General features: G+C 37.5%; 1 long non-coding RNA gene across 1 annotated transcript; it reads right to left on the reverse strand.

Moving 5' to 3' along the window:
• Nucleotides 1-18804: 18804 nt before the first annotated feature.
• On the reverse strand, nt 18805-47072 carry LOC150060656 (uncharacterized). Its single transcript, XR_016536137.1, has 3 exons — nt 46756-47072; nt 30161-30242; nt 18805-18851 (listed from the first exon to the last, which is right to left on the reverse strand). It is a non-coding gene; the product is annotated as an uncharacterized LOC150060656 (long non-coding RNA).
• Nucleotides 47073-72089: the final 25017 nt, after the last annotated feature.

Genomic DNA, 72089 nt, shown 5'->3' on the forward strand with positions numbered 1-72089 from the left:
TAAAACAGGAAGTATTATTTTCAAGAACTAATACATGTCATAAATTTAATTCATTATTGACTATATTAAAAATGGATTAGTATCAATCATGCTGAATCCTCAACAAATTCAATAAAATTCCAATGCATCAATAAATTCCAAAATAACTAAAAAATTTCAATAGCATGATAATGCAATAAATTAGCAAATAATAACTGAAGTACAATGTGTGTGTGTATAGTGTTTGGAAGAGAGAATAAAGTTGAGTAGAAAGCATTTAATATGTAGAAGGGTTGAAATAAATCTTTGTGAAACACTACTAAAATCAACATTACACTTTGTGAATAGCATACGTAATATAACAAGTGAATAATCACCTCATGTATCAGATGGCTATTTTAAAGGAAAATTTATAATTTGGACAGAAAACAAAGGAGATAAAATCACTTATCATTTGAAACATTTCAAAATATTTCCTTTCATTTTTAAACAACAATAACAAAACATAGCTAAATCAGATTTTAAAATAAAATGTTTATGTTACTATATGCAACTCATTAATAGCATTTCAAGAAAACACAGATTTCAAATTTATGTGTGGTAAAAAAACCAATCCTGATTAAAATGCACAAAAAGGAGAAAAGATAATAACATATAAGACCAAACAGTAGATATTTCTACGTACTGGTACTTCTATTTCATGGCTAATCAGACAAAACACCTATTACTATCAGCATCATGCAAAGCTAATTACTCATTGATGACCGTTTATCCTGGTGTTATACAAACTCATTGCACTGCACACTGCATTGAACATAGGTATTGAGGAACTTGTTCAAGATCATATACACGAAGTATCTGAATCAGGATTTGAGAGCAGTCAGTGTGACCCCAGGGACCGGCTCTCAGCACAGGAAATATGCTTCAAACAAATGATAGCTAAATGTTTAACATGGTAGATTAAGTTACCTGAGCCAAATATAAACTAAAAAATGCATTTATCTGTGAAGAAACTTTTTTTATTTTTAGGTAGTCCCATTTATCGAGTCTCACTCCAATCTGTTATGACCCTGGGATTCTGTTCAGGACTATAGGTATGTGGTTTTATTTCTGGATCTTCCATTATGTTCCATTGATCTTCTGATCTATTTTTGTGCCAATACCATGGATAGCCAAACAACTGGGAAAATATATTTACCAATAATTCATCAGACAAATGCTTAATATCCAGTACCTACAGGGAACTCAAGAAACTAAGCCCCCCCCCCCCCAACCCAACAAACCAATCACTAAATGGGCAAGGGAACTAAAGAGAAACTTATCAAAAGAAGAGGTTAAAATGGCAGAAAAGCATATGAGAAAATGCTCATCATCCATGGTCACAAAGGAAATGCAAATAAAAACAACCCTAAGGTACCACCTTACCCCAATTAGAATGGCCGAGATTCTGAACTGAGACAATGACAGATGCTGGCGGGGTTATGTAGAAAAAGGAACCCTACTGCACTGCTGGTGGGATTGTAAGCAAGTTCAGCCACTCTGGAAAGAAGTGTGGAGGTTTCCTAAAGAACTGAAAATAGACCTTCCCTACGATCCCGCCATACCACTCTTGGGCATCTATCTTGAACATCATAACCCAAGATATGATAAGGACACCTGCTCAGCTATGTTCATCTCTGCACTATTCACAATAGCCAAGAGATGGAAACAATCCAACAATCCAGATGCCCTAATGCAGATGAATGGATACAAAAAAATGTAACACACACACACACACACACACACACACACACACACATACACACACACAATGGAATTCTACATAGCCAACAGACAAGATAAAATAATGGCATTCACAGGGAAGTGGTTGAATCTAGAGAGAATCATGTTGAGTGAGACAAGTCAAGGCCAAAGGAACAAAAGGCGCATGGTATCCTTAATATGTTGCTATTAGATCCAAACAGTACAAGAGCAAGGACTAATATTTGCATACCCAATACTATGGACATGGTATTGGGAATATAAGCACGAATACATAGACATAAAAATCTATGACTCTATGTGGGGACTCCTAGCTAGTGATGTAGGAGCCCCTGCTGCTTGTCACCTGTGCTTCAACATGTACACACTCAGTGATGCAAGCAGCCCAGAGCCAGAGGGTGCCTGGCCCCTCCCACCTGGAGCAGGAGCCCTCCCCCCATCCTCATTGGTGAATGGGGGATGTTAGGACACCATTGGCTGAGGGTGCATGCAGGGAGGTCCCTATTTGCTGACTTGGCGGCCACTGCACGATTTGTATTTAGCAAGCGCTTTTTCTAAAATAAATTTACATCTGCACCGAGAGTCTTGTCTCCGGAGTCTGTGTTCCCGAGATTATTCATGGGCTCCCTTGCTATCTTATCCCCCCACCTCCTAGACATCCAAGACATAGACTCTATAGACATAATGTTTTTTTACATAGATTAATATGTAGCTATGCATAAAAATCCTTAACCTAATATTAATTATCTTCTAAAATCTAAGTGCCAGTGATTGTATACAGAGATTCCCTTCTTGAATACTTATTTGTTAAACATGTCATTTGAAATATGATGTAAAAATCAATGTTAATAAACTCTTTAATAAAAAAAGATATTTAAAAGGCAAAAAAAATTCAAAGGTAAAAATAAAGTTAAATTTTAGGAAAATTATACTAAATGGTATACAAGTTTATAGCAACAGAAATTACAGTCTATAAAGAAGCGATATGATCTTAACATATTAAAAGTTGAAATTTCAGTGACAGCCTTTATTACATACATCAGCAACTGAAACATAAGGTCCAGCAGAACAAATTAGAAGTGACAATGAAATTCAAACATACTTTTTCTCAGATTTTTACAATACAAATATTCAAATTCAAATCACAAAGGTTTAGAATTAGTTCATCACTTTTAATGACTACAAATAAAACTTCTGGATTTCAAATTCAAGAGTATATTTACAAGAAATAATTGCGGTCTAGATAAAAAAGAAAATCTAGTAAATGCCTGAAAATAGCAACCACACCTACTTTTCTTTATGATATCATTTATTAAAATTAGATTTTCTTTAAAATCATAATTTGAATCTTATAAGCAGAAGAAAACCCAAAGCTTATAATAGTTTTGAATTAAATTTAAACTGCTTTACTTGCTTTCATGATATAATTTTCTGCTTTTGTGAAATTTGAATAACTTCAGTTAGTAATCACATATAGACCTTCCTAAAAGTGACTATTCTTGGGCCTCAGTCTAAATTTGCTAAATCACAATTTCTTTGCCTAGACCTTAAAACCTCCATTTTGTTGAGTCTCTGGTTAATTGTTCTAACTTACTTCTAGAATACCAGGCATTTAAGAATTAGTGGTACAGGGTACAGGTAGAACTGTGGACTCCATAAATGAAAAATGGTCCAGCCTTTGTTATCATGTGTATCTGCACCCATCTGTGCTAATAAATCCCTTGGTGTAGAAAGAATGGTTATTTGAAGCCTTTCTTCCATACTTGAACATGTGCTCAGAACATCAGTCGAGTATCCCTGGACCACGGAGGTTAAATTCAACTTAACTTAGAATTTTCCCTGTAGGCTAGGAAAGTGCTGATTTCAATCAGATTCATAAATGCAATGAATGATGATGTTTATGAATCCTGGTTAACTAAAACAGGGAATGCATGTATAAGATACTTGTGAACTAAGGTCCTATCATCTTCTCAACACTACAAAGACACTTAGGAAACTCAATCCAGAAATCTATGCACCTGTACATTGTTTATACAGTGTTTCTGTTCAGTTGAAATTCCAGAGTGCTAAGAAATCAATATTTTTTTTATGCATCATGGGGCTTGAACTCTGGCCCAGGCCCTGTCCCTGAGCTCTTCAGCTCAAGATTACTGCCCCACCCCTGAGCCACAACCCCACTTCCAGTTTTCTAGCTATTAATGGGAGATAAGAGTCTTATGTTTTTTAGTGTCCAGGTTGGCTTTGAACCACAATCCTCAGATTTCAGCCTCCTGAGTAGCTAGGACTACAGGCATGAGCCACCGCACCCAGTGAGAAGTCGATATTTCTATCATAGAAAAAAATACTAGAAATTCTGGGACAATGGAATGGCAAGTGTTTATTAAATTAAGAAAGATCATCAACAGTACAATTAGAAAGATGAGAGTCACCAAATTTGGAATACTGTCTTTACATTTTTTTTTTTTTGCCAGTCCTGGGCTTAAGCTCAGGGCCTGAGCACTGTCCTTGGACTTTCTCAAGGCTAGAGCTCTACCACTTGAGCCTGAGCACCACTTCCGGCTTTTTTCTATGTATGTGGTACCGAGGAATCGAACCTGGGTCTTCATGCATGCTAGGCAAGCACTTTAACCACTAGGCCAAACTCCCGGCCCTGTCTTTACATTTTATATAGCGCTCAACAGCTCTACTGAATTTAAGAAGATAACATGTGCTATTCTTCAACAGCAAGAATTTCAGATGGCTTCAATGATGATGGATTAAATATCTTTACAAGTACCAATATAAGAGAAAACTAATGTTTGGGTTTTCACATACCAACTCTTGAATCTACAAATGCACACAGAAAAACCTTCTTTCGCACAGGAAATGTCATTGTATCAGGTAGACATGATGATTCTCTTGGTTTCTTTTTTCACTCATAGGATGCACATCACCCTTACCTTAAGCATAGACAGAAACCATAACAGCTGTTAGACAAAATGTGATAATTAAAGTGTCTTGCCAGCAGAGCTAGGATCAGAGAGTCTTAGGGAAGACATGCCACTCCATGTATAGAACAAGAGACATCAATTCTGAGCTCTTCTTATAACTATAGAATACATAGTCTTCCATGCCACTCTCACTTATTCCTTTCAATCCTTTTTCCCATTTCCTTGCTAGAGCCCTTACCATTCATACTTCCATGTTCAATTCAAGAAATATCTTCCCTGCTTTCCCAGGAAATAAATCTCTTCCTTCCAGCACTCAAAGCACTCACTGTAAAATCTGAGGATCATTTCCTATCCCTTATGATTGAGGGTCCGGTTCCCAATTCTTGTGAAGAGAAATGAATGGTTGCATTGTTGCTTTCATCTAAGAGTATGCAGTAAGTGTACAGTAACTGTAGGAACAATATGTGTAAAAGAAACAGAAGACAATATCTGAACTCTCATTAGGATACCCATGGTGTTTAGGATTTTGTAAGCCTTATAAATTTTTTTGCCAGTCCTGGGCTTGAGCTCAACGCCTGAGCACTGTCCTTGGGCTTTCTCAAGGCTACCACTTGAGCCTCAGCACCACTTCTGGCATTTTTGTTTTCTATGTATGTGGTACCTAGGAACTGAACCCTGGCCTTCATGCATGCTAGGCAAGCACTCTACCACTAGGCCTAAGTCCCAGCCCAAAACTTTATAATTTTTTTTAAATAGAGTGCATTTTGATTCATATCAACTCTTTCAACATTTTCACTCAACTCTCAACCCAATCCCTCCCTCACTTGTCTTAATTTTGAAAGCTATTCATCAAAATTTTTACTACATTCTATACTCCTACAGGAATATTTTATTCTATAACTACCTTAGCCTGGCATGGTGGCTCACACCTGTAATATTAGCTACTCAGAAGGCTGAGATCTGAGGTTCAAGGTTGAAGGCCCGCCCAGGCACCAAAGGACCTGAGACTCTTATCTCCAATTAACCTCTAGAAAACAGGAAGTGGAGCTTGGCTCAAGGGTAGGGCAGTAGCCTTGAGCTGAAGAGCACAAGGACAGAGCCTAGGCCTAGTTCAAGCCCCATGACCCACTAAAAATAAACAAATAAAACTACCTTAGCTGAGTCTAGCATTAGAGTGATCAATATATTTTCTTCTTTAGATCCAAGAGCAGGGTTCAAACTTGGTACCTGCTGCTTTCACTCATTGACTGGTGTTTTACCAGCTGAGCCAGATCTCAAACCCTGATAAATAATTTATTATGTGTGAATGTTTAGCTGAGCAAGAAGAAGGAGAACAGCAGCCTAAAAATGTAGTAGTCAACTTATAATATTGCAAAAACTAAGACATGAGAGAGACCAAAGAAAAGGGTAAAATAATTTCCCAAGTCTATGGAAGCCTCAAGAAAGAGATATTATTTCTTGTTGTTCACTCATTTAATCTCAACAAATATTGGCTGAGGACCTGCTATCCGTAAGGCACTGTTGTGAGAACGGGGATGGTCCTGTGTCTCACCTCTATACTGACAGGTAAGAAGCTTGCTTGTGTGTGTGGTGTCCCATTTGAGATAGCTAATTCAAGAGACTACATAGCCAGCTTCCTTTGCAATCTATGGTCACATTAAGTGATCAAGTGGCTTCTTCAGCAATCACAATTTGTGAAAGAGAAGCAATACCTACACCTGCAAGTTGCATTCCCATCCCCCCGACTTTTTCATTGACTCTCATTTGTGCAAATCACAGGAATCAGTGTGCAAGTGAAGGAAAATAGGTCATGGGGAAGCGTTTAGAGGCACTGGGATCCCAGTTCTTTTTTGTCTCTTGGCTTCTGGGCACCATGAGAAGAACAGGCCTTCTCTACGACACAGTGATCCATCATATCCTGTGCTAACAGTGGACCAAACTTTCAACATCATGGACTACATTTCTGGAACCAGGAGCAAAAGGAAATGTTTCTTGTTTCAAGATGGTCATATTCAGTATTTTGGCAGAACAAGAGAAAACTGGCCTCATACATCATTTCTAAAATGAAAATAAAACTGAATAGAGAACAGTTTAGAATAGGTTAGAAAAGCAACGGTGTTTAAAGGAAATCAAAGCCTTTTGTTCCTTCTATATTCCAGCCACATGGGAGCAGGTAGTGAAAACTCTTTTGGCTTCACTCAACCTCTCTTGTTTGTCCTCAGTGTGCTGGTAAACAATTGGGGTACAGGGACTGCTGACTAATGTCTACCTTCAAGGAAGCTAGAGGAGGGCACACAAAGAGGAGAATGAAGGAAACTGAAAAAAAGAGAATGAACTACATCATATGGTGGAAGGATGTATTAGTGTTTAATGTGTTCAAAGAAATAAGGGTTGAGTTTGGTCATCTATTTGGGCCTTTAAGCCAAATAATCATTTAATTAGGCCAGGAAATTTTTTGTACATGACACAAAATTTTCCAGCACAAGCATTTTTTTAAGTAATACAATCTGTGGAAGTAAGTATTGTACATCTGTTCCTCCATCTACTAGGTAGACTTTTGATTATGCAAAGGAATGAAAACAGATTCCATCCTGTGCACTGATTTTTCAGAGTAAAACTGATTTATTTTATTCATTTGCAACATCAGCCTAGTGGATTTGAGACGGATGCATAACTTTGTGGAGAATTAGAAAAGGGAAAATAAAATAACACTATGTGTTGGTTTACAGATATTTTTCCCAGGAAATTGGAAACAAATGAATGTTCAAACTTCATAGCTGTAGAATCACAGGGACTCTATGAATTTTCTTAAATGGTTTAATAGAAACTTATTAGTGTAGAGATTTGTCACTGAAATGACTTTTGTTCCCTTTTTACATTTACCACATCCTATTTTTGATCAAATGAGTGATTCTTTGAACCTTTTCTTTAGGAACATTTACAAATTGAACTTGTGAGAGGAATTTTAGAACTCCAAACTCACTGGGATAATGTGATATTGTAGGATCCATGTTTGATAAGACTTGGAGGACCAAGTAATGTGGATTCAAAAATCAAACCATAGCAACCTGCAGGAGACTGTAGAAAACATGGTGAGTATAAATTGCTTTGATTCCTTCTCATAAGTTGTTCTCTGGGATCCTGTTGGAGCACAGCTTTGCTCACTCACATATATTTTGCCTATTGTTGCTTTTATTTCACAACAGAGTTTAGGACCTGTGGCAAAGAACAAGTGGCCCACAAAATCTAACATATTTACCAGCTCAGCCTTTTAGAAAGTATGCCAACTCCTGTTCATACTATTGTGTTTATTACTTACATTGTAGATTTTTGTTCTGAGACAGTCTAATTATGTAGCCCAAGCAGATTGCAAACTCTAGATTCATCTGGCTCACCCTCCTGAGTTCTGGGATTACAGGAATGCACCATCAAACCTGGCTTCTGGAATCTTTTGAATAGAAATCACATCCTGTGATAAGCCATTTTTAATTTAACTTGTCTTTAAGATATTAAAAGAAGGTGACAAATAACACCCACCAGTCTTGACTTTTTAAATGAATGACCTAGGTAGATGTGTGAGGACTGTCTTCCTGGTAGTTGAACATAGCTAAGATACATTTATCTTCTTGTCACCAGAGCTTCAGTCTTATTGGTTAAATAGGAGTAACCTATTCCTTTTAGCAAAATAAAAGAAAAAGTCAATAATTGCTTAAAGAAAACCAATAGGGTTTGAAACACAGATTTTATATCATATCATAGAGCACTATCATGAGGAAAATGAAGTTATACATTTGAAAAGAAGCTGTGTTTTCTCAGTTGAGTGGAGATGGATTTATTCTGATTCATATTTAATATTCAGAAAGAGGCATTAATGTGTACCCAGAGCATGCTTCAAGTCTTTTAGACCGTTTAGTTGAGAACCAGAAGGAAAGTTTTGAAATCTGCACTACGTGGAAAGGGCTTGTTGCTTGTTTGTTTATGTGCATCTTTCTTACTTGATGCCTCCTCTTTGCCTGAAGCTACCATCAGGAATGAGATGCTGCAGTTGCAATTTTCTGGTAAAGTATGTAAAAATAAGCATGATTGGGCTGCACATTTATGGAACATTTAAAAGACAGTTGCTGCGACTCTGCCTCTGATTTCGCATTTTGCCCTTTGCTTTCTCCTCTAGTGAGTTTTCTCTACAGAGTCGCAAACTTACACAAATCTCAGAGCACTACAGCCTGGTACCTAAGTCTTTTTAACACATACGATTTGGGGAGACAATTAAGATGTAAACCACTGCAGTCACAGACTAGTAGCTTTCATCTAAATAAATACATTAACTCAGTTCTAAGATGACAGTCCAAACTGACAGTTCTCCTCACCTCAGAGTCTCCACCTAAATGCCAGAAAGGACATGGGTTGGAGGGGCAATAAAAACATGAAGAAAAATCCAGAAAATACATATGGGTACAAAAGACCATCCACAGGGTGACAGCTGGGCCACACTCACTTGTTGTCTTTCTCCATTTAGGCTTGAAGGTGGCTAGAGTTTCAGATTTTACTCTAAGCTGGAAACTGGCTCAAATATTTGAACACAGACCAAAAAAATATAGTTTTGGAAAGCTTGTGGCTGACTCTAACCCTTCTTTTACGATTACAATATTGTCTAGAAAAATCAATTGTACTAATTCTTGGAAATCCACATTTTCAACGACAAGAGTGAGTATGTAGAAGCTCCTAAGTGTTAATTTGTTTTGCTTTATTTTCTTTGTTTTTCACTTAAAAAAATAGAATTCTGCTATATATCCCAGGCTGGATTCTCTTGCCTCAGCCTTTGGAGTTCTATGTCATTATTCCCAATTTCTTTCTTACTTATTAATTGGTAATCCGCGAGAAACACACATAAGTAGAAAAATGCATTAATGTAAGTTCATTCATGTAGCTACCAGTCAGTTATGTCTTGAATAATTGAGAAACAAATGCATAGAAGTAAATAAGTGATATATACTTCTCCCCAAAAGGCAGAAGAGTATGTTTCCAAATATATTTATTGTTTTAAACACCCTGTATCAATCCTTACAGCTAGCCAACTCTACCTGCCTCTCTCCACCTGCTTTGGCCTGTCTCTTTATATGACTAAAGTCAAATCATCCTTTACCCTTTACTTCAGTTGTCATTTTCCAGCTGGAAAACAGCCAATTTGATCATTTGTACAGAAACAGCGTCTGTTCCTAACCCCTCAAGCTGGTATACTGGTTTCATTTCTCGTAGTCAAACATTGAGGAACATGTGTTCATATGTATATTTCCCCCCTTTATATTAGTAATAAGTGGGTCATTAAGGGCTATGTAATGAGAGAGTGCAGTTTTCTGGCCTGATAAGTCCTGGAGCTTCATTATCAAATTCATCTTACAAGTCAGCCATTAAATAGCATGGCATTTTCCCCTCTCGTTCATGCAGTATCATTTAATTTCATCTAAATGGAGTTTTCTTCATGGCCATAATCATCATCATCTTCATTGCCACCACCATCAAGAAGCATTTATTACCTATCACAATGCATATGGTGCTATTTTCAGTATGGTTCCACATAATTCCACCATGATGGCTTTTATCCATGGGAGGCCACAAAAGTTCTAGAGAATTACAGAAATGACTGGGAAATCTGAGACCTCACCATGGAATAGCACACTTCATCTGAGAACAAGACAGATGAGTTAAATTATCTCTGAGATTCTGTCACAGTGTAATGCAGCGTCCCTTTCCAGTTTCATTTGTGGCCATCTTGAGTAAGAAGACTGGCAGAGAAGAGAATTAATGTGGACCTTCACATTGTAGGCTATTTCCAGGGACACAATTAACTTCTGGGTCTCAGATCAGAGTAGTCTGTGCTGAACTTGATTTCTTTCCCTGGCCTCTGCATGACGTCTCGGTGTTCTCATCTTTATTCTAGTTTCTGACATTGCCTGGCCCCTACCTGCCTTACATTTTTTCCCTGTACCTTCTCAGAAGATTCTCAACTTCTGCTGTTTTACTTCTCTTACCATGACAATGTCCATTTAGAATCATTATTCTCAAATGGCTTTAAATGGGGAGCTCCCAGGCTCCAGACATCTTGTTCTGAGTACTGTTTCTGATTCTCTTGAAAAAAGCTAAGACAGAGCCTGAAGGTATATCATCCATCAATGAGTGCCCTAGGGTTTGAGGACAGAGGATCATTGCTAGGAAATTATCCTGTTCAAATAGAGTAGGGATTGAGAAGAAGAACCCAAAGTGACTTTGAGAATAAAGAACGAAATGCAGAGAAAAACAGACAAGACCAGATGGATAGCAGGCCGATGAAATAGAAGGAATTACAAAAGCATACCTGGACCACATGCACAAAAAGACACAGGAGAGGTGGTGGGGGGAGGAAAGATGAGAGAGAGAGAGAGAGAGAGAGAGAGAGAGAGAGAGAGAGAGAGAGAGAGAGAGAGAGAGAGAGAGAGAGAGAGAGAGAGAGCTCTGTGATTTATGCCTTCAAATGAACCCAGGAGTCAGAAGAACTACTACATACATCTCTGCTCATGTATGAATTTAAACTAACTCAAAAGATAAAACCAAGCAGATAGGTATGACACATAAAAGATCTCTAGTGTTTGTTACCTACCATTGTTTTTAAGTGGAATCTTCAAATTACTTTTTTTGTCATTCTTGTTATAAAATGCACGTAATATAAAATGACTGTTTTAGCTAATTTTAAGTGAACAGTGGTTTCAAAAAAAAGCGCATCCATATGTTATAAAACCATCACCATGACCTATTTTTAAAATTTTACACCACCCATAACAGAAATGCAATAAACAATAATTTATTTCTTCCTTTTCTCAACCCCTTCCTTTTCCTAGAGTAAGTACACTTCTACTTTATCTTGAAGTATGTTTAAAAAGAGTCATTAACTAGAAACTGCATATTATTTTGTTTGGAATTCTAAAGTCATCTCACTAAAACTATCTGAAGAAGAAAGGTACTAGCAGACATTCCATGTCCTGAAAGTATTATCCAGCCAGTTTTGTCCTTCTTTTCTGCTTGGTTGTGTCTCAAAAATGACAGCAGCTTGTGTATAGATATATGTTGTGTCTTTAAACTTTAGCACACAGTGAGTTTTCTGAGATGCTCATATCGTATTAGGACCTCAGTGTCTAAGAAAAATAAGGAAAGAGCAAAGGCCTGTTTCTGGTTCCAAGTTTATCTCAGGGAATACATTCTTGAGATTCAAATTTATTTGTTTCTCCTCTTTCAACAAATGCACAGTGTTCAATTCTCACATACAATGAGTATGTAGAATACATTTATTACCTACCATTTTCTTTGCTATTATTCTAAAGCATAAAGTAATTAAGGAGTTGACCCAAACTTACCAAGTTTTATAAATATTTCAATTTGTTCCTTTACTACCTAACTGCCAGAGATCCAGTCTCTTTGTTTGTTAAGAAAATTAGACCGGAGTGATTCAATTTTTTGAGCTGTTGATATAAATCTTGCCTTTTCTTTTAAAAATTAATCAGGAGCTCATTGTTCATGAAAATAGTAAGAGACACTGATTTTTCTTAAAGGAACCTTTAAAATTTGAGGGCTCCTTTAAAATTTCACACCCATGTTCTCAAACTACATAATATGTAAATTTGTAGACTCTGGGGGCCAATTGAAAGTTGGTTTCAAATACCAAAGAACACATAAATCTCTCTTCTCTTCCGGATACCCCTCACCCCATAATCTGCTTATTCTTAGACCTCAGACCAAGAAGCATGACTGCCAGAAATTTGAGTTTTCCTTTCCATTAAACAAAACGCACATTTTAAATCCTAATCATATTTCAGAGATGGAGTTAATCAGCCTTCCGAGGGAACTTGCTTACTGTCTCAGGTGAGGGGAAGCCTGAGAGGATATAACCTGCCAAGAAGATGTCATTGATTGGAAGTAGGGAGTTAGAGCAGTCAGCAATGATTTAGGAATGTAGATCTGTTTTACTTACTTGAACTACTGGAGGGGAAGGTCAGGTTGAAACCATTAAGAAAAAAATCTAGATAAGAAAATATTTTTAAGAAATATTGCTTTGTGACTTCCTGAGACCCATGAAAATTTGTTTGTCTCAGAGTTTATCCATTTATGATTTTGCCAGCTGAAGCCTCTGAGTCTAATCTGCTCTGAGAAGATGAAACTAGTTTAAAAAAAACAACTAGTTACTAGAGTAACTTATGAATAAGTTCTTCAAGTAACTGATAACAATATTTTTCTAAGTAATTGTGTTTACATCAGTAATTTGTGATTAAGGAAAGAGCATGATGAGTATAGGTAAGTTTTAGCTAAGAATAATATAATTTTATCACCTCATCATAATTTTGGACAAGTACAGATTAGTGTTTTCCCAAGTACAATTGTGTAATAACCAAAATGGCTTAAATAAATATGATTAATAGTGAAATTCACAAAACAATGGTCATTTCTGATGGAATAATATGTATAGCATGCATATGGTTAATGACTAAAGGTAAATATTCTCCTTTTCAAAACAAAATTCTGTTTTCAACTAAAATGAGTACAACATAAAAAACTTTAGGTATATTCATTGTTTTACCATTTGAATGACTCCTCTGTTTCATGCTATTTCTTCTATTTCCAAATGCCATTCTCTTAACATAAATGTGATTTTTACTGGTGCTTTTCAACTTTGTCAAGCTATCCAACCTCCCCTCTTCCTTCCTAAATTTAATTAAAACCAGCGTTCAGCCATACTGAAGAGAAATCCTATTTACATAGCACAAAGGAAAACAGTTTTTTAAAGCCCACATTAATCATGAGCTTTACTGAAAGTCACCATAAATAGGAAGTATCTTGTCAAGGAATAAGCTCCAGCCACTTTAGAAAAATATATCTCACTAGCTTTATTTCTTCCATGGATTCTTTTTTTTTTTCTGAACTGTTGCCATGATCTATCTTGATACAGAATAATGCTTCTTCAAAGTTGTTTCTTATGTCTACAAAATCTTGTAAAAGCTCAGTTCTATTTATTGGTATTGCCAAGAACAGAGGAGGGAAAATTCAGTACCTACTATGTGCCAGGGAAATACTTAATGCTTCAGACATTACTTCATGCAATAGTCCTATCAGCACTATCAACTTGCTCAAGTCTACTCACCTTGAGGTTGAACTTTGAGTCCATAAATGTCTTTCTGTCCTGAAGTTCCTTCTTTCTTGCCAACAGAAGAGCAGGGGCATTTTAAAAGAAAATCAGACATCCGCTGTCTCCTCCCAAATTATGTACATAATTCTTCTCCTATTGTTCCATTCTAATCACTCTACTAAGAATATTTTGATCAAAATGAATGGAAAATTTTAAAACATCACCAGTGGCAGAAACCTCAGTCAGATGCATGACCAAAAGTAAGAGAACCATGCAGATTAATTAAAAGTATTGTGATGAACTGCCTGATACATAGAGCTCAGAAATATTCACAATGAAATGATTCACCCAACTGATCCCTATTTTAGTGTACCTAAAATGCAAAAAAAGGAAATAACATGATTCATGTTCCTTGGAGTATAAAGTTTATTTAATTTGTAAGAAAACTGGATTTGTCATAAAAGAAGAAAAATATACATCCTATAATGAATATTCTAAAGCAATGAAAACAATCTTTTGGCCAAGGTTACTTAGGTAATAAACTGTAGAGACAAGTTTTCAATCCACATATGACAGATTCCATTCTTCTATCTATACTTACTCTTCTACTCTGACCAGAGTTGCTTAGTACAATCTACAGTTCCAGGACTGGGAAGAAAAAAGATACAGATAGATAGATGATAGATAGATGATAGATAGATAGATAGATGTAGATGGATATCTATGTATCTAGCTAGCTAGCTAGCTAGCTATATAGAGAGATATATAAGTCAACATTTAAGCCAATATATTAAAACTCCTGAAATACATGTGTTAAAATCACCTGAAACCTATGGGATTAAATTCAAAATTTGTTATTTTTTAAAATTTCCAAATCAATGAAAGGAAAATATAAAAATTTAAAAATCAAATTGACTAAACATGTCATTTTTTAATTATTTTTATTTTTATTAGCACAGAAATGGTACAAAGGAGTTTCTGTGTCGTATTTCCATGTACACGTATGGTATCTTAGATCAAATTCATTCGCTTTATTGTTCTTTCTTATATGAAAATAAAATAATGAAACCTGCTTAAATTATTTTGAAACATTAGAAACACTTTCCTTCCTAATGTGGTAAGGTGAACATTATACTACAGGAATTTCTGTAATTCTATTAATTTGCTTCAAACTAAGTAATAAAATACTATTTTCACACCTTGATTTATGAAAGCAAAACCTTTTTAGATTCATCTCCTTTAATTAGCAAAAAATCATATTTTTTTTATCAAAGCCAACCTAATGCTTTGCTCTTTTGTGAGGTGTTGAAATGTATGAACAACGGGCAGACATAGAGCAAGTTAGATATTGGAATGGGAGAAGTAAGCACCCTGGCATATTATAAGAAGGATGCAACCATCAGTCAATTCAAGAACAAAATACCTTAATGGGGCTGGGAGTTTAGCCTAGTGGTAGAGTGCTTGCCTAGCATGCATGAAGACCCAGGTTCAATTCCTCGATACCACATACATAGAAAAAAGCTGGAGGTGGTGCTGTGGCTCATGTAGTAGAGCTCTAACCTTGAGAAAGTCCAAGGACAGTGCTCAGGCCCTGAGCTCCTCCTGCCCCGCCCCCCCCAAAAAAATACCCTAATGGTCCAGTGACCCAAAGAGTTTAGAACTCCATAAAATCTTAGAACCAGACACACTGTCAAAGTTTAGCTGGTCTAAAAATCTGCCTTTCCTAATCTAAGGGCCATATTCTGAGTGGTGGGAGTAGAGTGCACAACTCTGATTTCCAACCTAATTCACATGCCTGTCACCTAATTGTGACCTGTTGTGTTTTTGTTTTTGTTTTTGTTTTTTTAAAGAAAATTCATAATTAAAAATCTAAGAGATTTATTTTGCTTGTGGTGACGGTGGTCCTGCTGTTATCTCTGAGCTCTTTTTCCCAAAGTAGTACTCTACCACTTGAGCCGTGACAGCACCATTTCTGATTTCGGCTGGTTAACTGAAGAGTCTGAGACATGGACTTTCCTGCTTAAACTGGATCTGAGCTACAACCTTTAGATCTCAGCCTTCTGAGTAGCTAGGATTGCAGGTGAGAGTCAACAGCACTTAGCTTTTTCTAAGATTTTTATGAAGCATTTTTGCAAATGCTTCATAAGTTTAGGTTTAATTTTTCCCAACTACTCAATAATTCCAATTATTATCCCTATTCCAGGATGAAATACAGAGACATTTAAGTTAGCTCATTTGTCTAACATTATAGCACAAGTGAGAAAGCCTAGTTATGTAATATATCTCATTTCCCTATCAGAAAGATGAAAGAAAAAAAATCAAATCACAATCAAGCCAAAGCATGTTCAAATGAATTGCTAGAAGAGCTGTTTCCACTGGCTAAATCACTGTAATTACTCTAATTCCTTTCTGACAATTATATTTGGATGGTGTTACTCAGCATTTATTCAGTAAAAATTTCTAAGGGCATTTTTTTTCTTTTAAATTAAAACAGAATCTCTCCATGTAGATGAGACTCACCTTTCATTTAGGATTCTACTTCTAGCGGTCTCCTGAGTGCTAGGATTGCAAATGTGTAGCCATTGTTTGGGCTGAGATTCCTTTGCATGACAGCAAGTGCACTTGAAGTTTGAGTCCTCCTGGTAGAAGATTCAGGCTGGCTGTGCTGTGAAAGAGTCACACTCTGGTGACAGAAGCTGAGAATGGGCTTGTAACTTCTGTGTCTGAACACAATGAGCCACACAGAAGTCACCTCGTGCTAGATGTCCAGTGCAAGTAGATACCATCAGGCTTCAGTGAGCCCACTCGTCTCATTGTTCTACTTTACCACTGTTGGGAGATATTATACCGGTGCTGGAGCAGACACAGGTAAAATGTTGGCATCACTGGAGATACTCAGATAGACAACTACTTATGACTAGCTCTGATCTCTTCTGGGAAAGCAAACTTTCCTCTGCAGGGGATAGGCTCACCTCTGAACTCACTTCATCTTATATCAAGCATTGGGATTGTCCTATCTCCAAACAAATCTTCTACTCACGTATCAGTGCCAAAAATTCTATCCTTTCTTTTTAACCTGTTAACCTGACAGCTTGATATGAATATGTGAGGTGAAGGAAAGGTTGAAGGTTTCCTTATCGATTATTCATTTATTCTTTAATTTGAATTCAAGAAAGGTGAGACTAGTTCAGAGGAGCTCGCTCTTGTCCCTGGGAATCCAGATTGAGAAGAAAGGGGAGACAGCATGTATGACAGAGACACAATAAGATACTGAAGACTCTCAAGACTCAGAAATGTTTTCATCCAGAACTGGCTAGAGTGATTTTATCCCAGGAAAGTTTCTTTAACATTGACACATAATACTTTTGGGATAGTTAGAACATCTGTATGAGAGAGTTGTTCATAACAACAGCATCCCAACTGACAACTTTTCAAACTGAGCAACTCCAATAGTTCCTGTTTCTGGAGTTGTTAGAGATATGGGATACTTGTTCTTGCTTTACCCCAAAGCCACTCTAAAGAGGAAGAAACACATTTTAGTGTGGATTAACACTTAAAACATTCTTCCAAACTACCAGTGTTCTAGCTGAGAAAACAAAACTCATGATAGAAGATCATCATGTCTGTCTTTACAATCTGAAACCAGCTCTCTTCCATTAATAACAGGCCACCTTCTATACCATCAGTGCTGTCATTAGGGTGTTGGCTTTAAGTAAAATTGAAAAGATGTATAATACCTTTCCATAAATTGGTCATTCAAGAACCTGAAAAAGGAACCAGTTCTCTTTCACTGGTGAAGGTCTTGATGTCTGAAGAGATTATTGGTTCAAGTGCACAGGTCAGCCAGTCATTTTTAGAATTTAGAACATTAGCTTGGAAAGTTCTCATCATCTCAGAAGCTTTTATCTTGCCCACTCGCCTAAAGCTTCTGATGGATATTCTTTTTGTTTTCCCATTACACATTAATTTGCTGTATATTTCCTTTATTTCTCTATCATTAACTTAGAATTAAGTGGAGGTTATTTATATTTTAGTTTATTGTAGTAATCCACTAGATTAAGCCATTTCAATATTAAGTTTATATAAAACATGGTTATTGTAAATATGGTTTATACATCTTTAATGTAATATTCCGAGAAGTTTGAAAAATCGCTTTTAGGCCATTTTACAGTGTCCTGTTTTAGTGCAATCGTGACCACCAATGACGACAAGCACTCATCGAGTTGGATGTAGCATTGACTTAGAACTTCAAACAGCAAGAGGGATTTCTCTGAGGATTCTAGGCATACACAGGGCTGAGGAAATGACTCACAATTACAGAATGCCATCCATCATCAACACTTCTGAAATCAAAGAGAGAAAACCTAATGGTGGCACTGACACTGTGGTTTCTCCATTCTCATGCCTGCCAGAGTGATGCTGTCCACTGAGACTTTGGAAATACAGCCTGGCTCTGAGAAAGAACATTGTAGAAGCACTATCTTGCTGCAAAGTCCATAGGTTTACATAACAGCATCAACACACACACACACACACACACACACACACACACACTTACTTCTATTTGGCATATCAAAAAATAAAGGCTTGTTACTTCAAGTCAGTTTCACAATCAGCTTTAGGACTACCAAGAAGGTCTCATCTGTGATGAACATTTCTCCAAGCATCTTATTATGCTTAGACTGGACACATCTGTTTTTCCTGTGTTGAATGAAGAAAATGCTGGGAAAAAAAAGTCAGCTCCTCATCCCTCAAGCAGAAGAAAAAAGTTTTAAAATTATATTTTCAATTCTAATCAAGAATGGTGGAAACCCCCAGTGAAGGGGGGAGGGGAGAGATTTCTCAGAAACCCTAAAGAAGGCAGATTCACTTACTGTTGTCTTTGATGTTCTGCATACAATTTCCTTAAAATGAGTGTGAAATTTCCAGCAGTAACTTGGCATCTTCCCTACTCCTCAGCAGTTACTTCTCTATTTCACTTTTATTCCTGAGGCTCATCTTTAATGCACATAGCTCTGTCCGACGTGCATGCCCTATGAAGAAGCACATGTTGGGCTGGCATATGGTGCCCAATCATAAATTTCTCTAACATTTCTCTGGTGCATAAGTCAGAGGCAATGACGAGTTCCGGTGACCAGTCTTCATAGCTCTCCCCAAGGGATCCTGAGGCACTGGCCCCATTTGTTTACCTCAATGGGTGAGCAGGTGCTTTGGGTATCCATCCACTGACAGCAGGTCCAGATGGAAGCTGGCAGGTTGGATCAGCTTCTGAGAGCTGCACCCAGCTTCCCCCTTGAGCAAGCCAGGCCTGTTGGAACAATGGGTCCTCCGCAGCCTGAAGGCGGTGACTGATGGGAGATGGGGGCAAAGGTCTCAGATGAGTGCAGGTATTGTGAGCAGGGATTTAATGAACAAAGTGGGTACATAAACAAGGGAGGCTGTTATAAAATAGGAGACCTTTGCCAGAAAACCATGTGGACATCCAGGTACCGAGAACAAAGAAAAGGTTTATTGCCAGCAAAGACCCCCTCCTAACAAGAGAGAAGGTGCTGGCTATTGTGTTGGGTGACCATCTATAACCTGTGAGGTTTAGGAGAGTTTGCTACTTTGTATGGTCGGGGCTGACCAAGGAGTTCCATCCCAGGTGACTTGGATGACCTGTGAGATTTAGGGAGACCTTGCTACTTTAGATGGTTGTGGCTAGGCACCAAGAGACTGTCCCAGACAAGGAGGGTGGTGGCTAATTCTTTTCTCCTTCTACTGAATGGGCCTAGTACTGCCTAGGAAAAGAGCATGCTAAGCTATGGGAGAAGGAGCCCCTGGGGCCACACCAACAGAGGTATCAACAGAAAATCCTGGTGCAATGTCTATATGAAATGGCATCTGTGAAGATAAAAGGAAAGGAAGACTTTCCTGATTAAAAAAGAATAGAGGGGCCGGATTTTGACCTAGTGGTAGAGTGCTTGCCTAGTATGCCCAAAGACCGCGGTTCAATTCCTCAGTACCACATACAGAAAAAAAGCCAGAAATGGTGCTGAGGCTCAAGTGGTAGAGCTCTAACCTTGAGAAAGCCCAAGGACAGTGCACAGGTCCTGAGTTCAAGGCCCAGGGCTGGCAAAAAAAAGAATAGAAGTGTTCACTTGCTCATCCTCTGATGGGCTCATTGCACATGAGCCACAATTTTCATTTTCTGTTTTGATTTTCTTTAGTTTTGTCTTCTCGTGCATGTTGCAAACAATTTGAGACCACATACTACATCATCCAAAACTTCTGCTGTTCCCTTCAGCACATAACGCTGTACTGGGTACACACTATGTACTTAGTAATAATTTGCAGGCTGACTGAGAGGCCAAACCTCTTCATTACTGATTCCCTGAACCTTGGCAAAAGCAACCCAAGCTGGCACCATAGCATGTTGCTACATGGTCTCATTTTCTAATTGGCTTCTGTGTTCATTGCCTAACTTGGTAGGTTCCTCTGCCTTGCCTATTTCTAGAAAACAATACCAGACAATTAGTTCAATGATGATCCAAAACCATATCAATCTTAAATATAAAAGATATAATTCTTATTCACTGTCTTCTGTTCCAGCTGTAGCTGGATTAAACCTGAACTCCAATTCTAGGATATCTCCAATTAAAGGATAGCTTTTTTTCTTTTAAATGGAGTTTCAGATAATTAAGAAGTCCCATTATATATTTTAGAGGTAGACGATGATTATAAATACCCTTTTGCTAACCCTCTATTGTGAGTTTGGAGCCCTGTTGATGCCTCTTAAAAATTTTAGCTCATCTATCTTGCTTTGTGAGTGTGTTGTGCTGACAACAGGCTCTGGGTGGTCCTCTCTGACGGTGAGCCACCACATGTGGACGTTCAGAGAAGAAATCTCTTCTCTGTTAAATGAGCAATCTGCAGGGTCAATGGGATCATCAAGGAAGATGTCTCTAAAGGAGGCCAGTCATGGAAACCCATTTAAGTAGGGTGGCCACTGAGCTGCTTCTGGCAAGATGGAAGGAAAGGACAGAACAAAATTGCAGGCAAAGGCAATGCCAGGCACAAAAGGTGGATGAGAAGAGACTGCAAAATGTACTTCACATATTTCACTTTGACCTTTTCCTTCATCGTCTGACAATTTTTCCTAAGATCCAATTAGTTGATAGGTATTTATTGGGTATTAACACGATGCCAGTTATGGTTGTTCCTTTATCTTCTTTCCCAATCCACTGCAAATGTTTTTCCTCAGAAATCCAACTCCTAGTCACATAAGATATAACCACTGAATTAGTGTGGATACGTATTTATGTGGGAGCCAGGGAGTTAGCTCCAAGAAACCTCCATGAAATGCCCCTCCCTTTAAAGCACTTGAACCCTTAAAAATAAAATATATATGAAAATAACTATAATTTCTGACATAATGTAAGTTCTGCATAAGAGGAATGAAATGAACTACAAGCATTTGCACAATGTAGTAAATCTCTATTATGACATGGTTCATTAGTACATGTCTTGGATACGCTGTAAATCAGTCCTTTATACAAACAGAAATAATGAATGAATCAATTAGAAAGTAGGAAGTATTTTCCCCAGATGGAAGTACTAAAAAACAGGTTCTAAGTTAAGCATCATCTTTAATTGATTCCTGGATTGCCTCAGATTCAAGAAGCCAAAACTCTGTCAAGATGGCAGAGTCACTGGAAAAGCTGACCCTGGAAAGTAGAACTGAAATGGTAAGATCCAGAAAGTCATTATCAAAGGCAGGCCTGAGGAGGTGAAAGAAGTTTTCCAATCATGTTACATATGGGATAGGGAAGGGAAATACAGAACAAGACCATCATCTGGGAATAGTGAAAGAGAGTCAACTGTTGTGCCAAATAGGATTTAGGGCATTCTTTACCAAACTCATCTTAATATTTATATCTCCCCATACTCAAAGGCTTTTGTTACTTTCTTTGTATAACTTAACTTCTTCATCCAAAATCTATGTTCATATACCTGCCTGCCTGACAACCCTTCTCATAGGCATCTATTTTAGCTTGTTCCAGTCTAGGAGAACTTTCTTCCTTTAAGTCCTCTTTCATTCATTTTCTAACCATCCCATCATTCACCATTCATTTATTCATAGAGGAAGAAACTCAGGAAACTTTGATCAGTTTTGTTTCCTTTCTTACAATGCCAAACTGTCACCAAATGATGCAAATGTATTCTGAATTGTCTTTTAATTGTGTCTGTTTTCCCCTTGTAGGTGCTACCTACTGGTCTAAGAAGACTGAACTACTAAAACTGTCTCTGAAATTTAGCAAACTTTGCCTGGGATAGTCTCAAATCATAATTTCCTATCTTTGTTTCCTCAATAGCCATCATGCCTGGCTACTTGACAGACTATTTTGGGAGCAAATTCATGATCAGGAGTGTCAATGGATGAAATGATCAGTGGATATGACTGTGTCTGAGATGATCAAATTCAAATAATAAGAAAAAATAACAGGTATAAAGCAAGGAGATAGGACAGAAGATGTTAATACTTCAGTTGTCTGTCTTCACTTGAACCCCAAGGTGCTGCAAAATTTCTCCTTTTGTGGTAACATCATTTTTTTTTATGTATGTGATATTGAGGAATCGAACTCAGGCTTTTGTACATGCTAGGCAAGCACTTTACCACTAGGCCACACTCCCGGGCCCTGGTAACATCAGTTTTTTTATATTTGAAATCATACATATTAACAAGCCAATTCAAACTGAGTACACATCTGAGGGATATTTATGCTACTGTTAAATATTTTGGTAAACATCCTTCATATAGATATGTATTTTTTGACGTAAGTTATATCACATTTTACATCTAGTGATTAAGCTCACAAAATGTACTGGTAGGTTTTTTAAACTGTAGTTAGACTGAATCTGTAGATGTATATGCACACAAACAGGGAAGAAGTAACATTTTCCAGCTCTAACAAGAAAGCCAGCAATTCTTGTTGGTGATGAGTCAAACCCTACAAGTAGTGCAACTTTGAAAGAGAATCAAATGCTAAAATGGAAACATGCTGAACTAGAATATGAAAGATGAGAGGAAGGTATGAAGATCTGGATGATACTCACGACAGGCCTTCCTTTAATTCAGAGACAGGAAAGTCAAGCCTTGGAAAAGAACAAGGGTAGAATGAGGAGGGAAATACGGATGGTAGCAAAGGTGTGTGCATACATTCAGTGTGCAAATTCTCCATGATCATGGCAAGATTTTGAGGCAAGAAGCTGGAAGGATGATTAGCAATTCATTAGTAGCCAAGTTTGAAAAGTCACCATAGGCACTGTCTAATTAGACTTTATGGTTGAAATCCTTAGGAAAAAAAACAAAACCTCTCTATTAGCTGGTGACAAACAGCCTTGTGCAGTTCAGGAACCCAGGTTTTGTTGATTGCTGACACTTGAGAGAAGATAGTGATTCATATTGTGAAAAAAACCCTCCAATTTTTTTCAAAGAGATGCAACTTGGTAACTAATTTTTGTCTCTCCCTGCCAGTGTAACGGTTTGAATGTTAATTTAATTTTACAGAATATCATTTATGTAAATGTAATTAGAAGGGAAACATGATCTGGAGATGCACAGCACCAAAGAAAATTTATTACTCCAAGGGGTATTGCTCTAATCATTCAACTGCAATATTGAGTTTCCCCAGATTTAATCTAAAAGCAATAAATTACAAAAGGCTAATGCCCTGCCCAACAACAAGCTGTCATGAACCCAAGTTTCAGGGAGGGAAACCAGAAAGAGGGAGGGGGGAAAACCTGAGCTTTATGTCATCAACAGGCTATCGCCGGCTTCGTATTTCCTGATATAAAACTTGGTAGAGACAGCATTGCTAGGGAAATGTTAAAAAAAAAAAAAAAAAAGCTCCATTTCCTACACAAGCATAAAAAAAGCTAACTTCTAATCCCCTACTGCTTTTCCCTCCAGAAATTTGACCAGGGCTCTTTGCTTGTTGTTAAGCATTATTATAAATGTTGGAAGTTCAGGGCTCCATGCTCTTCGACAACAAAGAGAAGGGAATCCAGCCAGGAAGAACCAACCCTGTCTCTTCACCTTATGGCTCTACTGTGCTTTTGTAGAGAGAGAAGAAAAAAAAAAAAGACACAGTGTGATGAATGTCAGGGTCCATATTGCATTCCACTGCATGCATGCCGGAAAGCTAGCTATCCCAGGGCACGTTGCCAATCCAGAGAAGCTGAGCCTGTGAAAAAGAAACGCTCTTTAGCCTTCTCTTGCTGAGTGAAAGGCTGCAAAGGGAAAAGGCTTAGGGGGCTGTAGGTGGTCTCCCTGCTACCATGAACCCCAGGCCTGAACTTGAGTGAGTGAGGCTATCAGATCCTTTTAAGGTATTCAACAATTGGCTACGATGGAAATGGAAATAAAATCATCAGTCTGGCCACACAAAAGAAATCTTTAGTGAGATGTTTGAAAATATCATTGCCTGTGTTGCACTGCAGAGCAATTAACTTAGGAGTCAGTGGTGGCTGGGATTCAAGCATAGGCATATTTAAAATGTTCCCCTGGTGATTCCATGCACATATCACAGTGAAAATGACAACCCTACGTAAAGGTTGAAGACATGCAACAGAACATACAGTTTTAAAGGGAGTGGGTATTCCGTGGGTCACCATGTCACAATAGCAGGATAGGATAGAGTTGCTTTTTAATTTTTTTAAATTTATTTTATTTTATTTGTTGGGGTAATGTATAGAGGGGTTACAGTTACATTCTTCAGGTAGTGAGTACATTACTTCTTGAACATTGTTACCCCTTCTCATGTTTTTCTCCCTCATTCAGTCCCCCCACCCCTCTCATTCATCTTGTTTTCCACTTACCTTCCCTTTTTCAACTCAACAAATAAATGTATATACAATATATCAGAATGGACCATCTTGACAAAGGTAAAAGAAAAACGTATTTACCCACATAAAATAGACACAATCTCAGCTGGCTAGGTAACTGACAGGGGATATCTCGAGTAAAGTTTGTACCACGTTAATGTGATTTTAAAAGCCTAAAACATTCTACTTGTGTCCTTATCTAGCAAGAAATACAATAATATATCCTACCTTATCTCTTCTAATTTGGGGAATTTGAATGTTATATTTAGAAAGCTTCTTGAGATTAAAAAGGCCAAATTCGAAAATAAATTCTGGGTTTCCTTCATTATCTAGAAATATTTTGGCTTTATTTCATTTTTGTTGTTGTTGCCCTAGAATTTGAGTTGTTTAATTTGGAAAAGGCTATATCACTGAAAGCCAATGGGTAATTTTAGAATTCAAAGGTAGAATGGAAGTTAGCATCCATTATTTTTCCTGCTCAATTAGAGGTTTATGGCAGTTTCCCTTTTTGTTTTTGAAGTTCTGTGTTTAGCAGTAGAAGAAATCTAAGACTTGGAACCAATGCTTTTGTGGAAATTACTTCTTGGACTAGGACTAAGTAAAATACTGACTTATTTTATATCAGTTTTATAAAGTGTAATAGAAGTTCTCAGGAAAAATTCAAAAAAATGATGCAAGATTAAAATTTGTCTATATACACTCTAACTAACAAGGTAGAAAAGAAGCCATGAGCTGAACAATTCAGCATTCAACCTGCTCCTTCTGTTTCCTCTGCCACCTCCAACCACCCACCATCCCTACATAATTACATAGCTCAACTGTTTAGGTGGATTTTAGTGTATCTTCATCTATTATCAAAATGAGTTTAGTAGGATTATTTATAAGGTAAAATACTTTTCAAGAATGATCTGAAGGATTTAAACAAGGTTAAAAATTAAGCAATAACTTTATGCCCTGCTATCGTTTAACTCATAAATGTTCCCCAGAGACTCATGCATTCAAAAGACTTGATCTCAAACTTGGCACTATTGGAAGCAGTGGCAACTTTTCCAGATGGGACTCTGTTGGAAGTCCAAGGTGTCTTGGGATATGTCCTTGAAGGTAATATGGGAGCCTCAGCCCCTTTCCATTTCTCTTATATTCTGGCCCTGAGGGGAATGGTATTTTGCCACATGATGCTTCCATGATGAGCTTCTATCTTACCAACAGATTTCAAGGAACATGACTCATCCTTCATGGACTGAAACTTTCAAAACGGAGCCAAAGTAATAATTGAAAAACACCCCTTCTCCTTATAAGCTAACTATCTCAAGTGTTTGTTACAGAAAACTGACTAAGCTCACTGAGCCCAGTACCCATAGTAACTAAGAAATCAGCTCCCTTATCTCAGTGACAGACAGTCAGGCTTGTCTGGGAATAAAGGCTTTCTGCTATGGAAAAAATAAACAGGAGGAAATGGAAAATGTTCATTTCTGATTCCAGGGTTTAGTATTATCACTACTGATTTTATTATTCTATGATTGTTCTTGTAAACAAAAACCAAAAATTCTGACAGGTCAAACCTGGTTGAACTGTCATATAATTCAGGAAAAGAAGTAGCTTTTTAGGTGATCTGTAAAGCTCTATTTCTATTCTCTTTCTTTTACTGCCTTGACATCATTGTGTCATTTCTCCCTGAATTCCTTTTTCCAAAACAAACATCTGAAGAGTGTCAAATTATTTACTGACAGAGTTTGCCCTGCATTATTTTATATGCTTGATTGGTTAATTATTTTTCTCGTTGGAGCTATATAACTTTTTGATGGCTCATCCGAGGAGTTAAGGAGACCACTTAGATACTGAAATTACTACAGCCCATCTTTTCTTCTGTGTCAAAGTTTGCTATATAAATGTATCCAGAATCAGCACTAACAAAACAGATAAAAACTTGCTGTAACAATTCTGTCATAGGGCAGCCGTAAAAGTTTTCAACAGCCTATTGGCTTTGTAATAATTAACAGAGAAGAATTTATTAGGTTTTTTAAAAATTCTTTGGTTCACCATCAGGTCAAAGTTAATGACATCATCTACCAATGACATCCAATAATGTTACCAATGACCAACAAATCCTTTCCCAACAACCAATATAAAACTCACTTGTTCTGATACACGCCATTTAATATGACATGATATTAATATGATATCAGTGAATCTTCCCTATTTTTTATAAAGCCTCAGGGAAGTATCACCTAAAATTAAAAAAATGATGAGCAATTATTAGATGAAAAAGAATGTAGGCCATCTAGTCTTGAAAATACAAGCTAAAGTTTCATAGCTTCACAAGCCTTTATTTTTAGTTAAATGTCATTTGCGCACACTGAGCTTTGATTCAAAGCCACAGCTAATTCACACAATAAAGATACAGCCTTGATAATGTAGAGATTCTCAATTTTGGCTCTTGAAGAGGAATAACGGATGATTGCAAACAAAATAATGACATATAGAGATAAGAAGAAAACACATAGGAGTTAGATCAGTCCTAGAATTAAATTAGGATGATTGAGAAGTACAGAAAAAATGCCCCAGAAATAGCAAAAGGAATCACCCAAATCATATAAATAAGCCTGATTGCCTTAAATCCTCAGAATAATGAAGCATAAATAGGAATGCATTAATCCATGCTTATAAACACACAGCAATACCTTGTAAGTTTTCTTTGCTGGAAAACAACAGACTTGGAACTTTGCACCAAATCAATGCATTCACTTCGAATTCTAAAACAACAAAAAGTTTGGAATAGATAGTCATAGGAGAAAGCTCTTGATCGGCTCCATAAGTGAAAGAGGACAGCTTTATGAAGATTTAGGTGAGAGTACTGTACACAAAAATCAATTCCAAATGTAACAATCTAGGGTTTGAAAGAAGATGGGAGCAAAGGGTAACGGGAAAAGATGCTTAGGCTGGAACAAGTTGCTCTTATCAATACCATTGTGATCCTTTTGCATCTTAGTACCACAGACAGGTAGGGACCATTTCCTCCAGAAAACACCAATGACCACCTTCCACTCCCAAAAGAAAGGGCTTTTGATTCTGGCATTTCAACCACAAGTGGGTAAGGTAATTACAAGCTGGCTAACATTTGAGCAGGATTGATCGATTCCATTTAGGTCAACATGTGGCTTGTGCTTCCCAACCCAGGAAATTTGCCAAGGTCAAGAGGTTATAGGGCAAATAAATGCCACAATGTCAGGGTCTCTTATTCCTCTAGCCTGCTTGTTTCAGGTGTTAGAATTGGCCTGGGAAGTTGCTGGTGTGCCTCTAGCCCAGTGCTTCACACATGGCTCTTAATAATAGGGAATGGCTGGATCAAGGTAATAGTGAATATGGAAGGCATTAACCAACACTTTATGTAGGACCAGGAATCAAAATTTAAAAGGTATTAAAACTGTGTTTATTTTTTATAAATTGTGTTTTCTTTTAATAAGGCATAGAGGAAAGAGAGAAAGAGGAAGCAGAGTGGTAGTTTGTTCTGATTAAAATATAAAATATACATATGTGAAATGCCATGATGAAACCCATTCAATCAATATACACTTAAAAAAATGAATGATGAGAGAACAGATTCTGTTGGTGGGGAATGGGTATCAGTAGGAAAAGCAAAAGCGAATGGAGACCATGGATAAGGGTAAATAAGGACAAAGTAGTTTATATGCATACATAGAAATTGACTGATAAAACCTAATGAAATTGCTTTAAGAAGGGAGAGAGGATCAAAGAAAAAAGAGTGATGAGGGCGTGAGATTCATGGGTTACATTATATGTAGCATGGAAAAGCCACAGTAAAACCTTCTTTTGTGATATTAGTGTGCACTAATTAAAATCTCTTAAGAAAAAAATAAAAGGTGTAGATAGCAATGTATACTTTGGAAGAAAATTTTGGTGAAATTTCTGAAGAAGCAATTCACTTTTCTTTTTCATTCCCTGTTGTCTACAGTAGATATATTTTGATATCACATAAACATAAATTTCAGACTCTTAGGGGGAGAAAAGTGAACTGGCAAATGTTTGGATTCACAGTTGCTTCAGTGTGTTTGATTCAGCCCATTAACAAGACGATCCAAAGCTACTAGCTGTCTGAAAACATTGTCTGCGTTTTCAGAGTTCATTCGCCTTGCTGCCAGGAAGCTTAGACTAATAAGAAGTTAAAATAATTCTGAAATCCATGCAAAATGATTGGAGTAGAATCCAGCTTCCAAAAAGCTGTGAAAATATCCAAAGGGAACACATGTAACCCAGGCCCAGAAGTTATTTACTAACACTTGTGCCAAGCACTGTTGTTTTCATTATCCCGTGGCCTTCCTATACCACTCACTATTATTTATTACAATTTCCTAATACTTCAGCAAGGTTTATAATTATAAACCAGCCACACTAATGAGAAGGCAAAACGCAATTCCTTTGGAATCTCATTTTTATCGGACGTTAATTAATGCTCACATATAAATTGCAACTTAACCATAAAACGCACTTGGTGCTAGAGTTTAATCTTTCATAGTCAGTGACAGATCAAAAGAATAAAATAAAATCTGCTTCAAGACAGCCATGTAAATTCAATGGTCTACTTTTATGAGCATTTTAATATACAATAAATGCTCTCATGAAAACTCTATGAATTCTCTCCATGCCTCCATAGCTGGGCCATGGCACCAGGAAAGAAATGTGAAAGGATAGAGTGAAGAAGGAAAGGCATTCTTTCCTTCGCTCTACGAGGCAGCTCTCTGTCAGGACTGCAACATTTTTAAATGTTGACAAGCAGGTACCCTCTAGCACATGCTTTTTTGCTTGGCTTATTATGCAAATCATATTCATGTAATGCATCACTTGGGTATTCAGGTGCAAGCCCATGGAGTCTAATACAAGTCTTCCTTGTCAGAAGCGACAGCGATGTACATTTTCAGTAAAGATAACCAATTGGGGGGAAGAAAAAAATAACTGCTATTTGCAATCAAATCCATGGAAAGTGCCCTTAGTCCAGAAAAAAAGATACGAAGCCAAGCTAAGGCTGTAAAATACATCTCTGACCTTATTATCCAGGCTCCTGTGTTAAATATAGTGGCTATAATAGAATTTGTATGCCCTAGTTTCTGACAGCTTGAGTGTTGCTTAGTGATCCAGGAGTAGAAAATGGCTGCCTGGATTCAAAGGAGATCATAGATTACAGACATTTCCCAGATACTGTGACCAGAGGATGCTGTTCCAATACCTCACTAAAACAGAGAAGCATCCCATAAGCCATCTAGGTTGGAAGATGGCTGTATTTGTTCTCTATTGCCATGTAGTGAATTGTCCCAAAGTGATTTATTTATCTCTTGTATCTATGCCAGATCTCCAGAGTTCTCTGATCCAATTGTCTCTCAGAGGTTACCAGTGAAGCATTAGCAGACCTGTATCACCTTGAGACTTAACTAAGGAAGGACTCACGTCTAAATTGACTCACATGGATGTTGGAATGAGGGCCTCAGTTTCTTGCTGGGTGTTGATTAGAGGTCTCCTTCAGTTCTTTTTTCATACAACTGGATCTGAGTCAATAAGGCATTTTGATTAGTGGAAGCAAATGAGACATTAAAGAAAAATAGAGGAAGCCATGGTTATGGAGTGTTGGGCTGTCACCTTTGAATAGGAAAAAAAGGCATTAGGTTCATTATCACACACAAGCAGCACAGACTCCCCAGGGCGCAGATCACTGAGAGTCATTTTAGAAGGCCTCCCAAGGAGGCTCTCTCAAGGAACCAGTATGCCTTTGTCCCACCATGACATGTACCACTCTGTCTAGTAAAACCTATTGCCTGCAAACTACAATGGTACTACCTCCAATCTCTTCTTATACCAGAATGGCTGGCAGGAAACAATATTATTCATTAACGTGTCTTGCTAAAGTATGAAAAGGGAACATCTTTGCAATTCCATATATGATCAGAAAGAAAAAAAATCTGCCTAGAAAAAGTACATTTTAATGTCCATTTCCTTTCTGGCTTCAATGTTCACAACATCTTTTCCAAAAGCTTAGGGGAGAATCTTAACCATGTGCTGGAAATGCCCGTATGTTAGGATAGATTTGAGATCTGGTAAGCTGCAGCCACAGCCAGAAGCTTCCTAAGGAAAACCAACAGAGGCAAAGCCTTCAGTGGAGATCAATGATGAAGGTGGAGGACTTCTGTGAAGGGTCTAAGCAAAGTGCACATTGACTGTAAAGCCATTGGACCCAGAAGCACATCTTTTTCAGACAGGAGGTAGAAATGGAAATATGATGGTAGCCCCTGGCCTCGCTGACTGAAGATGTGCACCCAATCCTCAGAAAGAAACAGGAAATCATCGCCATGGTATCTCTTTTGTTTTTTCTGATTGATGACTTTGAGGTCCTGCGACAATGACTTTGGCTTCCCTGATAATGACTGGAGTTGCTGGCTTCCATCTTTAGGAGAGGATATGAGTCTATACTTGTCGTGAGTTTATGAGAGATCTCACTCAAATCCCCAAATCACTACCCAAGTGGCTGGACCCTGAGATTTCCAGGTGGCAGGTATCCTTAGAATCATTTGAGAAGTTTGGGCCTACGATAAGATTTTGGAACAAAAGAATATCAAAATGTTTCTCCACCAAACGCCCTTGTGCAACTTCCTGATAAGAAGGATGGCAGTGGAATGTAGCTCCTTTATGGGCAGAACAGACCCAGGGCATCCCCATGGTTTCCCTGCTCTGTGCCTTGAAGAGAAAATTAAGGTTCCATGTGCTTCAGATTCTTCTGAACCACCCCCAAGTTCCAGATGGCACCAAGTGACATGGCTGAGAACATAGAACCAAACTCGTGAATGTGTAGAAATACTTAGGTGTAAAATGCCATGCTGTTCTCATTGTAAAATGATTCATACTCATTTTGTCTTTTTGTTTTTCATTGTTAGACATGCATGATCTCAATTTGAACAAGCTAATTACACCAAAAGAGAAATGTAGGGGTTCTCTCTCTGGTTGCCTCCTACTAAATTTCTTAAGTACTCCTGGACACAATGTTTTATGAACTCTTTTCTGATGCATGTCCAAGTTTTTGTAAGCCACCATTTTCCCCATATGTAAAATGATATTAGTCACACATACTTCTCAGATTGTTATGAGGAATGCATATGATAATGACTATTAAGTGCTAGCTCTGATCTGAGAAATAGTATCTGTAACAAATATAGCTATTGCTATTATAGTGTTTATTATTACTCTCAATCATTTGACTTCTTTCTGTATGAATATGGCAGTAAGGTGGATTGCACTCAGGGTCTAGACACATTCCCTTAGTTTTATTGCTCAATGCTGGCTCTCTGTCACTTGAGCCACATTTCTACTTGCAGTATTTTGCTAGTTAATTGGAGATAAGAATCTTTCTTTCAACTGTGATTCTCAGATCTCAGCCTACTGAGTAGCTAGGATTACAGTCATGAGCCACCATCACCCAATTAATCATTTGCCTTTTGATTTTTGCATTTTATACTTTCTAGTCAGCTCACCATACTTACAAATGACTATCAATACTAAAGGAACAGGCATATTAGAAAATGCTCTATTCCTTTTCTTTCTTATTTTATATTTTGTAAAGGAAACAAAAGGACACAGGCAAGTAGACTTAAAAATTGGGAAGTTAAATTTAAAATAACTTAATCATTTGCATGCAGAGAAAACCAAATAAGCCAACACTACTTAAAATACATTTTTTCATAACTATGGATTTGCTAAATCATAACTAACAAGAAAATTCCAATAGTTTCCATTGGAGAGAAGTGGTGGGTACATACCCCTTTCTGGAAAACCCTCACAGATCTTAATTGAACCTCCTTTTGCAACAGAAAGGCCATGTAAGACACCCATTATACTTTGAGGAGAGACATTATGAAAGTATATACTACATCCAAAGTCTATTTTACTCCTAATAATTAGAACTGGATGAACAGCTAAGAAAAAAAATTCATATTAAAATGGCTTCCGCTCCAACCTAATGTAGTTTTCCAAAGAATAATTGATCTTACATAATCATAACTGCCAGTTTATGTCGCAAAAGTGACATTTGACACTTTCTTGTTCAGCAGTCAAATATCATCAATTAAAACATCATGGTATGGTGACATTTTCCAGTCAGTCTAATATTGTAAATCATGACATCACCTCTTCCCTGAAGCCAGAAGGTGGAGGAAAGAGAGTGGGAAAGTATGAATGATGGAAGTGAACGATCCCCTTTGATTCTTGCTTTCCCAGGCTCTAATTATAATTTCTAGGGTGATTATTGAAAGTAATAATAGAAGACTTCATAAAAATCATTGTGGAAACCATAAGAACAAATGGTACATTTTTCTTTTTCCTTTAGTTATGGTCTACTATCCCTAGATGGTGATAACAAGAATATTATTTCAGAACTGACCTGTGAAATAGCTGTTGTTAGAACTCCCTGGAAAATAAAGGCAAGAAAACTTTGAGTTTGGGCTTGAATTTGGAATCATATATTCATGTTTCACCAAACCCATTTAAAAACAATTTATGTCAGGAAGGTTGCATATTACCTGTAGAACTAGGATAGGCTAACTACCTGTTTGTCACCAGAGACTCATAAGTACATACTGCAGAAAGCTAGATGGGAAATAGATCTTTTAAGATGGAAGGCCCAAGCCCCAAAGAAAGAACATGCATTTTTGTCCATTGAAAACACTGTATTTCCAGGTAGAAAGGAGTCATTTTCCAAATGTTTACTGACTCCCTGCTGGTAGCTATACAGCTGAATTGAAGAGGACAGGGGAAAACATGCCTAAAATCACAAAGCAAAATAAGCCTAAGAAAGTGTTCTTTTCTGGCCAGATGTCAGTGTTTCCCACCTATAACCATAGTTACACTGGAAACTGAGATCTGAGGATCTTGGTTTGAAGCCAGGCAGGCAGATAAATCCAAGAGATGCTCATCTCCAATAAATCAGGAGAATATTGGAAGTGGAGGTGTGGCTCACCTGTTAGAGAGCCAGCCTTGAAGTGAAAAGTTAAGTGAGAACACAAGGTAAGTTTAAATCCTGTTACACACACAAACACACACATAGTCTTCTACAGTCATATAGGCTCACCAAGGTCAATGCTAGGTTTGTCCCCTCATGTTTGAGTGATGCTAAAATCTGTATCTCCTTTTCTTTCTTTTATATTTGAAGACCTTTCTTCCCTTTTAGGGTATGCTACCAAGGAAACCTCAGCTCCACACTTTTTAAGTTTATTTATATATTTATATAATTGGCTCCACACTTTTCAAGTTTATTTATACATTTATATAATTAGCTATGTAAGTGCCATGAGAATTTGCTATTTTCTTTTAACATCATGCAGGGCATCCGGTGGCAAGAAACAAACTCCATTCTTGAATTTTACTGGTTTGGTCATGTCAGAGTTACATATTTTCTTTTAAGTTAATATATATTCAAAATTATAAAAAGAAAACCAAGGTGGGGGGTGGGGGGACCAAGACATGTGAAAGGGTATCAATGTATGTGAATTAATGCACCTTCTATCTGGCAAATATCATGTAACCCTTTTATTAATTACAATAAAAAATATTTTTTAAAAAAAGAAAAGTTCTACTTTAAAAAAAATAAGTGCCACCAGAAGGAACATACCATAGACCTCTGCTGTTTGAGTTTTCAGTCTTTGTGCACAATTTTTTAATTCATTGAGCTAGGGACATTCTCACATCAGTCGCTGGGAAAGCAAAGAACATATGGACTAAAATAAAAGCGAAACAATCAAAAAATCTTCTTGATTTGAATGTTTTTACTGCACTGAATTAACAAATTCAGTTTTATCTTGATTTTGATTAACCATGACAAGCAAGATTCTGCTTCCACTGCCACTGGGCAGAGCCACACATCACAGGACCACAAAGCCTGTGGTTAGCTTGCTTAGTTTGGTTCTGGAATATTGAAAACTATACATTTCAAGTTCATCTTGCAATACTTCTTAATGGATGCTTTGATGTTATATGAGAAAATTTTGGTAATTTTCCTAAGATTTAAGAAGATAAAATATAAGACTAATTTTGTAAAATATCTTATGTATGTTTTCTAAAATTATAGTCAGATTATGAACTTTCTGATTTTAAAAGCGATTCCTCCTTTTTCATTTTATAATTGAAATAATGAATTTACACATTTATGAGGTAGAGTATGATAATGCACATATATAAGGCTTGGTAATCAAATAATTCACATTTTCATCTCCTTACACACTTAGCTTTTCTTTATGTTAGTAACCTTCCAACTCCTCTCTTCCAGTTCTTTGTAAAACACACAACACCCTTCTGTACATCATCTTTATAGAAAAAGTATAGTAAGAAAAACATAGTAATCATGTTTGTGCTATAGCACATTAGAACTTATTTTTAACTACTAACTGATGACTGGGATTTTTCTGGAAGTATATAAATATCCCCATATATATATACAAATTTCCATTGAGGAGCAAGGCTATTGATTTTGTAAAATATATATTTCATAGGATACATCAGAATGAGAGTACACACATGTTTAGTTTTGATAGTGAATGAATTCAACAGACTTTACAGAGTATACTCCAAGTTTCCAAGGAACTTTATGAACATTAGAGTATCATTAAATCTTCTTACTCATTTTTTTCAAAGATTAGAATTTGGGGAAGGAAAGGTGACATAAAAATTAGTGTTTGAAAAGCTTCAATTACACCTGAAGATTTTTTAAGAGCAAATATATAAGTATTTGCATAAATAAGATATCATCATGAAAATGACATTAAAAAATGGAGCGAAATTTTAAGCAAATATTTATAAATTGTTGGAGCTACCTTAGGTCTCCTCTTAGGTTGCAACTTGCATAGATAGATTTTGTCACTCATTTTTAATTCAAAAGTTTTTCCCTATGAATATTTATGCAAAGACTTCAGTTACTAAGGAAATTTCCACTCTGTTGGAATTATGCATCCCTATAGTGTACCCAAGAAAGGTGAGCAGTTAGAGGTGAGAAAAGAGACTTCCTGACCTTTTGGAAATAGCAAGCTACACTGGATTAAGCATGGTTGTAGGTTGGTGAGGTGTGATTACCTCAAAATCATCTCTGTGAAACAATTAGCACGCAATGGATTTGATGCCAGGCCTGCGGTCGTTTCAAACGTTCATGAGAGCATCTTGCTCAGTCTTGAAACTAAATCATTTATAATTCTTACAGAAGGTGTTAGTGAGAACACCACGTGTTCCTGCTACAAAGCGCAGATTCATTTACAGCTGTGTTTGTCAAATGGGTTGTGCACTCAAAAGTGCAAGAATGGAGGTGTTTGCTGGGTGAAAACGCCCTCCCTAGACATGTTCCCTGAACCATCACATGAGCTGATACAGGGGGAGCAGACCAGCCTCTTTAGACCTCAGATCTTCAGGCAGAGGGTAATGGACTCTTGGCTCCTATTTTCCCACAGCCAATTCTTTTAAAAACAGAATGGTAGGCAAAAGGGGATGCAAGAGCGAGTGCATTGAATAATTGTACATTTTTGTAAATCACTTCAATTTCTTCCTTGCTTTTTTTAAAAATAAAACTTCCTCAAGTGGAAGTGTCAGTTTTATTTCTTCTTATTTATGCTCCTGACAAAATTTAGAAACTCTTTCTTAGGGGGAAGCTACCTAGGAAACCTCAATAATCTGTTAGTTATAGGCAGGTGGTTGTTGTACAAAGGGAAGATCTAAATCTTTATTTTAGAGAAGTCCTCTTAGCCACTGTTGACAACATACATGAATAATTTTAAGAATATACAACGAATCACAAATAGTTTACCTGTCAAACTATTTTTTTTAAATTGATTATATACTGTGGACTTTGAAGATAGGGTTTGGGTAGAGTGATGCTAAAATGAAGGTGTGAAACTTCATTTTTATAAGAACAACTGCTTCTTTAACTCAGCAGGACAAAATCAGTATTTGTCTTCAGTAGTAAACAGATACAGGCTGATATATAAACAAGAGCTACTTATTCAGCAACTGGAGTAGAATCAAGTAACACAAAAAGAGATTACTCCCCAAAAGGTGTCTGAAGGATTGTAAATGTTTACGTTCCTTGAATAAAATGCAACATAACATTGTAAATATATTCATATTTATTTTTACTATCTATGACAGTACAGAGAATAAAACAACCTGGATAGACTACAAAAAAAAAAACACAGTGGCAGGTATTCTGTCCACAGGAAGACAAATAGCCAAAACAAGCATTATTAACTGGGAAAGTATTTACTGATAGCTCCTGAGTACCAAGTACTGTGTTGAGATTTGCCATATCTGAAATAGGTCTTTGTAGTTATACACCTAGCTTTTCAAATGAGAAATGTGTGTCAATGCTAGGAACAGAAACCTAACGAACAGAAACCTAACGCATTCTCAATGACCAGTCAGTAGTCAAATGATGTATGAACGTGAGTCTGATGTCAAACCTGCAACTTCTTTTCCCTACTTTATTACAAAAGCGAGCGGATGGGTGAGAATTTCCAAAGTGGTGACATTAACCAAGATATATTGTATTCATAAACTGCTTTGTTAAATTCCTTTGTACAACTATTTAAAGATAATAAAAATTTTAAATGGGAAAAAAGGGAGCATATAAAAATAGAAAATGATAGAAGACAATGGTCTAAAGGTGTCTTATTCACAACAATGAGGGGATGATAGTGGTCTTGGATGGGGGTGGTGAGGAGAAATAGTAACATTTCAGGAAAGGTTTGTTTTTTCATTTGAGTTGCACTGAGTAAAAGTATTCCGCCATTTACAGGAAAAAAATCGTGTCAATCATCCTGAATTTCCTTTTCTTTCTTTTCTTCTTTCTTTTTTTATTTTATTATTTTTATTGTAATTGTAAAAGGGTTACATGATATTTGCCAGATAGAAGGTGCATTCATTCACATACATTGATACCCTTTCACATGTCTTGGTACCCACCTTGTTTCCCACCTTCCCTTTCCTATTTCAAATAAAAAAAATAAACGTATATACTATATACCAGGTAACAAAGTCAGATGCGGTATCGATATGAGATTAACCGAAGGGCCAAAAAAGAGAAGAGAAATAACAGTACATTAAGAACAACAATCACACATATTCTAGAGATCCTTGCAGTGTTGTCTTTCTAAGAAATCTTCAGGCTTATTTGCTATGAATATTAACTGAATAAAATTGAAATATTAATCTTATGAGAACCTACCCATTGTCTTTTTTCTGCATTCACTTTTGTATCTGACAAAAACTGGTAAAAATTAAAAATTGAACTGTAGGGGCTGGGAGTTTGGCCTAGTGGTAGAGTGCTTGCCTAGCATGCATGAAGACCCGGGTTCGATTCCTCAGTACCACATGCATAGAAAAATAAGCCGGAAGTGGTGCTGAGGCTCAAGTGGTAGAGCTCTAGCCTTGAGAAAGTCCAAGGACAGTGCTCAGGCCCTGAGCTCAAGCCCAAGACTGGCAAAAAAAAAATGAACTGTATTTTCCAGGATGCGCTGTTGTTCACTATTGTTCAATGAATCTGCAAAGATCTGTGGCCCACTAATATAAAATCAGTATAAAAACTAATGGCCACAACTATCTTTGCACATTCTCCCTTTTCCTTTGTGGCTGATGCTGGAACAGGCTTTGAATTATGTCTAAGATTATGACTTTTCTCACATATTTCTCTGATCTTTTTTATTCAGTGTGTCATCATGTATTATGGTACAAAGCCTACTGAATTAGAAGCAAATGGGCTTTGTTGGCCCTCGTTCTTGTCCTTTGAAGTATGCCATCTCAGTTGGGTTAGTTCAGTGGTAGGACACATTGGGCCTCCTTTTTCCTTATCTGTCAGCTGATTAAGTTAGAAAACCACATTCAAAGTTGAACCCCTTACTAGAAAATGTCACTTTTGGAAAGTGTATTTGTGTGAGTATATAATCTAAAAGTATTTCATAAATCATAACTCAATGCCTTCCTGTTTAAGGTTAGATCCTTCCAAACTATGTAGCACATGTAACTATTATTTTTTTATTCTGAAATCAGCTTTAATAGCTATTCAGCTTAAATTCAACATGAATAATCTCACCCTTTGGAAAAAAAATCTCTGGGGCCAGTAGCTTTTCTTTAGCTTTTCTGTTCACTTTGTTTTCCCAAAGTGAACAGCATTTCTCTTCTGTAACATGTATAGTTTTGCAATAAACTCAGGACTGTTCTGAGGTTGTAAGCCTCATTATATTCACAGATTCACCTGCATGAGCTACTAGAACACATCTTCCTAGTCTGAGCATCTATCATCAGATGAATACATAAACAAGTTCCGTATAATCATGCAATAGGACAACAGTTGTGAAGTTAGTAGTAAAAGTAGTAAAGCTAGGAAGAAAATCACTTACACACCATTTGATTCCATTTATACATAATTATAAAAAATGTGAACTAATCTATGATGACAGAGAGCAGATGAGTAGTTTCCTGGGCGTCAGTGGGAGATGAGGTTGGGATGTACATGGATGGGTAGGAGTGAGAAATTAAGAAGGACAAGAGTAAACTCTTGGAAGTGATTGACATGCTCATTATTCTGATTATGGTAACAGTTGATTTCACTGATGTATATATGTCAAAAATTATTACATGGCACACTTTGAGTATGTGCAGTTTTCTGTATGATGTTTATACCTCAGTAAAGCCATTGAGGCTTTACAAAAGTGTTTAATTAGTGGGTTAGTGCATTCAATTCAATCCTGCAAAGATGGCTAGTTTCTAACTATGGATGTGCTACTTTAAAGTGAAATTTGGTATTATTAAAGAGAATGTGGGGAGGATAGGATCTCAGCCATGGGAGTCAAATGTTTAATTTCTCCTGATTGGCTGGCACAGCCCGCTGGATGGGCTACTGTGTGGGAAGAGAGGATGTCAAAGGTCAGTTTTGAACCGTTCTCAGACCAGGGCTACAGCCTCTGAGCAGGGGCTCCCCTGCTTGTACTTCCAGGAGGAGAGTCCTCTCCATCCTGCTGCTTCCATAGCAACCAGTAGCCACTGTAAGCTGTTGGAGTCAGGAAAATGCTCCTGATTTCTGACCTCTCCCAGGCTCCTTTACTGGAAGAGCCTCACAGCAAGGTAACTGGTGAGAAACCCAAAGGAAATACATTTGAGACTCCTCTCCCTGGCAGAGTAGAGCAAAACATAAAAATACAGGGTAAGAGACAGTAGTTAAATAACCAGCTGTGTCTACAGCGGTCACTACAGAGCAAGAACAGACATAATGATGAAAATGGGAATAATATGTGATGGCAAAGAAGGAAAATCAGAAAAAAAAAGAATCCGTGGCCCCAGAAATCAAAAGGAGAGAATGTTTGGAAAGGAAATGTCTTCAATGCTAGACCGAGGACATGATCTAAAGGTAGGTGAATAGATCTGACAACTAGCTGAACTGATGGTCTTGCCTATCTGATGTGTATCTCTCAGCTATTGTAGGAATGGATGACACATTTCAGGAGAAGTCTAACCTCAGGAAATCAAGAAGGGAGCAAATTACTCCAAGTAGACATTTTGCCAAGAAAGGTGGGAAGTCCAGCTGCTTATGAGCCTCACTCAGATATTGCGACTGCTATTGCAATTGCTGGTTTTACCAAAGAAATGTTTCCTCCCAAGATCCCCTTAGAGGCAGGCAAGTTGGATGGCTGATCAGCAGACCCCAGAATGTCTTTAAAAATGCTACCAGATGAGCTCATTACAGAATTCAACAAAAGATGCAGAAGATCGGGTTTTCCCGGAAACACTGACATACTTCCAGAATAACCATTAGCTCACTCCCCTGTTCAATCATGGTGTAGTCAGTCTACTTGACTTTAACTATGATTCTTCTCCATCCAAGTCTCACCCCCTTTGTCCTTTGCTAGGTTTAAAGACATCCCAAGAGAAGGATTCTCTGACTTGGCTTTTCCAGTTCAACCTTTTCACAGCACCCTCGCTAATTAATACCTGCCCTGGGTCAGCCTGGAGGGAAACACATTGAGCTCAGAGATTTTCATTTTAATGTTGAAGCCCCAGGAAGGAGCAAAGCAAATTTATACTAGTGGATCTAATTGCTACAAAGGTAATTCTGCAAAGATGGAAATCAGCTGAAAGATTAACACTGCTACACCAGCTTGAGTGCTCTGGCTAACAAAGAGAAAATAATGTTTCAATTAAATGAAAAGATACTGAATTAGGTAGATTACTCAGGAGACCAGTAATGGAATACAAAGCCTTTCACCTTCAGGTCACCATTACTAATCTGGTCCAGGGCTGTTCTAGACTATAGTTTTGAGGAGCTGATGGCTCACCCCAGCCCTTGCTGTCTGTAGCACATGATAAACTGGTCTCCCAAAGCATCCACATCAGCCTCTGAGGTCACAGCAGTTCACTGAGGATGGAAGAGGAAGGGAAGTGCCTTGTTTGAGAGGAGAGGTTGAGCACGAGGGCAGTAGAGGGGAGAAAGCAGACAAGAGAGGCTGCTGCAGAGAAATTGGAATAGGGGAGAGAGGTTATTTCAAAGTGAGGGAGCCATGCAAGTGGGAAGAAAATGGCATTACAGTTCTCACAGGCATCAGTTCCCCATCTCCCATCCCCAAATTTAGATTGGGATAGAGTGATGATGGTGATTGAAGATTCATTATGTGTATGATGAGAAAGCATGGACGTTTACAGTAAAAGTCAAAAATTGGGGATTAGGGCATATTGAGAAAAAGCAAGTTGTGACATCACTTATCACTTTCTATCCTAAGGCTTATCTTACTCCACAAAATACGGACACATCCAGATAAATATGATACAAGGAGATTAGTATAATTCTTGATGTGAGTACAGGGAAAGTCCTCCATGATAACAGAAGTTATGTGTGACCTTGGGTCCCCTGCTCTTCACGACCTAGATAAGACAGTCTCAGACTTGACATCCCATACTTAGTGGGAGTCTTAAGAAGTCCCCAAGATTGCTGAACCTTCTCAAGAGCTATATTCTCATGATTATTTCTGAACTGAAATTCCCACTTGTCCTGAGTCCATTCAGTAGGTGAGTAATCTCGTTGTTCAGAGCCTGCTGTTCCCAAGAAGACTTGAATGAGAAATGAATTTCTTTCCCTCCCTACTTCAATCATTTCACTGTCCAGATAGACTTCATTCTAATAGAGATGAAGGAGGTGTTTATATTACAGCAGTGCAGACCCCAAAGGGGATTTATGAGTCTCCCTACACTCCAGTACTGGGGACATTTTACTGTCCCTTCACGAACTCTGTTGTCAAAGTCTGCTCTTGTCCACTGGCTTCTCTTCTCTTCTTTTCTCAACTGATCCTCAAAAAGGGCTCCAAAATCTCCACATTGTTCTGGTTCCCTTGTCATTCCTACATCTAAGATGATCTCACAGAGTCAGTCAGTCCAGGCACAAGACTCCACCCTCAAGACCAGGTAGGGTGAGTTTTCAAATGCTTTTCTTCTTCCCAATTAAAGATAATATCGGGAAAAAAAACAATTTCAAAAATAGCCCAGCAAAAGGAACTTCCTGACTAAGTTCATTTATAAGATGTAGGAAAAGAAATGTGGGCATGATTTGGGAGCTCAAATACAAAACCACAGATTAACTATCCTCCATAGAAATCTAGAAATAGAATTTGGGTGCAATGACCATAGATTGTAACAGGGACTATTAATCAATAAAGAAGAGATGAGGCCATGTAGCTAGAAGTAAAGTCACATCAGGATTATAAATCGATAAATCAAGCTTTCAATTTGAATGGTTTGGGGAAATTTAGTGAGACAGACTGATTCTGAGTAGCATTTGAATGTGGTGGGGGAAGATTGGCTACCTCTTCATACAGGTAGAATTTTTTCAAAGGAAAAAAGTCTAGAAACTGAGGAGAAAACAAAAATCTGTACATCTCAACATCTGAAGGTATTTTTTTTTCAAATACACTATTGAAGGCTCAAGGTATGGAGCTCTAGCATTGAGAAAGCACAAGGACAGTGCCCAGGCCTTAGTTCAAGCCGCAGAACTGGAAAAAAAAAACAATCAATAAAAAACAAATTCAGGTTCTTGTTGGGCAGTGATGTCTTCTGCTTTTACTCCTAGCTACTCAGGGGGCTGAGATTTGAGGATTATAATTCAAAGCCAGCATCGGTGGGAAAGTTTATGAGTTTGTTATTGACAATTGACCATTAAAAAGCTAGAAGTGGAGCAGTAGTCAAGTAGTAGTAGAGTACATGAGACCCAAAGTACAATGGTACTGCCAAAAGAAAAAAATATATATATATATAATTTTCCTTTCTCCTTCTTTCTTTCCTTTTTTCCTTCCTTCCTCCTTCCCTTTTTTCCTTCCTTCCTTCCTTCCTTCCTTCCTTCCTTCCTTCCTTCCTTCCTTCCTTCCTTCCTTCCTCCCTCCCTCCCTCCCGCTCTCCCTCCTTCCTTCCTTCTTTCCTTTCTTTCTTTCTTTTTTGGTCCTGGGGCTTGAACTCAGGGCTGAGGTGCTGTCCCTTAGCTTCTTTGTGCTCAAGGCTACTATCACTTGGGCCACAGTGCCACTTCGGGATTTTTTTGAAATTAGATTAGAGGTAAGAGTCTCATAGAGCATTTCTATCCAGGCTGGTTGCAAACCATGATCCTCAGATCTCGGTAGCTAGTATGGCAAGTGTGAAGCTCTGACACCTGGCTCAATTTTTCATGTGCTTTATAATATAATAGGAATGTATCTAAGCATATGGTAGTGTTTGAAATAACTTAGTTCTAATCTAACTCAATTTCTCATTATTCAGATAAAGAACCTGAAGAGAGAGAAAGAGAGTGTGTGTGTGTGTGTGTGTGTGTGTGTGTGTGTGTTGTGTGCAGGTACTGGGGCTTGATCTTAGGGGTTAAATACTATTTTTTAGTGTTTTCACAAGGCCAGTGTTCTACAAGTCACTGCTCTACTTCTAACTTTTTAATGGTTATTGGCAATAACAATCTCATAAACTTTCCCACCCATACTGGCTTTGAATTGAAATCCTCAGATCTCAGCCTCCTGACTAGCTAGGATTAAAAGCTGAAGCCATCACTGCCCAACAAGAACCTGAATTTCCTTCCTTCCTTCCTTCCTTCCTTCCTTCCTTCCTTCCTTCCTTCCTTCCTTCCTTCCTCCTTCCTGTCTGTTTGTCTTTACTTTCTTGCCAGTCCTGGAGCTTGAACTAAGGTCTGGGCAGTGCCCTTGCACTTTCTCAAAGTCAGAGCTCTACCCTTGAGTGATAACACCACTTCTGGCTTTTTTTATGTTTGTGGTACCCAGGTATGGGAATGTCTGATTTCATCCATGCTAGGCAAGCACTCTACTTCTAGGCCAAATTCTTGGCTAAGAACATGAATCTTAAGAGGCTGGTATACCTGGATCAGGAAAGAGAGCTATGCACTATGTCTGTCTACAGTATACTCTCATGGGTCTCATGCATTAATGACTTGTAGACTTGCAAGGGCAAAAATGATGTATGAATCCTGGGGAATGACAGTAAGGAGAATTTTTTAGACATATGTTTAAGCATTCTATGTCCCTGATTTGATAGGAGATGTAGGAGGGCAGTGCAAAGTTGACCTATAGATCACTGGTATAATCCAGCTGGGCTAAGTAAGACAGCTTTTCATTAGCTAGGGCTGTTGAAGTAGCTGGGGATATTTTTATTCTGGTAATGGAGAGATAGATATGGCCTCTGGGAGCAGTTCTAGAAAATCATACTTTCTCCAGATGCTCAGTTTGGGAGTGGGACAAATTGGCTTCAAGGCCAAGAACAACAAACATTACCACAGGCCAACTGGTCAGAGAGCTGAGGATCATCAAAGACCTGGAGTCTTGCCACTGGACTTCTGGGATTTTGTGATCATTCTCTATAGCAACCTGAAAACTCTTTGGACACCATAGCCATCAAAGCTGATAATAGAAGCCTCACAGATAGCCACAAGCCATCATTGGTGAACTCTCATAGTAATGTCCCTTAGTAGACACTCATTCCATCAGGCTATAAGACATCCACTGAGTGAAAGAGTCATCATTTACCTAATAATCTTCCCATACTCAGTGGGAGGTAATAGCATTCCTGCCCTGACACATAAACCAGCAGATAGCAGCTGAACAGAAAATATTTGGGAATATCTTTATATATATATGTGTATATATATATTCTATTCTTAAAATGCATGTCTCCATAATAGCATGTACTATTAATTTTTATTGAATGAGTGTTCTCAAAAATATAATTGTAATTTCATAATTATAATTTCAAGTATGAGGATTGAGGGTCTAAAAATTCAGAACATTAGGAATGTATTATTTCAGCAAATATTAATATCAACAATATAAATGCATCAAAAGCAAACTCAGTGGAAATACAGATATAGCCTAGAAAATATAGACAATCCTTGTTCATATCTGTAACACCAAGTCTGTGGAGAATCAGATTATCTGCCATGCTGTAGAAAACAATGAACTCATAAAATGTGTCTAAAATGCAAAAGGTAAAGACTGCTTTCATTCTTGCCTAGTTTTTAAATGATTCAAGCTTGTACTTCTTTTATGTAGACATTTGTCTTAATTAGGGAAATCTGAATTCCAGATCTTGCTGGCAAATACTGTTTTGCTAATTTTAGGAATTCATTTAGCTGTGTACTTCAGTAATGTCATTTGTAGCTAAATTTTTAAGACTAGCATTTCTAAAAATGGTTTATTTCAGCTTTGTGTATCTGTTTATATGCTAATTTAAATTATTAATTTGCTTTTCAGTGATACAGAAATATGTCATTGTCTATCTCCTAACAAGGATATATACAACTCTACCAGCTCTCAATTACACCTCTCTCTGTCTCTGTCTCTGTCTGTCTCTCTGTCTCTGTCTCTGTCTCTGTCTCTGTCTCTGTCTCTCTCTCTCTCTCTCTCACTGTCTCTCTTATTTTGTTGGTCATGGCCTTGAACTCAGGCCTGAGTCCTATCCTTGAGCTTTTCTGCTCAAGGTAAGTGCTCTACCACTTTGAGACAGCTCCATTTTGGATTTTCCAGTGGTTAATCAGATAAAAGTTTCATGGACTTTCCTGTCCTGGCTGGCTTTGAACTATGATCCTACATAGCTAGGTTTACAGGCATAGGCCACTAGTGCCCAGCAAATTAGTTAGGTTTGTTTTATTTTGTTTGTGTTTGTTGCAGGGCTTGAATTTGGGTCCTGAGCATTTTTGCTCAAGGCTAGCATTCTACAATTTTGATTGAGCTTCTAGGTAACATTTTCTCTTTCTGTCCACTTAACATTTTTTAGAAAGCATTTTGGCACAATTCTTAAAAATTCAGTAGAGATGAGTGAATGAAGAATCCCAAGTCCGGTGCTGACTGGAGAGGACGATGTGGCTTGGTCAATAAGATGCTCTAGAGGTCTCCTGCCAGCAGTGCATGCTTAGGTCTAATTCTTCCCCTTGGGAAGATCGTACATTGCTGTATGTTTTTGTGGGCAAGGCCACAGTTAAAAGTAAGGAGAACTGTTTCCTTCATTGTTGTCAGACTTTCCCCTAATAAAGGAGGAACTGGCCCTGCTGTATTAGTTTGCAGAAAAAGCTGACATGTGAGTAATGCTTTCTTGGTTGGATGGATCAGTATAGCAAATGCTGGGGGTCTTCCATTGTTGCCTTGAATGCTCAGCAAATGAGATGGTGTCATTACTGCCCCCAGTGACTTATCCAGCTCCACTTTTTGCTAGAAGACTAGTCAAAAAAAAAAAATAAAACAAGTAGTCATCCCTTGGAATCATGAATGGCTAACTTTAGGGCCTTCTGATGTCAAATTTCATGGGTGATCAAGTCTTGAACAAATAAAATGCTATTTGCATATACTCCATCCCTACTGACTTTAAACCACACCTCACTTACTGATAACATCTTAATACAATGCAAATGTTTTCTAAATAGATGCTATCCTGTAATGTTTGGGGCATAATGATAAGAAAAATGCTTATCTTCAATACAGACACAATTTCAACTAACAAATAATTTTGATTTGTGATTACCTGAATCAAGGATGTAGAACTTGACTGTATTTCATCCAACTCAAAGCTTGGAACCTGCAGAAGAAGATGGAGAGTGCACAAAAAGGTCCACCACCAGTCTGGCTTTTACCAAGGTCCAGCTATGTGACCCTAGGTTTGAGCAGAGTCACATCTCCACGAGTTGTAAGCTCCCCTGGGAAGTGAGAAGATGTTGATGACTGAAAGATGGAAGATTTTTATTTTCATTTTTTGGTTGTTGGTTTGTCAGAAAAGAGGTGATTGTCATCATGCTGAACTTTCCCATGTGCCTGTGTCTTTCTGTGTTGCCACCCACACAACCTTCCTTGGCTATCTATAAACATGGAATGCTAAAGTGATAGGCTCTCAGGATATATTGCACTAATACATCATCAGTATTGTCATTATAATGTATTAACACAATGCATCATCATAGGCCTGTCAGAACCATGATTTATGACTCCAAAATGTGTTGTGGTACAGCAAGACACCGGGGACCCCATTGACTGAATACTTGTTTATTTTTACACTTAAGGACTTTGAAAATAAGCTTCAGACTACTTTTCCTCCAAGTAGGGCTAGGAGAAGATTTTGAAAGGAGGACTCGATTTAAAAACACTGGAGGGGCCAATGGGTCACACTTAAGTTATAAAGGTTTATGTTTTTCTAGACTACGTTAAGTGCCACATCAAACTTCCACACTCCAAGTCACTTGGGTCTTGCTGGAAGACTCAGACATCTCCATGTTCTACTTCTGTTGAGAATTCTCTTATTCATGCTATATTTAAAAAAAGTAATGACAAGAGTAATGAATGAGATTATGGAAAGGAAACTTCCTTGCAAGTTAGCTGGGTGCTGGCATTACACATTACCTTTTTTCAGAGCCATCATGCTCTTTCAGAATGCTCTCAGTGAAGTCTCAAGCACATATTGTTTGAACAATATTCAACATGGTGACAACCTAAACGCAAAAAGTATAAGCCATTGTAGAAAAATACATGAGTTAGAAGTAGAGAATGCTAACAAGTTGAAAGTAATATTTTATCTCTCAATCTTAATAACCTTGTAGATATAATAGCCATGGGAGTCAATTCTTCCTGAAAGTCCTCTGGAAAAAGTGAACTCAGGGGTGAAGATGGCAACATATTAGGGAGCAGTTAAGAGAGACACATGATGATCACCCAGCTCTAGGGTACCAATTGTTCCCAGAAAGCGTTTTCCTTCACTTGGTCATTATAGCCTACTTTCTTAAATCTGAAGCAATATTAAACCTGGGATCTGCAAACTTGGGTCAATTCAGATTTTAGCCTTTACTGTGTATCCTACATCAACTCATCAATTTGTCTAACTAGCATCAATATCACTTACATTTGTGACAAAATCCATAAGGATCTAAAAGATCAAGAATGTCTTTGGTGAAAAATTCTTTAATCTTGGATCCATGAACCTGGAACACAAGCCCAAACCTGGCAGGTCAGTGCCAATGTCATCTTAAAGATATCTGTATTCTGTGACATACTTTTTCTCATTTTTTTTAAAAAAAGCTTAATGTAATTACAGCCTGGCCTAGCTTTTCAGGCTTAATTCGCCTCCATGTCTGGAAAGCCGGAAATGTAACTAGCAAAGAATTTGCTAACATGAGAGGCAGGGAATTTGCCAAGAGTTTGTTAATCTGAACGTTTATTTTTTTTGTCCAAATATAAAGGGAGTTTGCAAACTGGTTCAGATTAACCAGGTCAAGTTGTATATTTTATTAACTTTAAAACATTTTTTAAATCCTGTTCACATTGGGAAAAAAAAGAAATCTATAGAGTTAGACAGGAGTAATGTGGACGAAGAGAGGGCGTCTGCTCAATAAAAGTTATAAGGAGATATGTGTCAGCTGTTTCATTTTCACTTTCTGGCTTTAGCCAGAAACAGCTGTAACATATCTATGCTAACTCAAGTCTTTTATGACTTTTACTAACTTCTTTATTTAAGACTATCTTTTATTGATTTTTCTAAGGATTCTCACCCCAGAAAGCCCTATGATGAGGAGAAAGAACACACTTGAACACTCCATGGCACAATTACCAGCATGGATGGTTCCAAATTTTCACTAAGACTTGATCATTACCTTTGGGCTTTTTCTTTAGTCTACAGTGCTTTCCCCCAGAAAAGTGAAAATTACTGTCTTGCCATAAATACTACACTTCAATCTTTGAATCAGCCTCCATGAGTAGAATCCATCAATGGCTCCCCATTGTCCTAGTGATAATATTTAAGCTCCCTGGCATTCGTTCAACTGCTTTCATAAATAACCCCTTTTTAAATCACTTCACCCCTAGTCTCCAATAGGTCCATGTCTTAAATGCTGCATTTTTCCATTATTGAGCAACTGGCTGTTCTCAGCTTGACCAGCTTCTCTTTCAGGATTTTACAAACTGCTCCCTTCTTGTCCCATTTTCTCTGTTCCGAATTCTGCTTCATACTCCTTCCTCTCCTTGCAGGCCTTCACTTGAGCATCATAATCTGTTAGATTCTTTTCTCATTACCTCTTGACAGAAGCTAGCTGTCCTGCTAGTGTGTTGCTAAAGAAAAACTTGCCTGAATGAGCTTTCCATACTTCTGATCAAATTTTCCTGAAAGTAATACACTATGCTTGTGTCCTTGATGAGACAATTGGCCTATGATGCTATTTGGAATGAGTTTGTTTCTCCAGTACATTTCTCACTCATTAACATGGTACCTGGCATATTAAAGCTTCATATAAATATCTGTTATTAAATAAGCACAAAATCACGCAGCTGCTCCCAGCCCCAACCCCAGCTACAGCAGCTTCCTCAGCAGCCACCCTTAGAAGCTTTAGAAACCTTGGGCTCTACTAGCAGAGATTTGCAATAGAGCAAAATCTTGATACATAAGGCCATATAATGTGAAGCTAATTGAAAGGACCTCCAGGATAGTGAAACAAAAGCCATATAATGAATGATTGTTGTCCTTAATGTACTATGTTGTCTCTCATCTCCTTTGCTGTCCCTTGGTTATCTCATATTGGTATAGTATCTCACTTTGTTATCTGATATATTGAATTTATTTGTATTTGGATATTTGAAATTTGATAGGGAAGGGGGGAAAACCAAGACGGGTGGGGGGTGTGGGAGGGGAGGGAAACGGGTACCAAGACATGTGAAAGGGTATCAATGTATGTGAATTAATGCACCTTCTATCTGGCAAATATCATGTAACCCTTTTACTAATTACAATAAAAAAAAGAAGCTTATTTGAGCATCCAGAGGCCTGGCATCAGTTGTCATATCCTTCTTCCAGCCCTCCAAGCCTAATATACCTGCCACACTGTGTAGATACTCCTGGTGGCAGTAATAAAATACTTACTTTAAACAAAATAAGCATAAAATCAACTTTTAATACATATAATTATCTTTCCTTATCCACATGTGTATTACATGCTGTTTGGGCCAGTTAGCATCTAAATAAGTAAAGAAAAACACAGTGCACATTACATAGCCCAGTTGATTTGGAGAAGCTTTCAGTCACTCTTGTGTCATCATCCATTTGTGTATAATGAGCTGATTTGCTGAGTGTTTTCCTGCTTCCAGTTTCTGAAAAAAAAATTAAAAGAAGTTAAACTAAACCAAGAAGATCTGAGTTAAGAGACCTACAACAAGTTATGAAGCTGAAATGTCCATGAAAAAACAGCACCCATCTATGGAATGACCTGAAGCCAAAAAGATTTACAGCCTAATTTCATAAGGCCTTCAAAGGAGAACTCACATCACTGCTCAAATTTGCCAATGAAATAGAAAGGGAATGATTGCTACCAAATTCATTTTATGAAGTCTGCATAAAACTTATCCCCAAACCAGATAGGGACACATTAAAAAAAAGAACTATAGTCTCATCTCTTTGATGAACATCAATACAAAACTTCCACTAAAATTCCAAACAACCAAATTCAACAACTAACAAAATCATGCACAATGCTTAAATGACAAAAAAAAAAAAATTCCTCCAATGCTTAAAACTCTATTTTGGAGCTGGACCTATGGCCTAGTGGTAGAGTACTTGCCTAGAATGCATGAAGCTCTGGGTTTGATTCCTCAGTATCACATACACAGAAAAGGCCAGAAGTGGTGCTGTGGCTCAAGTGGCAGACCGTAAGCCTTCAGCAAAAGTGCTCAAGGACAGTGCCCAGGACCTGAGTTCAAGGCCCTAGGACTGGCAACAGAATAAAAATAAAAATAAAATCGTCTATTTTGTAAATGAGTAGTGAATGTGGTAATTTTTCTCTCAGAATCAATGTTTATGTTCTGAAGTAAATCAAGGAAAATTCTTATTTCCATACTTTAAAAAGATTTTATGCAAAATAACCTGCACATTTGACTAGCTTCTGTTTATTTTTTTTCCAAAACAAGCCACAGTTTTAAAAACACCAAATGGTATTAACTTTCAAATTTTTAACTGCTATATAAATTTGAAGATATAACTGTGGCTTAAAAATGAAACAGATAGAAAACATTTTCCAAACTATTCCTTATTCATTATTACATGGGCTTAAAATATTAATAAAATAAATAATTTACAAGACCTTAAACCACTGCCCCACACACTCTGTGTGATCTAAAAAATTGGGTAGGGGAGAAAAAGTGGATGAGCTTGTGGGGTTAAGAGCTACTTCTTCTCATCATTCTTCACCTAGAGCCACATCAATTTTAGTTGTTTTATTTATGCCTCCATACAATTTTGTTCCAACAAAGGATTTCCACAACTTAAAAAAAAATCTAAATCTACTGCCCTAAGGGAAATTAGGCAGCAGACGTAAAGAAATATAATATAGGTCAAATTTCATCACAACAAATACTATTATGACAAAAATCTCTATATAGCAAAAGATTTCGGAGCCTTAGGCAATAACCCATTTGTCTTAAGAAATATGCAATACAACAAAATAAAAGAATCCAGGCAATGTTTTTTATTATAACGGCCTTTGACCTGTATTCCTTGCTTGGTAGAAGAATGAATCTGTATGTTAGAATTCAATATTAGTTTTTTCCTCTAGATATAGCTACTTTCTTTTCAATCTCCTTGATGTCGGTCTAATATTTACAGTGAAATAAAAGGTTGGAGTAGTTAAAATACACATATATATTCCATAAAGCTTAAATGATTGTTCAGTGATTCTTAGAAGGAGAGGGACAACAATCACAAAAAAATAATACTGAGTCCTTCAGAAGAAGGGACTGCTAGCGGCTACCTGATGCCCATTCTCTTCTTCTTTAAACCTGAGTTTTATGTGCACACATAGGCATCTAAATATAACAGACATTCTCCAACCTTCCTTGTGCTACTAAATGCGGCCAGTGAGATAATGAAATGTCATATGAACTTCAGAGAATATTTACAAAAGACAGTGCTAGCAGAAAGGAACTGTCATCTTTCGTTCTGTCTACAAGGTAATCCTAATGTCTAAATATCTCAGTGTTATCTGTAAAAATTAGCAGTCCTTGAGAATAGAAATGAAGGGTTAGAAAGAGGAAAATCTGAAGACTTTTAGGGTCTTAAAGACTATGGAAATAGCCTGGATTCCCTCTCCATGTATAAAAGAATAAATAATTGGGTTACTAGCATTCAAACACAACTGACATATCTTTCTATTCAAATTAATATAGATTTCCTTCTGCTATATACTGGGTTACCATCCCTTACCTTGATCCATTCAAAAGATATTTTATAATTCTGCAGTGTACCAAGGCCGTTGCAATCACTTAATAGTTTAGCATGTGAGATAAGTAATATAACACTTCTTCCTGGAAACATTCTTCTGGTTATGGGGCTTGAACTTAGGGCCTGCGTGCTGTCCCTGAGCTCTTTTACTCAAGACTAGAACTCTAGCACTTTGAGCTGCTGCCCCACTTCTGGTTTGCTGGTGGTTAATTGGAGATAAGAATCTCATAGATTTTTCTGCCCCCAGGCTGGCTTTGAACCTCGATACTCAGATTTCAGCCTGCTGAATAGCTAGGATTACAGGTGTGTGCCACCAGAGCCCAGCTTTCCATATATATTTCTTACAACATAAAATGAGACTTTTTTCCATTATTTGATAACACATGCATTTTTCTTTTTTATTTTATTATCTTTAAGTAGTTGTACAAAGGAGTTGCCATTTAAAAAAGCAGTTTATGAATAAAATGCATCTTGGTCAATGTCATGCCTTTGAACATTGTCATCCATGCCTCTTCTACCCACCTCTTTCCTTAATTTTATAGGATATACATTGAAGTACTGACTGCATTCTCTTTTCCCTCTCTTTTCCATTCATCTAAATCTCTCCCTTTAAGCTCATTTATTTTGTTGAATTTTTAACTTTGCCTTTCTGAGGAATTACACTATTGGAGATTTCCTTTTAATATACCATATTTTAGTTAATATGTTGTGTTCACTTGTATACCACCTAATACATTTATTTATATATTTATAAGCTAATTCTAGCTTCCACATAAGACTTAAACATGAAATCTTTGTCTCTCTAGGCCTGATTTACTTTACATAAGATAATTTTTTCTAGATCTTCTCAATTCTTCACAAATTCTAATGGATGAGTAATAGTCCATCATATATATATGTATATATGATATATAATATGTGATGTTAATGAATATATACATATTCACATTTACATATTCATATTTTCTTGATCCATTCATTCATTGAGGGGTATCTGTGCTGATACACTACTATGTGGCTAAGAGTGTTGCAGTGAACATGGTTGTACTAATAGCTTTACTGTATTGTGTTGTGTAATCTTTTGGATAAATGCCCAGGAGTGGGATTGCTGGATCATCAGGAAGCTCTATGTTTAGTTTTTTGAGGAGCTTCAACACTACTTTTCAGAGTGTTTGAACAAGTTTTCATTCCCACTATCAGTGTATTAGAGTGCCTTTTTGCCATATCTTTGCCTGTATCTCTTACTTTTTTCAGAAAATGACCTAATGCATACATTAACTTTTAAAAAAGAACATCCAGTGTTCAGATAGCTGGACTTCTTGATTATCATGTATTTTTTGCTAATGATATTTCAAAAATTCTGAATAAGTGATTTCAAGTTTACTATAAGGGGTGTATGTTAGGATCGAATTGCTAAATAAATATGGCTTTCCATGTATGCTTGAATTTTATATAAACAGATCATTGTTAAAAATATACACAAAACTGTTCATGAAATAAACTTGTACTAAAAGAAATAATTTGAGTTCTCTTATTCTAAAATTTAAATTTGACTGTATATTCTGGGTTTTTTTTTTCACTTGTTACACCTGGCAATGTAAAATGATGTGTGGTAGAGTTGGAAAGTCAGTTTTATAGATCATGAGTTAGTGAGCAGAGAGGAGAGAGGAAAGTTAAAGGAAGAGGAGAACGAGAACTATAAGTTCCATGTTCTCTGTTAAAGTTCTTGAATAGACTCTCTTGCAAGTCTAATGAAATCAACAGGCTACTTGCTAAGGCCTAATAGTAAAATATTGATCATAACCTGTGAATCATGTTTAGATAAGTTTAGATTAGAAGGCTCATGTGAGAAATTTTCATTGGGCTAGCTTTAGCTTGGTGGTTTGTCAGATGAGTTTTCTTTACATACAAATTAACCCTCAGTTCAGTTGAACCAAACATTTCAAAGTAAATAAGGATCCTATTTACCAAATTACCCTTAGCAGAACCCTCTTTCCCTTCTTCCTCTCCCACCCCCAGAAGAAATTCTGAGTCCACTCTGCCCTAAACTAGATTCTGGAAATTGAAAGATACCTGATACTTGGGAGAATTTCAGCCCTGAATAACTCACTCATGATAGAATGAGGAAACCCTATCTGAATAAACATGATTCAGGCTCATAAAAGATCCTATCCCATCCAGGGAGGGAAACAAGCTAAGAAAGTCTTCTTGTTAGCAGCCACATTAGATCTTCAGCACACATGACCCCCACCCTCACAGCCAGCTTCTTACTGGTCATTAGCCACTAATGACACCTACTGATGACAGGGCAATGCCAAAGGCAGAAATGGTGGGTGGCTCACATGTAAATTTTAAGAGTCCCTGCTCTCCAGTATATTTCCTTTCCTACTCTTGGACCCCCATTCTAAATTCCTCTAAGCGGTGTTGTTTAGATGTTTGGATTAGATTCCCATTTTGCCAATTGTGCATCTGTTTTTCTCTCCAGTACAGGAATCAAGTGAAGGTTAGAAACAGTTCATTGGCTGTGTAAGGAGATAGGTCCCTGCAAACCAAATCAGAGCCAAACCATTAAGCCATTAGGTTTTGTGTTCTCATGTTTTACAGCACTCTTATTCACCAGCCGTGGCGGGAGGCTTTCTGACATGCTTTTGACCTTCTGAGGATAAGGTCATGTAGCACCTCAGCCCTGCAGAGTGAGCACACAAGGCTCTTTGTTCCTTCCATGGGCAATGCCGCCTGACCCTGTGGTCTGGGCTTATGTAGGAAACAAATTTGATGTTGTGATTTGAGGGGTACTAAGCAGGTTTCTCTCTCCTCTCACTTTTCCCTAGCTAATGCCTTAACCCAAATATTCCAAATATCTCCCAGATGGCATGTGATCACAAAATCATTTTGAACTAAGAAGATTACAAGTGAATATTATGCTGGAATGTTGACCATTAACTTTATATGTTGCTTCCTAACAAATGAAGATTTATAGGTTAAAAACAAACTCTTAAAGCTGTACCTATTCCCTAGATTATCCTCTACCATTCTTTCACAATATTTCCAAAGCTATTTATTTGTTCATTGATCAAAAAGACATATAAAAGTTCTCAAAAATCTATTGGTTTATTGGCCAAAAAGACATATAAAAGGAACCTGAAGAAGCACTCACTAGTGACCTCTCACACACTATACTAGACAGATAGGTACTTATATCATGATTCCAGATCAAACGAATCTGAGTAAGCTATTTCATCAGATTTGCTATAAATTCTTTTCTGGTGAATTCTTTCCTGCTCTTTGTATTCATGAGATCCTTCATGTCCTCCTTAAGGGTTTTCTAATTGTCTTAGCACCTACATGAGCAAATTAATTTGAAAATATATTTTTGGAACTATAATTTCAAATTGTTATTTGGAAAGTAGAGGCCTCCTCAGCTGATGTAAAGACTGCAGTGGTGTACAGGAGGAGCAGGAGAGTAGTTGACATCTAGAGAACAATCTTGCTCTGGGTTTTGATTGCTATTATGAATAATGGTCATGCTTTCTGCTGTCCTTACTTCTGAGTATGATCCAGATTAAGGAAAAACAACAATGAGCAATAAGCATATACCAAACAAAGCAGCATGTCATCTGAACTTCAAAGTTTAAGCAAGCTCAGCTCTCAACCTGAAGATAGTTCTCATTGTCTACAAAATGAGAATAAGGTGTGGTGGCTCATGTCTGTAATCCTAACTCCTCAGGAGGCTGAGATCTGAGAATCCCAGTTTCAAAGCCAACCTGGACACTAAAGAATGTGACTCTGATCTCCAGTTAACCACTAGAAAACTGGAATGGTGCTGTGGCTTAAGAGGTAGGGCGGTAGACTTGAGCTGGAGAATTCAGGGACAGCATCCAGACTGAGAGTTCAAGCCCATGACCCCCCTCAAAAAAATGAGAATAAGGAAACAGGATCTATATGATTACTTCCACTATGAAGTCTTCATAACTTCTCTTTTAAATTAGGATTTCATACCTTGTTTATTGTTTTATTTTTATTTTAGTGTGTGTGTGTGTGTGTGTGTGTGTGTGTGTGTGTGTGTGTGTGTGTGTTGGGGGGAGTGTCATGGGGCTTGAACTCAGCCTAGGCACTGTCCCTGAGCTCTTCAGCTCAAGGTTACCACCCTACCCCTGGGCCTGGCCATTGTCCCTGAGCTCTTCAGCTCAAGGTTACTGCCTTAGCCTTGAGCCAAGCCCCACTTCCCATTTTCTAGAGGTTAATTGGAGATAAGAGTCTCAGGTCCTTTTGTACCTGGGCTGGCTTTGAACCAATATCCTCAGATCACAGCCTCCATTGTAGCTACGATTACAGATGTGAGCCACAACGCTCAGCCATACCTTGTTTATTTATAAATTCTCTCATATCTGTTCAGTGGACACTTCAGGCCATATGGAACACCCTTAGGGATCAACTTCAGGAATTAGCTATTCTTAGTAAGTAGTCTCTAACTATGACAATTTTCTGAGCTGACAGAAATGGGATAGCATAAACTATCATTTCCACTCTTTCTTGGATGTAGTTTTCCTCTCAATTATACAGGAAACAATGATAAGAACAGTGGTGGGAAGGTTAGTACAAAATATTTACATTTTTTGTTCTTCAGTTATGAAGTCAATCCTATTTCCATTTTTCTACTATTACCATCCATCAGATAACCTCTAGCCACAAGGATGCATTATACAACTTGATTCGGAAATAGACAGTATTTCATATATGGCCTTTCTTCCTGGCTAATGTGAAGATAAACTATTACTTATACAAGTTGTGGAATAATTAATTTTCACATTATATTCTAGGTAAGTTGATAAGAAAAAGAAATAAGTCAGAGAGGAAAGGTGACTTGTATAAATAGCTAGTGAATGGCCTCAGAACTGATAATGTAGCCCAACTTTACTAAATATGCATCACTATCACTCAGGAAATCCACTGAGTACTTTCATATATTTAAATTATTTTTATAACTCAGAAGTTTGATTATAGTGGCTTAAACAGAGTGGTCAGCAATGAGTCCAAGTATCTAATTCTCACTCAGCATGGTCCCTCAAAATACCTAGATTTATTCCTCACGTAAGAGAAAGATATAGACCATTCTTCTTTTAAAAAATCACAACTTTTGGGAAGGGAGTTTGGCCTAGTGGTAGAGTGCTTGCCTAACATGCACAAAGACCTGGGTTCAATTCCTCAGTACCACATACATAGAAAAATAAGCCGGAAATGGTGCTGAGGCTCAAGTGGTAGAGCTCTAGCCTTGAGAAAGTCCAAGAACAGTGCTCAGGCCCTCAGCTCAAGCCCAGGAGTGCCAAAAACAAACAAAAATCACAACTGGTCGCCTGACCTGGTTGTATGTGTTTGTAATCCCAGCTATTCAGGGAACAGATAGATTTAGGAGGACTGTGGGACAAAAAAAAAATTAGTGAGAGACCATATAGGGAAAAGCAAAACCAAAGCAAAACAAGCCAGCCAGGTGCTTGTGATTTATGCCTATAATTCTAGCTAGCTGGCAGGCTGAAAATTAGAGGATCACAGTTTGAAGCCAGTTCATAAAGAAACCTCTTCACAACCTGTAACTATGTGCAGCCCAAGCTTTATGGGAATCTGAGATTAGGAAATTAGGGTACCAGGCTAGTCCAAGTAAAAAAAGTACATGTCCACATAAAGAAAGCTGGATGAATGGACACATCTCAACAATCACAGAGACAAGAGCCCAAAACAAGTGACTAAGACTCAGACACATGCTGGAAGCAAGAAGGGAAACCCATACTAAAAGTGACTAGTAAGTCAAAAGAAAGAGAGAGAAAGAGAGGGGGGGAGAGAGAGAGAGAGAGAGAGAGAGAGAGAGAGAGAGAGAGAGAGAGAGAGAGAGAGAGAGAGAGAGAGAGAGAGAGAGAGAAAGAGAAAGAGGGCAGAGAAGAGGGGAGAGAGGGAGGGAGAGACATGTACCCATTACCTGATTTATAAAATGGTTACCCTCTGTACAACACCTTAACAATAAAATTGATTTTTTTAAAAAGCAGCCATTGGAAAACATTGTACTAGGTAATTAGCAGAATTACAAATATTACCAGAAAAAGGAAAATTACTAGCATGATGGGATATGACTGCCATACAGAAGCTGGAGACATGAGAATTAATCTTAAAAAAAAAATTAAAGGCAAAGGTCAAGTGTTAGAGCCTTTAGTGTCTATGGGGCCCTGAGTTCAATTCTCATTATTGCAAAAATAAGAAAAAGAAATGGATATGGGGGGAGGGAGGGAGGGGGAAAGAAGGAGGTGAGGGCAAAGGGGAGAAAGGAAGAGGAAAGCAAAAGAATGGAGGCAAGGAAAAGGGAAGAAAGGAAGGAAGGCAGGCAGGCTGGCGGGAGGGAGGGAAGGAAGGAAAGAAGGAAGGGAGGAAGGAAGGAAGGGAGGAAGGAAGGAAGGAAGGAAGGAAGGTAGGAAGGAAGGAAGGAAGGAAGGAAGCCAGGCTACAAGATGTTCAAGTTTTAGTGCCATTGTCTGTGAGATTTTTAGTGAACTTGAATATTGATTACAATAACAACAGCACAAAAATTCCTTACCTAACCACACATTAATGGATGGACAGAATGGGAGAACATGAGGATTTAAGAGAAATATCCACAGACAGGGTTTTAATCTTCACAGTTGTAAAGGTTGCAGTATATAACTCTTGATAAAAATGGTGAAGAGCTGAAAAGATTTTACATATTCATTAATAAAAAGAAATTTAATGGGACTAAAAACTCACTGAAAAAATATTATTGAACTAATTAGAAGTATCCTCTTTTTCTGCACTATGAGTGCCAAGGAAACTGAGATATTCATCACCAGAAAAACCTTGAATTGAATTTCCAAATGCAGGTGATTTAAGTAATCACTAAGTACTCTTGAGTCCATGTGAACTGCTGAAGTATTTATAAATATTTCTCTTAAATGCACACATTTTTAAGTTTATTCAGACAGGTGTGGGAATATATCATACGTTAACAAACTGTCAAAACTCTTGACAAAGAGTAAACAAATTGTGGTAATGTTTTTAGAAGAGCACAGATCTTTGTATGACATAAAATCCAATGCCAAAGAAAATCAGCAGGCCCATCTGCAGTAAGAAAAAGAAAGCTTAGGAAAAAAATTCCCATCTTTCTGCAGATGTCATTTTACTTGCCAAGAAATTGAGTCTTATAAACCATTATCATGCCTGACTTGGCCTTAAAAGTTTTTAGACCTAATAGGTGATCAAGGTGTGGGAACAACAATGGAAATGCTGCTTCTTAAAGTTGAGTTGAGAGGCTATGACAAGCACAGGAAAACTTTGCCAAGGCCCAAAAAGAGGTGTATGAGAGATATAGAATCGGAAGAGGGAGCGGCATGGTGATGCTTTCCTGAAAAGCTAAAGCTTAAAATAAGGTAGTAGAATGATTCCTAAAATGTTACTAGACCATAAATTTCACTACAAAACTGAAAGGTAGATGATTTCAGTGGCTCAGACATATAATCTAGCTACTCAGAAGGCTGAGATCTGAAGATCGCGGTTCAGAGCCAGTCTGGGCGCTAAAGACTGTGAGACTGTTATCTCCAATTAACCACTAGAAAATTGGAAGTGGAGCTGTGGCTGAAGGGGTAGGGTGGTAGCCTTGAGCTGAAGAGCTCAGGGACAATGCCCAGGCCAAGTCCAAGTCCCATGACTCTTTCTCTCTCTCTCTCTCTCTCTCTCTCTCTCTCTCTCTCTCTCTCTCTCTCTCTCTCTCTCTCTCACACACACACACACACACACACACACACACACACACACAAAGTAATCCCTCTTACAAGATAGGCTTGGTTTATGCACTGATTTTGACTTTTTTTCTTATTTTTGTATACTTTAAATGGAATAACCCTGAACAGAAATTAATGTGTCCAAGGATTACGTGAATATATGTATACGTATATATTCAAGATTCTCTTCTAGGAATGAGAGGATTTTTAGCTATGTAGCAATAGTAGCTACAGCAGTATTTCTCTGTTTCCATGTCTCTCATTAGTGGACATCAGGTCTCTACATCTACCAAAATAACTAATAATTGTGACAACAATGTAAAACAATCAACCATTACATTAAACTATCTGAAAAATAAAATTTTGGGATAACCTTTTTAGTAGTAAGAAAAAATTGAAATCCTTAGAAATGAATGAACAATTCTATTGGATTTTAAAAAAAATATATCTTCTATCTTGGCACTACTGGCTCACATCTGTAATCCTAACTACTAGATTAGGGCGTGGTCAGGAGCAGCTCCTCAGAGAAGGCAACCCCCAAGGAGCCCTGGAGAGAGCCTACCGCTATCTACCCTCAGTAAGGGCCACAAGGAATGTGCTTTTTAGTCCTAAAAGAGGATGTGAGCTGTACTTCACAATGTGTCCATCAATGAGAAATCTGAAAGAAAATAAGTGGAAAGGTCATGCTTTCCAACAATAACAAAAAAGAATAAAGTTGCAGATTTAAACACATGCACATACACACACACACACACACACACACACACACACTATCACAATTTCCTAAATCTGAATGTCAAGTGTTTTCCTTTAAATAAATGTCTCTAATTAAAAGTATCTGATTAAATGTATACAAAATAAGATATATATTCTTAAACTATCTGAAACAACTTATTATTTCAAAATATTAAGCTGACTCATTATTACAAAATAAATAAAATTTTCCAAAGCCAGAAAAAAAATGCATGCAGTTGACCAAAGAATTGCATAACAAATATCTAAAGACACCAGTTTTTCAATAATTAAAAACTGGACAAATGGTCTAGACACCTTACAAGGTGTATAATTTTTAATTGCATTTGTAATACTATTCAGCAATAAAATACAAACCTCCATAAAAACAACGAAGTGTTTTCAAAACTTTAAGGAGCTAATTAATTTCTACATTATTTAAATATGAAAAACTATTTTATTTACTTCTCAAAGGTATCATATTTTATTACAAAAGGTTAAGTAGATGCAATAAAAAAAGTAGAAAAAATGTGAATAAAAGTCCCAGCACCCTTGAAATAAATGAATAGAATAGAATAAGGCGGGGGAGGGAAGAAAAAAGAATGCAGAGGTTTGACATACTACCAGATTGACTCACTAAATAAAATGTCAAATATATTAAAATTAATGTGTTTGTATCCTAACAATGCAACCCTGCATCTAGTTTCTTTTCTTGGAACATCACAAAATATTTCTAAAATTCGTGGATAGAGATTATAAAAAACTTTAAAGTAATGATAATTCAGGAAGACAGTAAAAGTTTGAAAATATTGAAGTATAAAATAGGTAACATAAAATACGTGTAACATATGCACTGCAAATGAGCAAGAATTTATATGTTTCACTCTTAACAGGTAATACTCTAAGCAGAATGATGTCATAAAAATGAACAGGCCAAGTTCTAACTGGAAAGACCATCTAAATAAATATCATAAATAGTAAAATATTTTAAAACATTGCCTTCTCAGAGTAATAGAAATTAAGATGAATAAAGTCACTCTCCAAACTTGCTTATATTAAAGAGAAATAAATTTTTACTTGCCATCAGAAAAAGTATATACAAAATGATACTGGCATGTGCTTAATTTTCATAGCTAATAATACCACAATAAAAAGAAGTGCATTGTTTTTCTTCAGCTAGGAAAAATACCCTTGGTAGTCCTAAAACACTCTTTCTTATTCTAAAACACTCTTTGGGCGGAAGGAAGGAAGGAAGGAAGGAAGGAAGGAAGGAAGGAAGGAAGGAAGGAAGGAAGGAAGGAAGGAAAGGAAAGGAGGGAGGGAGGGAGGGAGGGAGGGAGGGAGGGAGGGAGGGAGGGAAAGGTAGGCCATAAGCAAAATCTATGAGAATAAGAGCCTAAATTATTTTTCAATATAGCTATGACTTCTTTAAAAAAAGAAGTCAGCAAGACGAAACTTCCCAAACTTTGTAACTGTTGGTGTCACTCTGACAGAAATGAGGACAGGGACATAGTGACCCAGAGATAGGCCTCTGCAGGTCACTGAAAATGCATGTCATCACAACATATAATACAGATTTTCTTTTGTTAAGCTGAGCATGGTGAGTGACTAAGAGCTCACATAAAGCTTAGCGATGTGGCATGGCCATGGATGTTTTGAAAGCTCTAGTGCCCACATCAGCCATCTGTAGAGATATTGATGCTAGATCTAATATTCTGTTGGCACTGAGATGTAGAAATGTATTGTCGAAAGTGCTGGCAGTGTTCACAAGGTGGTAAGCACAGAACATATGAAATAATTTAATGTGGTTTGAAATGGTACTTCTGAAATATCTCTAAAAATAAATCCTTTCTGACTCTTCATTATGTGGCACAAATGAGAGTCCCCAAAATTATGGCCCAACACCAGTTTCCCATTCAAGGTCATCTAGGCAACAATCATGCTATGATATTTTATTCTCCTTCTCATATGAAATTCTGTGTGAACTCATCAAACTGAATTTATAGATGTGCTAAGCTACCCAATGAAAAGATTGGGTAGATGCAGGACAAGTTCTCCACTTGGCTTCCTAATGTAAGTGAATTGCTGGTCAGACAGGATTTCAACTTTGTGATATGGGGGGCGGGGGTAGGAGGGGAGTTCATAATTTTGGTCTCAACCTTGACAGGCCTAAATTGTTAAGAACAACAAATAGAAAGCCCTTGGCAGTGATCATTCAGGAAAAGTTCTGAATAGGACATATTCACATGAAACCCTTCAGCCAGCATCTCTATAACTACTAAAGAACTTAGGAGAAAGAAAACAAAATATCTGAGTGAAAACCAAACCAGAGTTGAATATTTATGCACTGCAATTTAAGTCTGAAGAGATATTCTTCTAGTATTTAGGGCTTGGTTGAATCCATAAAAACCCAGCATATTTAAAGCAAAAATAGATTCTCTGTCCTTAGTTCACCTCCCAGTATCAGACTCTTGTGGGTGTTAAGTAAAACTTATGATGTCAAACGGAATTTAACATCTTGCCTGTGGTTGCAGTCAAATTTCATTTTTAGTTAGAAGTTCTCTTCTTAGTATTCTAGAGGTGTAAGTTTACATATTCCAAATTATGCCTCTCTGGAGCTAAAGAGGCAGATCTGAAATGGGAAGAGCACGGCCATAAGAAAAGAATAGCAGGCCAATGAAAAGATGTTGTGGATCTTTAATAGCTAAACAATAGAGTAAAGATCTGAGGATACTCCATATAATTAATAGAGTAGAACTAAGCATACCGTACATACATTTGGCAGATCACAGAAAGCACTGTGGAAATAAGCAATACAATAGTTAATGACTTCGGGGAAATCACGCAGAAAGTACTGCATGTACCAAATCCAGGATAATGACCAAAGCCTCTCAAACCCAGCCCATCTGGTCAGCTCAAGTGGCACCAAGCCATCCTCCACCATCCTCCGGGTTCAGGGACACAAAGCTTGACTTGAGTCTGATTGCTTCAGCCATGAGGATGACGTGCAAATAAACAGCAACCACCACAACAAAATCCTTCTACACAACAAGACTAAAACTCACTTGGAAGCTTAAGAATGTAGAGGGCAAAGGGTGACAAACCACTGGCTTGAATTGTCAAGAAGAGTGGGTAAGGCAATTGTGCCTGGGGTCATGCTAAGAACGTGTGGTGCAGACTGACTGCACGTTACAAGGAAGGTGACCTAAACTCAAAGAACAATAATGTTCAGAATGACGACCTCAAGAACAACATATGATCTTTTTAGAGGAAGTGTAGAAAGAACCGATGCATTATAATCACATGAAATATGTGTTTGAGAAACAGACTTTTCAGGCTCAATGATTACTAAGCCAACTGTTCAATTTTAAGAGAGGGTTTATGTCTCTTTTGTAATTTTTGAAGTCTGTGTTGATATCCAATGTTGTCCAAACTCATCGACTTGAGCTGTTATGATTTTAATTAAACTTGCAAAGTGGCATATTAAAAGCAGATCTAACCGTAGATAGAATGAAGCAAGAGGGTGAGGCTTAAAATATTATTAACCACTAGTGTTTTGTGGTTTTTCTTCAAATACCAAAGGAGATTGAACTGGAGTGAGGAATATTGGCTAATAAATTTCTGAGGAAAAAGGAAACCACCTCTATTTTCAATCTGTAACTACTAGAAGGAAGGATGAAGGGCCTTGGTTAAACATTGCTTACAATGTTTCTCTAAATTCAACTCAGTATAATGAATTTGGTGACACCCTAGGGAATTGCTCCTGGATTATGTTATATAGAGACTTCCTACTTAGAGCTGAATTTTGTTTTTTAAAAAATGTATGCAAAGAAATTCCAGAGAAACATGATGATACTTCTTAACTCTTGGAAGATTACAAACACACTACTATCTACTTCCAAATAAACTATATAGACAAAAGGTTAATATGTTAATTTTATTTCCTTTTTTCCTTATAGTTCTAATTTAAACAAGTTGCATTAGGAAGTGATGTTATAAGCATAAAGTTTTGCATACAGTTTGCAATGGTAGATTTGCTTGTCAGAATCATCTTTTTAACTGGCTTGCGCCGGGGGCTCTGTTCTGGGCAGTTACATGCTCCAGCCAGCGCTGTTGATTTTAAAGAGAAAGCTTTTTGTTTTCATGATCTTACAATGGAGACATTTCAGACCTGGGAATAAAATGCTTGATTTCTACTTTCTGTGGTCTTACAAACTCACAATTCAGTTTGTTTACTTAGCACAGAAAGTGTACTTCGTTTTCTCATGACTAGCGGGTGGCCCCTGCCAGCTTTCAGAAGTCGTGCAGGGTTTTTATACCTTCTTCACAGCATCTCCTACAAGGGTTATTTGCTTAAATTCCTTCTCTTTTTCTTTCTCTCTGTCTGGCCAGTACTACTGGGAAGAAATTTCCTCATCACGACTCCAAGGGCATTTACCACATTTTGGCTGCTATTTGGAACTCTTTACTCTGTTCATAAACCTAGTGGTCACACGGTAGTTAATAAGGGGCAGAAATCTTTATAGTCTTTTCTAACCTGGTTGAAATCCTGGCTTCTGTAATTTATGTCTGGCCATAACAATGCTCATAAGTGATTGTAGAAGAGAAAGCCTCTCAGCCACCAATTTGCTGCCACTGAAAGGAAAAATGCAGAGACTTTACCAAATGGTACGAGAAATAATTGAAAGCATTTGCTTGGCCACCCATTCACATGTGACAGTACTATACTAGTGTTTGCTTGGGTCATACCACAGAACTTGATATTTTTCCCCATCCTGTTTTTTTATCCTCACTTTTAGTTTCGAGCAGAATCGAAATATATAATAAATGTGATTGTTATGAGGTTCTAGAAATACAGTGGAGCAGGGCTTTTCAGATAAGATGTTCAGGAAGGGCTAACCTTTTCTGGCATGAAAACGATATGGATTTCTATACTGCATCATATAAATTTGCTCTGGGTTGGAATCACACGGTCATGACTCTCACAGCCAATTACTCATGTTCCATCCAGGAAGTACCATTGTTTGCAATGTGGCTTTGGTTTATATAAACTTGGTCCTGTGATATCAAAGAAAATACCCAGGGTAAATTTATGTGTTGAAAGTAAAGCCTCAGGGCAAGTTTGAGTTCACCAGGAGATTGGAAAACTTTTCTCTACACCACTGTATAAAAATACTCTGTCACCTTTACCTGGCTACCTTCCTTAAAGCCTGTTCAGTGAGCTCTAGAATGTTTCCTGAGACACTACTGTGGTACCTAACAGTCCCTGATAATAATAATAATAATAATAATAATAATAATAATTTGATTTTATATGGACACTTGTACCATCTCTTTGACTGAATGAGCCATCATGTTTGGAAGGAAAAACAGAAGATAAATCATCATCTATGATTAATTATTCCACAGCATTTTAGTATCAGTGCTCAGAGTCACATCACAGAATCACAGACGATGAGAACCAAGATAAGATTGCCTCCACCCATCAGTGCCTCCCAAAGATACTGTCCCTAAGCAAAGACAACTGTCTATCATCTGAAAGAAAAGAATCACTGTCAACATTAACAACATCATTAAAAAATTTTCAGCCTTGAGAGAAGAGCCTTCCTTCACACAGGACTTAATTGTTAAGTAGTACTGTGATATCTTTCTTAGTTAAAGCATAAATTATATGACACTTCAGGCCTACACATTCAGACATCGTAATCTACAACACTATAGTGGATATCTGCAATTTTTTTAAACTTTAAACCCAGGCACTAGCTGTTCATACCTGTAATCCTGTAATAATGGGCAATCACAGTTTGAATCCAATCAGTGAGACAATTTCACTAGCCTTCATATCCAAAAATAACCAACAAAAGGTCAGATTAGAGGCATGGCTCAAGTGGTTGAGCACCAACTAGCAAGTAGGGGGTAAAGTCTGACTCTACTACAACAAAGAATACAATAAAAATAAATAAACTTAGAATGTGTTTGTTATACTTCTTGAGTTTCATTGGGAGAATTAATTACCGGTCATTTTAGTAGGATAGTGAAGCACCAGTCACAAAAAAAAGTCCTTTCCTTTGTTCTCCTGGAGTATGGTAATAGTCATATCACATATTAAACTTCTTGGATGTTCTATAACAAGGTGGGGCCATTCCCTATCATTTCAACTCTCCACACCCAAGTAATGATAATGTTCTGTCAATTGCAGTTCATAAATATTTTTAAGTTTCTGTTTTTTATGCTCTCTTCCTCCTACAATCCTAGTTAGGGCTGTCCTCCCCAATAGGCTTGCCTTCTGTCTGTTTGCTTATGACTCTATGGAATAATACAAATGTGTCAAAGCAAATACTACAGGATGTAGTAAGGGAAACAATAAGACTCCTACTTGTGGGTTGAAATTTTCTAAGATCCAGAATCACAAACCAATCAAACAAAGGCTAGATAAGTGGGTTTGCATTATAGCAAATGACATAGTTAACAAAATAAACAGAAAGCCCATAGAATAGAAGATTTTTACTAGCTGTGCTTCAGACAAGGGCCTCATATCTAAAAGATATGAGCTCAAAAAATCAAACCCTGGGCCAGGAGTGGTACTCTAGTGGTAGAGTGCTTGCCTAGCAGGCAGGAAGACCTGGGTTTGATTCATCAGTACCAAATACACAGAAAAAAGCCAAAAGTGGTGCTGAGGCTCAAGTGGTAGAGCTCTAGCCTTGAGAAAAATCCAAGGACAGGGCTCAAGCCCTGCACTCAAACCCAGGACTGGCAAAAAAAAAAAAAAACACAAAAAAACAGACCCTCCAAAAATAAACTCTCAAAAAACCACAACCCAAGTAATAAATGGGATAAAGACTTAATATGAGACTTCCCAGAAGAAGAAGAAGAAAGAATGGCCAATAATAAATGTTCATGAAGAAATGTTCAACATCTTTGGCCATAAAAGAACAACAAATCTAAACAACATTAAGATTCCATCTCACTCCAATTAGAATGAACATTTTCAAGAAATATAATAACAACAGATGCTGGTGGAGAAGTGGCCAAAGAGGAACACTATTACACTGTTTGTGGGACTATAAACTTTTTCAACCACGCAGGAAAGCAGTTATAGAGGTTCCTCAAAAGACTAAACATAGAGCTTCCCTATGACCCAGCAGTTCCACTTGTGAGAATTTATCCAATAGATGACAAACAAGGCCACACTAAAGCTACCAGCACAACATTGTTCACTGCAGCCTTGTTTACCATAACCAAGATACAGAATCAGCCCAGATGCTTGTCAGCTGATGAATGGGTCAAGAAAATATGGTATATATACATAATGGAATTCTAAGGGTCAACCAGAAAGAATGATATTATATCATTCACAAAGAAATGGAAAGACTTGGGGAAAATTAAACTAAGTGAAGCTAGCCAGACCCAAAGAAAGATTTGTTGCATGGTTTCCCTCTTTTGTGGTAACTAGAATATGCCCATAAATCAATAAGTAAATATACTGGATTTAAAAAAAAATACACTGGAACCTGATAAATTATACAGGTCTCTAGGCATTTTCACAGAGTGTGATCAAAGGAGGATATTAAGAGGATCATCACAAAGGCTCAATAGCTATATGCAGCTGATCATATGAAATAGTATTTATCAGAATGAACTGGAGGAAATGGAATTTGTTGCTGTTTTGTATTCTTTTCCTTTTATCTTGTTTTTTCATTTATCTGTCTTTGGGAAGATCAGTAGGGAGGCATAGAAATGGAGAGACGAAGGATGAACAAATGAAGCAGTGATACTCACCAGACACTATGCTGAAAATGAACTATAAGATTTGTGGGTAGGAACAGGAGAGCAAGGGGCAGAAGAGGTGACATTGTTCAAAAAGAAATGAATACTTTAATCTGGCATATGTAACTACAACCCCTCTGTATATCTCTTTATAATTAAAAATAATAATTTTAAATGCATCTAAGCCATTGACCCCCTTGTGACTTGGTTTGTCTTTACACTAAACTTTACTTAAAATTTTAATACTAATTATAGACCTAAAGAAAATATTTATTTTTCCCACTTTACAAAGAAACTAAAGTGGCAATACTTAGTAAACTATGCATGCAGCTAACACTTACTCTGGCTAGAATATGAGTCTGGCCTGGGAGATTCTTAGGATATAAACAACCATCTCAATTCACACTCACGGCTGACACACAACGTCACTCTTCATATCAGAGCTTACCACTCTAATAGTCCCCCATCACTTTCCAGAACAATGAAGTCCAGAGTCCCTCCCAAACTCCTGGCTTGGTATCACATGATTACCTGTATCCCTTTTACCTTAAGGACTAAGTATTCTTCCAAGAGTGCCATTCTCTGGTGCCTCTCCTTTATGTTGCATGAGCTGCAACTACTGCTCTGATTCTGCTGCCTTCCATCTGTAAAGTAACTGCTCAGTCTTCAGGTTATTTGAGAAATTAAATCCTGGTGTACCTATCCTTGGAGATGCACATGTCTGCCTGGGTGCCTGTTGCACGTTACCATCCCTCTCTTGGGATTCTCATCCCATTGTACTGTAAGTATTTCTTAGCACATCTGTTTTCTCATTAGGCTGTGACTTCTTTCAAAGTTCTGTACTTCACTGTTATTTTTTCCGGTCATGGAGCTTGACTCAGGGTCTCGACACTGTCCCTGAGCTCTTTGTGTATAAGGCTATCTCTCGACCATTTTGAGCCACAGTTCCACTTGCAGTTTTCTAGTGGTTAATTGCAGATGAGTTTCATGGACTTCCCTACCTGGGCTAGCTTTGACCGGTGATCCTCAGAACTCAGTCTCCTGAATAGATAGGATTACATGCTTGAGCCACCAGAGCCTATCTGTATTACTATTTTTCATCCTCCTTGGTTTCATCCTTTCTTGTATACTATTACACATACTTGCATGTTGGTTTGTATCTTTCCTTTACATAAAACTCCCCCAAATATCCTATCATCTCTAGGATAAAGTCAAATAAATTAATCTGGTCCAAAAAGCCTTGTGTCCTTGACCAATACTCTTCGATCTTATCTTCACCTTCACTATCCCTCTGTTTCCAGGTTCAGCCATGAGGCTCCCAGCTATCCCTTGAACAAGCCAAGGACGCGCTACTCCAGATCTCAAGTGGACTGGGAGCTCTTCGTGAAAGAGGTCTCCCAAACATCTCCATGTGGGTTCCCATACTTCTCTAAGGTCTTCAGAGAAACTTTCCCTAACCATCTTTGTAAAATATAGTCAGATCGCAGCCACAGCATGGCCTTCTCCTTTCTCTCTATTTTCAGTATTGACTACTGCCTGCCATTAATTCATGCTCACTGAGTTGTCAGCACAGAGGGGCAGGGCCACCCTGGCTTCACTCAGTGCTTCAGCCTCTGGGCTTTTACCAATCAGCAAGTAAAACTAAATGTCCCCACATGAAATTGACAAGTCAAAAGGCTTCTCCTGTCCAAGAAGTTGCTTAAATGGTGAGAGGATATGGAAAAGATTGACAGATGGAAATAAAGAAAGAATAATGGAATCAAAAATACAACTCAGAAAATATTTTAATGATCTCTACCTGACCTCAGATGGTCTCCGAACATTCCTCCTATCCAGTCCCCTTGACATACAGCTTTCCCTTTGTATGTTCTGGGGATTCCAGGACCTCTATGCATACTGAATTCCACCCAGGTTTAACTCCCTTATAGAAAATGGTGGAGTAATGTATACAATGGTATCAAATGTTTATTTAGCACATACTGATTGCTTAAAAGGACCAGTTTCATTGTGACATTTTTATCTATGCATAGGACATACTGTGCTATATTTCACCCTCCCTGTTTCGTGCTCTGGTCTCTACTTCCACCTCCCTTGTATGTACTTGAAATCACATCTAGCTTACTTATAAAATTTAATACAATGTATATACTACATAGCTAGTTGATAGTTTTATTTATAAATAATTGCCAAAAGAAAGTCAATGCATGTTCAGAATAGACACCTTTATTTCAGATATTTCCTATGGATGGTTGGTTGTGTCTATGCATGCAAAAGCTGTGGATATGAAAGGCCAGCTGTTCTTAAAGTGCCAGCAAAAGTCTTACCTGTGGCAAAGACTATGCTTGAAAAGCTCCACATTCTTCCTGATTCTAAAAGCTCTAAATTTGGGGTACAAAAACATGATTTGGATAAAAAGTGTATTTTCCTTTTTTTATCTGAGCTCCTCTTTTCTTTCTGATAGGTTCTATAACAGCAATCCAGGCTCTAACTTCTTTTGCATCCTTTAGCCCAGTTAGAACCCATAAAACTCAACGAAGAAATTTGAAATGAGTCACTGAGTACAGTCATTTGTATCTAAAAAGACAGGGCTTTTATTTCCACATTGTATTAAGTCCAATAATTTCCTGTTCAAAATGAGTTGCAACAAATGAGAATCCCAGATCATATCAAAGAAGGCATCAAGGCTGGGCTTGCTGGAAGACTTCCCTCCTGCATGAGCAGCTGAAAGAGAAAGGCCTCCTTTATGTCCACACCTGGACCTCTGGAGACACCATCATTAGCTGGAATATACCACGTAAAACAGGTATCAGGCAATGCACTGGGAGGTATATTCCTTGACAAGCCCTTTCCATCTGGGTTGCGAGTGGTTCAGCAGTGGACTCTGACTTACACATGGAAAGGCTCCTTGCGGAAGACATGGCTCAGCATATGCCACATCAGCATATGGTCCACTTTAGGGTTTTCTGCTTGACCATTCACCTTGATCAAGGTTATCCTTGCCCATTCTATCTGAAAGCAATTTTGTTCTTCCTAGCTTTGTACAGTTGGAAATGGCTCTAGACCATTTGGGCACCATTTCTTTCATTTCTACTGGCCCCTGTTAGTCAGTGTCCTCGCCTCTTCTCTTCTCTCCTCTCCTCTCCTTTCCTCTTTTTTTCCTCTCCTCTCTTCTTTTTTTTTCCTACTGTCATTATCTTACTCTAGATTTCCAATTTGTTTGATCCTGAAGACCATTTCAAGGAAATCAGACTTTTTCCTCTCCAAACCCAACCTGATTCACATTCATTTCCCAGGCATTTTCTTCATGATGGCTTTTACATAACTTTGGTCTTTTTC

This window comes from Megascapheus bottae, chromosome 7, assembly GCF_031878675.1.
Source record: "Megascapheus bottae isolate mThoBot1 chromosome 7, mThoBot2.hap1, whole genome shotgun sequence".
NCBI classification, from domain to species: domain Eukaryota; kingdom Metazoa; phylum Chordata; class Mammalia; order Rodentia; family Geomyidae; genus Megascapheus; species Megascapheus bottae.